At 42.3% G+C, this 72,089-nt stretch overlaps 1 protein-coding gene and 1 pseudogene across 8 annotated transcripts; both read right to left on the minus strand.

Moving 5' to 3' along the window:
* Positions 1-5,753: 5,753 nt before the first annotated feature.
* On the minus strand, positions 5,754-39,940 carry LOC147619423 (uncharacterized). 7 transcript variants are annotated; one of them, XM_086773073.1, is made up of 15 exons: positions 39,402-39,940; positions 37,781-38,834; positions 37,533-37,649; positions 37,208-37,306; positions 37,010-37,065; positions 36,510-36,597; positions 36,232-36,402; positions 36,009-36,077; positions 17,795-17,986; positions 7,901-7,977; positions 7,682-7,757; positions 7,499-7,600; positions 6,643-6,742; positions 6,322-6,406; positions 5,754-6,213 (listed from the first exon to the last, which is right to left on the minus strand). In XM_086773073.1, exons 1-15 carry the CDS (start codon positions 39,773-39,775, stop codon positions 6,024-6,026), a joined length of 2,850 nt encoding a protein of 949 aa, XP_086629199.1. In that variant the 5' UTR covers positions 39,776-39,940; the 3' UTR covers positions 5,754-6,023. The 7 variants fall into 7 exon arrangements, with proteins under 7 accessions (XP_086629199.1, XP_086629202.1, XP_086629196.1 ...); XM_086773076.1 differs by having other exon boundaries at positions 36,009-36,068; positions 39,402-39,915; XM_086773070.1 differs by having other exon boundaries at positions 36,220-36,402; positions 39,402-39,915.
* Positions 39,941-67,511: 27,571 nt separating this feature from the next.
* LOC147619424 (wall-associated receptor kinase-like 20 pseudogene) lies at positions 67,512-70,849 on the minus strand (annotated as a pseudogene). Its single transcript, XR_015261894.1, has 3 exons — positions 69,973-70,849; positions 69,520-69,588; positions 67,512-68,593 (listed from the first exon to the last, which is right to left on the minus strand). The product of XR_015261894.1 is annotated as a wall-associated receptor kinase-like 20 pseudogene (transcript).
* Positions 70,850-72,089: the final 1,240 nt, after the last annotated feature.

Genomic DNA, 72,089 nt, shown 5'->3' on the forward strand with positions numbered 1-72,089 from the left:
GAAATGCTCTGGTGTGATATATATGAGGAAACTAATGTTTTGAAATGGTGGCAAGTACTGTCCTGTTTTTCAGTATTTCTGTAGCATTGGATGTGTGTATGATCTCTCATTGTTGGTAAGCGTTTTCACATAAACTAGGACTGTGCAGTAAACTAAGACTGTGCAGTAAACTAGGACTGTGCAAAAACTAGGACAAGCGGAAGTACAAATGGAAGTCACGTAATATTTATAGCGTAAGCGACAATGGACTTTGCCTTTGAATTTGCCAATGGATGATATTGAAGACTCATAAAGCCAATGAGGTTTGCAAGTAGCCTCACATCGATAAAAAGCACAGTTTTGCATAAAGTAATAACCAAGGAGTAAACCAAAAGTAACTATTGCATTGACACATGTATTGAACTCATCCAATACAAAATCTTTACAACCAAAAGATTTAGCATTCCATGGAAGTGTAGCCTTTCAGAAGTGTACAACTTATCTCGAAATGTAATTTTGTACCAACTATAAAATCCCAAAATAAGACTTATCTTCACTATTGTGGAGACATACAATGTCATATATCATAAAATGGCATAAGCCTTCCACTGACTAAGTTCGCAAATCTAGTGCCCAAAAAACTAACATAGCAGACTAAGAAGGTCACGATGCTAAGGGCAGATGCTCGTCCAATACAATGGCTGAGCCAAGAACTGAACTCATCCTTCAACTTCATGACATATCCATGGTCGAACCACTTCTTTGATAGCTACACAAGAAAAAAAGCAATGTTAGAGTTTAGAACACCAAAATCACATTAAGCACATACATAGCAAGAGATTTCATATGGAAGCTTTTTAATAAGCATGTGCATACCCAATGCTTTGGAGGAGTATCTATAAGGCTCCCATCAATTAGTTTCTTGATAAATGCCATTACATAAAATCCGCAATCAATTGCGTTTGGTTGTTTTGGCACCTACAATGTTTATCGACATATGTCTCAATTGATCCAATCCAAAAAATGCCATATATCATGCTATATAAAGGACACAATATTGAAAGCCAAAATTAATTTTCACATACCTCTATACACTTCAACTCAAACCCAGTGGATGGGCATGCAAGAGACTCTTGTAATGGTCCATGTGTGCAACTTGAAGAAATTGACTCAAGAACTCTAATAATATATAGATGTAAAATGTTAGTTAGCATTTCCAAGCATTATGGATTCATGAACTTTAAAGTAAACCTCTTGTCTTACATTTGAAGGCTTACTCTCACTCGGAGAGCTAATATCAACATGAGATGCATTTACATTGCAAGCCATCCCCTTCAAGTTCAAACAAACAAGACTTGACATAAGGAGCCAAGGTATGTAAAATAAAGCCTACTCTTAAATTGTGTACAAAGAGACATCTTCCACCCCTTACCTTCTTCTGTTTCTTACCTTTTTTAGAGAGCACTACATGAGCCACTTTGTTGACAATTTTCTCCTAAAGTGAGGAAACAAGAAACCATGCATATTTATGTATATTAGTGTAAGGAAAACAAGAAATAAAGTAGTACAAAGGTTGAAGAGTAGTATTTTCATACCATTGTAAGGGAGGCTTTTTTCTCGAATTCCACATTTCTCATCAACAATTCCTCATCGATATTTTTGTTTCCATGTGAGGAGCCTTCACTATCATGGATTTGAACATTTTTCTTTGATCGAGTCTTTTCAATTGGAAGATTACAAAGTTTCATGGTAAATACAATTTAAGGTTAGTACCATGTTTACAAAGAAGCCCTCTCACCAACTAGTACATCAGAAGCCCTCTGACCAACTAGTGCATCCATCTCTTACCTTCAAAGGAGAAAAAACAACACACTTTTGCCTCTTCTTCACTTGAGATGGGGCCACATGCTCATGGTTTGCCTCATTAATGATTTCCTTCAAGAGGGAGGAAAATGGGTTGAGTGGCATGTTATGAAAGTAAAGAAAACAAACAACAAACAAGCTAAAAATATCAAAAATTCATTTCTTACATACCAAAGGAAGAGACTCTTTTCGATTTTCATCCTTGTCGCTTGTCAATATGTCCTCATCGAGGTTTTCCATCCGTTGAGAAGCCACTTCACCATCATCATTGTCACAATCATCACTTTCTTTTTTGCGTCGCTACAAGATGCAAAATGAGAGCTTCAAAATATTTATCATATATATATATTTCACAATTAAGGTTAATAGGACAAGAGAAAATCTCACATGTTTGGAATATCCCTCTTTAATGCGCCATTCAATCCCTTGAATGCGTTTCTCCTTGTTCGCCATGTATTGTTCCATGCCCTTGGCAACAAACCCCTCGATAAATGCTTCCTTTTGTATGTTATAGGCTCTCTTGGACAAGTTGGATGGAGCTTTCTTTTCCCAAGCATCTTCGGCCAAAAGTCTTTGTTTCCTTTCACTGTTTTACATGTTGATTTGAAATTTACGTTGTACATCTAGAAACCTTGTCTTTGATTGCTTTGCAACACTCTTTGAAGCTCCTTGCATTCCACCACCCAATGGGGCGTCCTATCTTTTGAAGTGGGATATCCACCTCTAAGCCATGGTCGGCTTTCAAGTGGCGAATCATGTGAATTCTCTTACAATAGTTTGTGTTCCATCTAGGTCACGTATCTGAGACTCGACATTGCCGAGCAAGTTTCCCAGAAGGAAGAATAATCTCCTCATGAGGAGGGTTTGCAAGTGCCATCTAATAGCAATGAGTACCAAAGAACCATCAATATAAAGAAGTGACATACACAAATTGGTACCATATACTTTTAGCAAAAAGAAAGACTATAAGAAATACTATATCATGACTTGCTTTCATTGAAGTTAAATGAACCAAAGATACGTTAGTAAACAATGTATAAGCTAGGGTTTGGATAAACTATGCATATCTAGTGCACAAGGGTTAAACTAGGTTGAAGCTTTAAGTGTGTCATGTATGCATGATTACATATTACTAAAATACATGCATGGCAACAAGACATTAATCATGGCAATAAATGAACCCAAGCATGGCTATAAAGCATGCATGCAATAAGCACCATCGATAAACTAAGGCTGATTTTCAAACTGGGTCTGTGTAGTAAACTAGGGATAAACTAGGTCTGTGTAATAAACTAGGCAAAAGCTTTAAGTGTGTCATGCATGCATAAACACATATTACTGCATGCATTAAGCATAGCAACAAGAACCCTAGCAAGCATGACAATTATTTGTATTCCCTGGCACTGTTTGTTTCCGACAACAAATGATTTTACTCTCAATTATGTCTCCAAACAAAAAAAAATAAAGGTCAAGGAAGACCGTAAGAAGAAGACACCGTGGGATTTTGGCGTTTGAAGGATTGTCGTTCACGGACCTCTGCGCGACGGAGGACGTGCAGGTCACGAAAATCACCGCCGGATGTGCAAATCACCGCCGGTGGGCAAGAACGGGTGGTCCAACGTCGTCTAAATCCGATGGGCAGGAACGGGTGGAGGCGAGCCAACTAAATCTGTCGTTCCGCCAAATCCCTCACCAGCTAGGTTTGAGCGGTGTTATCCGATGGCCGAGATCTGCGCGCTCATCTTAGCCCATCGATCCCCAGTTTAGTTTTGATTCCTAGTTTACTTTTTTTGCGCTTGTGGTCCGACGACCGAGATCCGCACGCTCATCTCAACCGTCGATCCCACTTGAGGTGCCTCTTAAAGGCACCGTGGGATTTAGAGATGAGGTTAAACCACCTTCCTTAACATTACCTTCTCTTTTATGTAAGGCCATTGTTAACATTATCAACTCTTTGGAGTAAGGACACACTTTATAAGTGTGGTAGCATATTATTTATGTGATTCTCCATACTAAGTACTTCATGATAATAGAGGTCTTGGCTCTAATGTAGGACACATTTTATAAGTGCGGTAGCACATTACTTATGAGATTCTCCACACTAAGTACTTTATGTCTAAAGACATAATAAAGATCTTGGCTGTAATGTAGAATCTATAAGCCAAAAAAGCTTTGTACATTGTAGGCAAACTAGACACATGGTCTTGACAACCATATGTAAAAGGTTCATGTATATAAGATAATTTTCGCTAATGTGGAACACAGTCTTGGACAACCACATATAAAAAGGTGGTCATGTATATAGGATACTTTTTGCTAAAGAGAAAGACAAAATTCCATTATCCAAACTAGAGTGTACTCTCTAGCTCTCTTGTGTTTTGTGAATATCTTGTCAGTGCTAATGAGAAAAACACATACTCTTGAACCACATGTAAAAAGGTGATCTTGTATATATACTTTTTGCTCACGATAAAGACAATCCCATTTATCCAAATTAGAGTACTCTCTTGCTCTCCTGTGTTTTTGTGAATTTCTTGCGAGTGCTAAGTGTGTGAATGAGAGAGATTACGATAGGTTCCTTCTCCATCCCTTCCCTGTTGCATGTAATCACACAGCCCTTCATCCAAGTATTGATCCATACCAATGGATTTAAGACCACTACAACACGACAATGCAAGTCAGCATAGCTTTTGTTATCATGAAGTTGAACGATCAACACGACACGATAAGTCTCTTAACAACCCTTGCATCAACAAGGCTAAAGAATCTATCTTTTCTAGAAATGTTTTACCAAATTTTACATTTTTTAACCAAACTTTTTATCTTTTCCTTTCCTAATTTTGTACAATGCTGATATAGTTTTTAGATATATTTCTTATTTTATTTCGGATTTATTTTTCTAACAAATATAGACTAAATACAAAGAGATTTTTAAAGGCACAGACCTCATTATAGTTGAAAAACTTAAAATACAAACACACGCTCTCTCAAAATCGAAGAAAATCCAGGGATATGTTAAATTATGTCTGATTCTTCTTTGTGAAGCTTTTTGGCTATGGCGGCAAAACCCAGAGAGCCTTGCACAGTTCATAATTGTACAGAGTGCTTCCGGACAAGAACGGTTCCCGGAACTCTCTCTCTACTATGCGCATCAAAAGCATGAGAGCGTGGAGACCATTCCAGCCACAAATCTATCAGTCTACTATGCGCAGCAAAAGCATGTGCAACAACGACATGACAGCCTCTATCTGCGATGATGAACGCGGAGGCATGCTGTCATGGAGCATCCTCACTCTCCACCATGCGCTGTCATGGAGGATGGTGCTATTACCAGATGAGGCATGCTTTCCGTTCACCCCACTATACATTCTGGCATCTTGTAATTAACATGACTACCTATTTTTTGCACACACATGTTCTTAGAGGTAGTTCCTTTAACATGACAACTAGTTCCTTAACATGACTACCTATATTACCTACTTTTTATCAACAAATGTTCAAGCTAGTTTTAGTTTTTCTTAGGGAGATGTCGTACTATGGGTTAGTCTCATCGAGACAACCATCACCAAAGAGAGTCCTAATCAAGGACATGAGCATGGATAAGTTGTTAGACAATCTATTCAACCAATTAGGCCGCATTGGCAAGGGTAACCTCAACCATCACCAAAGAGAGTCCTAATCAAGGACATGAGCATGAATAAGTTGTTAGACAATCTATTCAACCGATTAGGCCAGCATTGGCAAGGGTAACCTCAAGGCCATCCCCAACTAGTTTCGTAAGCCGAACACCCTCATTTATTCCCACAGAGAGAGGGGCTTACACGGCATGATGAAGTCAAGCCATACAAGGTAAGCATGACATCATAATGTGGCCTTCTTTTGATCTCAGCAACCTCCCTATCTTAACAATCTTTGGGGATCATGGTATGTTCTTTTGCATTATGGTACAATTCTAATACATAGACCAGGCTCTTACTCCTATCAAGCCCATGCTGGACACAAAAGTAGTACACTTTTACTCCCTTAAGTAGGCATACTTTCACTTCTATCAAGCCCAAGCTACACACAAAAGTAGGATGGGTAATAAGCAAACATATATCATGTGACATTCTCTCAGGCGGAGACCATCCTTGCCACCACAATAAACTTCTCATTCTACAAACTTTTATTGTTTCCTTCATTCAGACACTTTCCTTCACTGCTTTCATAAGCTTCTCAACGCAGCTACAAATCCTGTGCAGCCTTCCAAACCCCGGCTCTATCTTTGCTATGCTTGCATTCACGTCTCTCTGTGTGATTGAGCTGTTTGATGGGCGCCCATAATTCCGAATCTGAACTTCAGCTGGCCTCAGGTCAGAAGGATACCTTCCCCTGCCAATAAACCATGAGATCATTTGTGCAGTGACCTTGGTAGCTTAATGTCTAGAAAACATGACCTTTCTCAAGAATTAAGGACAGTTCTGAAGTGGAGAAACTTACCGTCTTATGCAGACCATATCAAAAATAAGGGTTACTTTCAGTCCAGGTGTGCATTGTAGTAATGCTACAGATAGTGAGAGCTTATCTACACAGTACAACACCCACAAAAAAAACATCAGCATCAAACTATCCCCCCCCACCCCCCACCGCCATAACAACTGCCATGGCTCATTCAAGTGTCTCTTAAGATTTATTGGCCAATGTACAACACCCCCAAAAAAACAAACATCAGCATCAAATTATCCAGTCCCCCCGCTCCCACCACCACAAAAAGACTGTCATACGTCATTCAAGTGTCTCTGAAGATTTATTAGCTAGTACCATTTTTTATCTGAAACTTGGAAGACATCCCAAAGTTGCGCCGACAGTACTTGATCTCCTTGAGCAAATCCATCAAAGAGCCAAAGAGCCAATTTGTGCGCTGTATAAAAGCAAGAACAAGCTTTGAGTAAAAGCTCTCTCTCTCTCTCTCCCCCCCAAACAAACAAACACTCCGTACTTATTTCTTTCTAAGGATTGGAGACAACGTACATTGAAGGAACCAGATGACTCCAGCCCAGGAAACCGCTCAGCCCCAGAACGAGCTCACATTGAGGCCCGTCCAAAGGGTAATTGTCTCAACACATCTCTCAGACTAAGGTATCTTGTACATCACGATGCATCAAACCACGTCTATAACCACACAAGATCACAATAAGTCCAGAGGAGACAACAGCCAAGGCAGATGAGGATTGCCAATATGTTCCATGGACAGGGTTTATCTCTAGGCCCGCAAAAGATGAGATCCTTTGCTGGCTTTGTACCCCTATTCCTTTGATACAAAGTGAGCTCGCAGCCTATGTCAAGAGCCCACTAGTAGATCAGAAGGCTTTGTTGGCACTACCTAGGCTAGAAGTCATTTACTAAATCATTTGAGGCAATAGCATTTCAGGGATGCTTTTGGCATCATCTATTACAGACTGTATACATACACTACATTTGCGGTCTCCTAGGGCATTTTGGCCTTCCACAGACATTTATAAAATTTTCTTTCTTTCTCTCACACGCACATACAGGACCAAACTCATTGATGCTACGGGGTCCACCAAGAGAGGCGCCCACACCCAGACTTTACAATTAAAAGAATTTAGGCCCGACAACCAGATATGGGAAGTCCACTATATAAAGAGCAGCTTACCTGTATTAGTTGGTGAATATACTGGATCTGCACTGTGGTGATACTTTGTAGGTCATTAACAAGATGCTGAAAAGATAAAGAAGCGTTCATGCAAGGAAATGCCTGTGCAGAAAGATACGAGAGCGTCAGTAACAAGACCAACATTTTTGACACAATCAGAAAGCCAAAATATATTGAGAGTACCATCTCAACTGCTTCCGGGTCCAAAGACCTAGAAATCTTGACTTGAGCCAGGGGGCCATCTCCTTCATACTGAAAGCTATTGCAATTGAACCCAAAAAACAGAATTGGGTTAAAATGTGGAGAAACAAGTTACTGCAGGATAAGAACGCTATTCTCTCACACGTGCACACACACTCAAGACACTCACGCTCATGAAACCAGTAACAATCCAAATCCTACCTTTGATCATACATCCCCTCAAGAGAGAACTGGGTTTGTGATTTCCCTTCATTAACCTTCAAATTAATACGCATAACCTGCCATTAAAAAACAATATTGACTGCTGTAAAAAGCTTCCACTTAGTCGATAATCCCTTATAAAACTCAAATCTAGTTTGTGCCTGATGAAATTAAAAGAACGTTCTTTTTCACTCCCACACCACACCTTGAGATCTACACAATTATCTGCCCCAGGGGCATTCAGTGCAGCAGACAAACCCAGCAGCCTGATGTGGATGGCATACATAAATGTAGATATAACACTTAGTGCAATGAAAGTATAAATAGGGCTAGAAAAAGCAGTTGGCTAGAAAAAAGCAGTTGACCAGAAAAACAGTTACTGAAGAAAGAAATCAAAATGCAGCAAGATGACCATAGTCACAAGAAACGTTTTGAAGTCTTTTTCATTTAGAGGTTTTTGGGGTTTTGATTCGAAAGTTTTGTTTCGAAAGGTTTCGTCCCTTGGCTAAGAAACCACGAGGTCTTGAAAAATCAATAATTTCATAAAGTATAAATACTTAAAGAACTTATAGTAGCCATGTAAAAACATAGTCAAATGATGAAAAAATGGTCTCTTCTCACTCATCTGGGGGAACCATTCTTATTTTAGTGAGGCATTATGGCAATTTTGCTTGATTAGATGCCACAAGTGGTTCAATCAAGGACTCTTACGAAATGGAAGAAGAGAAGGTAGAAATTGGGAAAGTGTTAAGACACTGAAGGAAGAAAAAGGGGAAAGGAGAGAGGAGAGAGGAGGAGAAGAGAAAAAGAGCAAGGGAGAAGAAGAGAAAGAAAGAAGAAGAGGAGAGAAGAAGAGAATGGAGGAGTAGACGTGAAAGAAGTAGCAAAAGATAGAAAAGGGGAGGGAGGCAAGAGAAGAAGAGGGAAGGAAGCTGATGAGGAGGATATGGAAGAAAAACAAAAAAAAATCCCATAAAAATAAAGGGGGGGAAAAAACAAAACGTGAAATTTGGGTGAAACTGCCGTACCGGAGAGGTGTCGAGGTTTTTAAAAACTATTTCGAAGTTTCGAGGTTTCGAAAGCTAGAAACAAGTTTTTTTGTTACTATGAAGATGACTTTGATGAATGTGACGTAGTGCAACCATTTGAAGTGACACAGAGAGTAGTGAGTCAAAGTCTTTTCTTTGACCCTTATTCAGATATTTGAAGATAATGAAGGAAGCCTGATATATGTTGTTGGTATGCCAGAATGTACTTATATTGTAGGGTATGAAAAGATGATGAGATGGGTGCTTCTTATGATTGGCCCAAAACTATCTCCGATGGTTGGCTATAGAAGAAAGTACATGTATATGCATAGCATGTTGGATATTTTAGAGCTTTATGTATTTGTGTGAAACCCCTTAAAAGGTGTGTGTGTGTTTGTATGTATAAACCCACTATTATGAGTGGATAGGATAAGTGTGCCACATGGCATCCAGTGTGTGTGTGTGTGTGTGTGTGTTTGTGTGTGTGTGCTTGCTTTGGGTCAGAAGATAAGGCTTCCAACCTACAAAAAGGCATTGTACTTGGTGATTATCATCCATCAATCTAATGAATCAATGAGCATTGAGTCGTGCAAACACTCTCTTAATCCTCTGTTCTCTCAAGTCTCTCCCATGGCTTCTTGTTTGCTACAATTGGTATCTAAGCCCCTGTGAGCTGCTGCCCATCTTCTTGTTTCTGCCCTCTCTGGCACACGGCCATCTCAGCCACCTCCACTGATTTGCGCCACTCAACCTGGCGGACCCCACAATAGGGTGCCGGCTGGGCGGACCGCGGGCGGTAGAAGGGGGCCCGCGGGGGGGGGGGGGGGGGGGGTGTGAGGGGAGGAGGAGGAGGTGCAAGGACCCCAGCTAAGCTGCCCACCTGTCAGGTGGCGCTGGCCTCCCCAAGCCCTGCCCGAGCGACTTGCCCATTTTTGTGCCGTTCGCCCTCTTGCATGTTAGCACATTCATCCCCAGTTTCTACCCATTTCTAGTGTCCTTTTGGTCCCTTTTGTATGGCCCTTGATTGTGGGCTGGCCACCTCCTTTTTCGATATTTTTCAAGGATTTTTCCCGACCCATTTGGTATTTTACCAGTCGGCCAGCTTAATCAGCCCCAGTCGGCCAGCACTAACCACCTATAAATAGGTGGGGCTGGCCTCACTTTTCATTTAGTCTTGTACATATTTTGCTCCCTCACTTATGAGATCACTTATGTCTCTTACTTGGGACTGTTTATATTCAGCATAGTTGCTCCATATCTCTCTCTCTCTCTTGCACTCTCTATTCAGCACACTCTAGCGCCCTTTTGCTTCCGCTCTGTGCACTCTTTCATGGTATCATCGCTCCCGGTTCAACGACTCCTCTACTGCCCCAGATTCAGCCCTATTTTCAGCACCCTCTCCTCTGCGTTTTCTCTCAGATTTGCAACCTCTTTGTTGCTGCGTTTTCTGGACAGCATCTGCTGATCACTTCCTCTTCAAATTGGCTTCATCGCTTGCAGCCATCAAGTAATTTTCTGATCAGCGCTTCATTCCACGTGGAGTTTGGACATAGGCGGCCTGTTTTTTCAAGACAGCAACGCTTTTTTGACTACATTTTCCTCTCCGGTGGTCATTCCCTTTTGCAGAGGGGGTTTGTGGTGTTTTGGGCTTTGGTGGCACCGTTGGTACTTGTGGAGGACACTTCTTCTTCTGAGATTGTGCATATTTCTAAGATTGAGCCCAAGCTTTTGTGATGGCTGCACCGACTTCTCTTCATATGTTCTTTGAGTCTGCAAAGTTGGATGGTTCCAACTACACCTTGTGCAGTGTTGCCAGGCGTTTTTGAAACGGCAGGTATGAAACGGGTTTCATACGTTTTGAAACGTTTCATAAAAGGTAAGAAACGGGTACAAAAAGGTTTCATACAAAATAGAAAAAGCATGTATATTTTTAACTTGAAATATACAAAAGAAAAAACTGTTGACATAACTTATAAGAGACCACATTGAATTCATTTCAATAAAAACAAAATACATGTAAGATATGATGATATCACAAATCACGTGGGTGATCACTGATGACTAAACAGAAATCAATGCGAGAGATAGCTCTCATTGCCTTCTTCCATCGAGGAGTCCTGACAATGTGGAAGGATAATCCACATTGAATAAACAACTTCATCAACTCCATCGTTGCCTCTTTCATGGCAGCCTTTTGCATCCGTGCCTGCACATGTCCTTTCTTGAACACTAGAAGACTAGTTCTTTTGGCTCGAGGTGCCGAGCTAGAACCACTTGCAACACCACCTGCAACCTCACCACTGGTATCGTCCTCTCTGATACTGCGAGTCCTCTTGGAGACACTTTGACGTGCTTCAGGCTCTCCCAGACTGGGGATAGCCTCAAGGGGGATACCTAGCTGCATGGCCTTCCAAGCCTTGAGGCTATCATAGATTTCTTGTGGCACATGCTTACATGGCCCGATGCCAAAACCCTTTGTTTGTGACAAATGTGCCTTCAGCCTGGTGACACTACCATGGTGCTTATCAGCACAAAAGTTGCATTTCCACTTTCCGGAGCCCGAGCCACCATATCTAGACTCGAAGGTGACATTGCTCCAAAGAGAATCACCTATTCGAGGCATCCTACAAGGCGGGGATAAATGCAGATTGTTGGCCCTGCAAGTGCGACACAGAACATAAACTAATCTCATTATATGATTCATGATTTTAACTGTCATCTTGGCCAACAATAGAGCAAGGGGAAGAGAAGGTAGATAGCCCTAGAAGTTAGGCCTCAATAGAGCAAGGGTGGACCGTGGAAGATATGCCATAAATATTGATGGAAGAGAAAAAAGTGTGCTGCTTTGTGAGTTGTGCAGAGAAAACCAACATAAAGCTAAACATGACATTACCCCTTTGGAAGATCTCCACAAGGCCCAAGGACACCAAGGAGCAAGCGGGTTGACATGACTCACGAGCGATGGCAAGCTGGCACACAAATCAGCGAAAAGTCACAGGCGGCCGCCACTGGGAAACGCGAACGAAAGTGCGCCATACGTACGAAACGATTCGTTTTTTAAGTTTTTAAAATATGCATGATGAAAAAAACGCGTTTCGTACAGGACGAAACGTTTCGTACGTTTCGAACTGTACGAAACGTGTTTCTATGCAACTGTGACCTTGTGGAAGGTGAAGGTGAAATCAGCCTTGCGTGGCGTGGATCTTTGGGATTGGCTTGTTACACCGGCCAATGGCACCCCTCCCACCCTTGCTTCCAATGGTGTGACTCAAGCACAGATTGATATTTGGCAGGCGAATGATCGTCGCGTTTTCTCTTTTCTGATGTTGAACTGCCAGGATTATGTTCTCTCTCATGTGCGTACAGTAGATGCTGCACATGAAGTTTAGAAGGCTTTTGCAGATCTCTACGAGATTAAGTCTCCGGGTCGAATTTTGGCGTTGGAAAAGCAACTTACGAACTTAGCAGTTTCCGCCTTTCCATCCTTATCTGCTTTCATCTCGAAGATAAAAGATCTCCGGGACGAGCTTGCTGTTTGTGGCAAGGACATCTCTACAGATGACATGGCTATTCGGCTTCTCTCCAAGCTTCCAGAGAGGTTTGATGCATATTTTCAGTCTCTTGTTTCTTCTCCTTGTCCTGTTCCAGTTACTTGGGAGGAAGTTATCCCCTCCGTTATGCAGATTGAGTCTCGCTTTGAGGAGCGGATTGGCACCTCTGGTGGGCTTGATGGAGCTTTGGCAATGCGAGATAAAGGGAAGAATCAACAAAAGAAAGGAAAAGGAGGTTCTGACAAGAACTCCAAAGATTCCGACAAGGATAAAAGACAACAGCAAATCTTCTAAGAACAAGGACATCGAATGTCATTACTGTGGCAAAAAGGGTCATAAATCACCCAGTGTCACAAGAAGAAGCGTGATGAAGCAACAAAGAACTCTTTCTCTACAGCGGTGTCCGAGCCCCCCAAGAAGGATGATTGCATACTTCTATTAGCAGGTACTTGTCGTATACTTGCTCTTGTGACTTCTCAGTCACGGTCGTGGATTGTGGATAGCGGTGCTACTGCTCACATGACACCCCATCGAGATTGGTTCGAGGACTTCATTGCCAAGTCATGCGAGATCACTTTGGGTGATTCTTCTTCTGTGCCAGTACATGGTCATGGCACCATTCCCATCTTCCGCTCTTCCGAGGACAAGAGGTACTTCTCTGGCGTTCTGTATATTCCAAATTTGGGTTTTAACCTTTTGTCAATGAGTGCTCTTACAACTCAGGGTGCAGAGGTGATCTTCTCTCGTTATGAGATTAACATTCGTGATAAGGCAACTGGTAGCATCTTGGCTCAAGGAGTTTAAGATAGTGGTCTGTACAAGTTGACCGCTCTGCCTTCTTCTGGGGCTTCTTCTACTCTTTGGCATGCTCGGTTTGGCCATTTGAGCTATCAGCTTCTGCAGCGAGCTTCGAAGGATGGGTTGGTTGAGGGTTTACCGACCATCAAGGCTCCATCTTCTGCTTGTTTCTCTTGTTTACAGGGGAAGCAACACTGAGCCGCCTTTCCGAAGGAGGCGACACACAAATCTACGACATCACTTGCTCTCATTCATGCAGACTTATGTGGTCCTATGAGTACCGCGTCTTTGAGTAAGACGTTGTACATGCTAGTGATGGTGATGATTTTTCCAGATATACTTGGGTTTTCTTTCTGAAGACCAATGATGAGGCTTTTCAGCACTTCTGTGATTGGAGAGTTGAGGTGAAAAAAGAGACCAGTCGTTCGGTCAAGGCTCTCAGGACCGACGGTGGGGGTGAGTTTACATCCCAGGAGTTTCAGCAATATTGCAAGACCCATGGCATTCGAAGACAACTTACTACAGCATATACTCCATCACAAAATGGAGTTGCAAAGAGGAAGAATAGGACCATTATGGAGATGATCCGTGCTATGCTTGAGCATTCTTCATTACCTCGACGTTTCTGGGCTGAGGCAACTTCCACTGTTGTCTACATTCAAAAGAGGTCTCCTACTGCTGCTCTTCCCGATAAAACTCCATATGAGACTTTCCATGGTGAGAAGCCCTCCGTTGTTCATTTCCGGATATTTGGTTGTTCGGCGTATGGTCATGTGCCTAAGGAGCATCGCTCCAAGTTGGACTCGAAGTCTCAACGCATGACTTTTCTCAAATAAAGCACTGTGTCCAAGGCATATCGTCTTTATGCTCCTCAGGCCGGCAAAGTTGTTGTGAGCCGTGATGTGGTGTTCGACGAGACTCCTACATCTTCAAAGGGGAGTGGTGAGCTTCTTCTTCCTCCACCTCCGTCTCCGCCTTCTCCTCCTCCTCCTCCTCCTCCCACTGCTTCTGTTACGCCTCCAAATGTGGATTCTCAGTCAGATGATGATGACTCTGCTCCTCCTCCACCGAGTTCGAGCAGATCTGTGGACGAGGCTCTTTCACATGAGCCTTGGCGTCGTGCTATGCAGGCAAAGTTGGATGCTATTGAACGGAATGGCACTTGGATTTTAGTGCCTAGGCCACTGCAGCGTAAGGTGATTGGTGTGCGTTGGATCTTCAAATCAAAGTTCCAAGCTGATGGCAACTTGGACAAGCACAAGGCAAGGTTGGTTGCCAAGGGTTATCGTCAGCGCCCTGGAGTCGACTTTGATGAGACCTTTGCTCGAACGGGCAGAATGACTACCATTCGCACCGTTCTTGCTCTTGCAGGTCATCATAGATGGCCCATTTTCCAGATGGACGTCAAGTCATCGCCATTGCCAAGAACCCTGTGTTTCATGCTCGTACGAAACACAGTGAGATGCAGTATCCCTATGTTCGTGAACGGGTTCTTGCTGAAGATTTGCGTTTGGAGCATTGTCCTTCGGCGGAGAATGCTGCAGATTTGTTCACCAAGCCGGTTTCTCAGGCTTCCTTGGCACCTCATCTTCGGCTTCTCGGAGTTTGTTCGACATCTGCTGAGAGGGGGTGTTAGCACATTCATCCCCAGTTTCTACCCATTTCTGGTGTCCTTTTGGTCCCTTTTGTATGGCCCTTGATTGTCGGTTGGCCACCCCTTTTTTCCATATTTTTCTGCGATTTTTCCCAGCCCATTTGGTATTTTACCAGTCGGCCAACTCCTGTGCTCCAGTCAGCCAGCTTATTCAACCCCAGTCGGCCAACACTACCCACCTATAAATAGGTGGGGCTGGCCTCTCACTTTTCATTCAGTCTTATACATATTTTGCTCCCTCACTTACGAGACTAGTGTCTCTTGCTTGGGACTGTTTTGCTTCAGTATATTCAGCATAGTTGCTCCATATCTCTCTCTTTTGCACTCTCTATTCAGCACACTCTAGTGCCCTTTTGCTTCCGCTCTATGCACTCTTTCACTGCAGGCTTCCAACCGTGCGCCCTCCTCCTGTTCGCAGCTCTTTGCTCACCATGGCGGAGCTCTCCCCCATGTCCCTACCTGTGCCGTCCTCTCCAACGACTCAGACGCCCGACCACCGGCTCCTCTCTGCCATCTGCGATGCCTGGCTACTGCACCTTCACCTTCTCCATCTCCTCGTCTGGGCTCTCGTTGATGGTTCGGCAAGCCTATGCTAGGATGACATAGGTCAACTGCCTAGGGTTAGCAGCAGAAAGCTATGGCGGGTGGAACTCCATGCATCTGTGTATGGAGAGAGAGAGAGAGAGAGAGAGAGAGAGAGAGAGAGAGAGAACAAAGCTCAAAATTGCACGACTCAATAAAGCTTAGATTAATCTGTAATGAAGTACACCACAAGTACATGCTTTCATAGGTTACAAACCTTATCTTTTGACTAACATAAATCACATACACATATAAGTATGACACATGTCATACAATTATTTTATCCAATTATTATGATGTGTTCACACCTAAGCAAGTGTTCACACATACATATACATGAATAAGGCTACACACATACATACGAACACATAACCCTTTGGGAGCAATACACACACATGAGACTCCGAAATACCCGACACTCACCTCCCCTTTGCTTCTCCTTTTGCCTCTCCAATGCAACACTATCAAGACTCAGACTGCCCGTGCATGGCTTTCTCTATAGCCCTACTTGCGTGACATATTGGCCCTCCAGTAGGCCTCTAAAAGCTTCATGTATTGGGGCTCTAGAAGCAGCCCTCTATTCGTCATTTCTTCTAGCAGAGCTCTACCTGTGCTTAGCCTTACTCATCTGAGGACTGCATTCAACATTATGGCACTATCAGCACTAGCAATTGACAAATTCTCCGACACCAGGTTCCCTACCTAGCAAACCAAAATGCAACTCCTTCTCTCCGCCTTATGAGAGAGAGAGTATGGGAGATAATCTCCGGCAACGACGAAGATCTAGGAAACATAGAGCCAAAAAGCACAAGATATAGCGATAACGCAAAATGAGCGAGCCATTGCCTTGATCGGTCTGAGCCTTACAGATTCTTTGGTACATCATATTGATTTCAAATCAACAGCCAAACAAATCTGGGCATAGCTGAAGAGCATCTTCGATAACAAGATAACTAACTCTAAAACGAAAATTTTATGATCCGAAAATGAATGACAATGAAAAGTTGAGTGACCATTTGGCCAAATTCGGATCAATAGCCCAACAACCCGCCAACCTCAAGTGTGAAACTAAGGACGAAGACAAAGTGGTTGTGCTCATCAAGAGCATACGAGGAATAACACAATTTGAGCATACCTTGGAGACCTTGCATGTAACAGCTACAAGGTTTGAAGATCTAGTGGCCTTACTCCTTGAAAAAACAAAGAAGATCACCAAGCCAACAACAATATTGACTACGACAAAGTCTTTCTGGGAGCACAAAATTGAAAGAATAACAACGCAAATATTGAACATAGTATATTTCTTTTGCATTCGGGTCTCACTACCGAAGGGAAGCTTTATGTATGTGTGTGTGATTGCTTTCGGGTTAGAAGATAAGGCTTCCAGCCTACAAAAAGGCATTGTACTTGGTGATTATCATCCATCAATCTAATCAATCAATGAGTATTGAGTCGTGCAAAACCTCTCTTAATCCTGTGTTCTCACTCTTCTCTCCCATGGCTCCCCATTTGGCGTGATGGGTGTATGATGGACATGGTGTTGACAATCATGTGTTAACAAGAAAATTAAAATTAAGTCCTTGTTAGGGGTGTTCGGCTGCACCGGTCTGTCGCCCCGTAGCCCCTCTGTGCACGACAAAGACCATGTTTGTTGCGTCCAGCAGCAAAGACAAAGAGAACCTTTCTGTCCTGCTCCCAAGAGAATGAGATGCAGAGGTCCCAACATGAAAAGGGACAAAAGGTTTGTGTTGGAGAGGACGAATTGTCATCCTCCTTCCCTATTCTGCTGAGACAGTAGTTTCAACGTCATAGCCAAGCCAACAGACAATATATGATCCGGAAGTGCGGGGATGGGACTTGAACCCACGATCTATCGATTGGGAGAGATAGGGGTGGGGGGTGCGGGTCGATAGATGCATGCAAAATCCCCTGAATCCAGGGTTTCTCTTTTTAGTTTTGAAAAGACAGAGGCCTTTTCTAAGTTTCAGAAAATGATGGTGTCTAATTAATCAAAGCAAGCTCCGCCGCATCACGTGGGAACATATAGATGGGTGGGATTAATATTAATGGAAACTCAAATTTCAACGTTTCGGTGGGAAGAGTGTACTTCGGTTGATTTTCGAGGTAAGAGAAAAAAAAGGGTTTGCTCGGTATGACGTTTGGTTTTCTCTCTCCTTCACGCCTACTTAATCCCGTTAATCAAAGTGCTCCTGCACTAACCCTGATTTAAATTCTATTGAACATGTGTGTAACTTTGAAAGAAAGATATATATCAACTTGCCTGTTGCTGCTGCAATAAGCTGTTTGTGAAGAACAACCTCCGAACTGAACCTTCAAGCTTTTCAATGAAAGAAGCTTCACTTCTATCAGGTGCAAGTTGCAGCTTCGCACTATGCAGAGAAACTATGTCCTCGATTTTGCTTTGAATCGCATCCCAGTTCGCCTTTGACACCCTTAGCCGCTCAGATGCATCCTAATACAAATACAAATGAAAATCAACATTCATATATAAGCAACAAAATATGCAGCCCTCTGTTACTCGTGTATGCAGACGATGTGGTTCTCTTTGCTATCAGTCAGCAATCTAAAACTGATGCTTTAATATCAATCAATCTCTCTCTCTCTCTCTCTGTCTCTCTCTCTCTCTCCACACACAAACTGTTATGTGCCCTAGTAGTCATTTTGGACAGCATGATGTCTATCAAATCGTGTCATGGCGGATTCACAATCTGTAAATGCCTCAGCTCCAAATCAGCCCTGAAATGCAACCCAAAATCCAGATTTGCTTTCACATATCTAAGGATTCTTCTGACAACATAAAAGTGTGACTTTATGGGATTCTCCATAACATAACTATTCTGGCACAGGTTTGAGAAAGCCTAAGAAAGAGTGGATTGGGATTTCCTGGACGGCAGCATGCTTTGGATGGGATTCCCAACTGGATAGGAGTCTCTGCGGTTTATTATACACCCACGGACAGGTCCTCACTCATGGGGCCAAAGGGGACAGATTTCCGATTACCAAATCAGTCCGTAGGGGGGTGCCCACTCGCCCCCTTCCTCTTCCTCTTTGTTGCTGAGGCAATGAGCAGTTTCTTTGCTGCCCCAAGGGAGTAGGTTGCAGGGTCTTCATCCCCCACCGGAGCTTCTAGACTCTGAGTATACAGGTGATACTGCCACCTACCTCTTAGGAGAGGAGGGGAATCTTCAGAGATTTCTCGCAGCTATGGCTCTGGGAAAGCTGACCTCTGACTCGTGTCCAGTGGGATCCAGGCGAGTGGGAGTGGCAAGACCCCTTCAGCCTAGAGAGCGCGTTTGCCTTTTTTCATTACACAGTAAGGATGGGGCATAGGACCAAATTAATGAGATAGATGGCACCCTGGCAGTGACAGACCACCAGGCCTCTCAAGGCATCTCCTCCCTCAAATTCTTGGAAGCGTCTGTGGGACAGCTATCAGCCTAGGAAGGTCACACTCTTGTCATGCAACCACCCCAAAAGTCGCAGGCGGCACTGCCTTTGGTGAATGGGAGAGAGAAGAATTAGGGTTAGAGATTCATGTGGGAGACATACACAGAGAAGCAACAAGGGAGAGAGAGAGAGAGAGAGAGAGAGTTGTGGGGATAAGTCAACTCAAGATATGAGTGTGTGACTCCCCTATCACACATGTATATTGCACTAGTACACATAGTGCACTTAGTACATTAAAAGTACTAAGTGTACTATGTACTATAACTTATGGGCTTGTACACAATATAAGGGTGGGCATAGTGCCTTTACCCCAACAACCTCCCACTTAAAGGCAAAGTGCCCTTAAGTAAAGGAAAAGAAAAAAAATCAGCATGTACATGATAATATACAAGGCCATATCAAGGCTGAAACTGGCCTCATCCAATGCCCATCAAGTGTCTGCAATGAGCAAACCGCTCCGGAGGCAAACTCTTTGTCAACAGATCGGCCGGGTTGTCATCCGTATGAATCTTAACAAGCTGAATTTGCTTGTTCTCTATCACCTCTCTAATGAAGTGATACTTCACATCCACATGCTTCGTCTTTGCATGAAAGACAGGGTTCTTTGCCAACTGGATGGCACTCTGACTGTCACAATGCAACAATGGAATATCCCCTGTATAGCCCAAATCAACCACTAACCGAGATAGCCATAATGCCTCCTTGCAAGCCTCTGTGGCTGCAATATACTCGGCCTCTGTAGTAGATAAGGCGGTGCACTTCTGCATCCTGGATATCCATGACACAGCACCTCCTGTGAATGTAAACACATAACCGGCAGTAGACTTCCGGTTATCTGGATGACCGGCATAATCTGAGTCCGTGTAACCATGCACTAATGCATCCTGTTTGCCAAAACAAATGCACATATCCTGTGTGCCCTTCAGGTATCTCATGACACCTTTCACTGCTTCCCAATGCTTCTTGCCAGGGTTGGCCATGTATCTAGAAACCACTCCCACTGCAAATGCAATGTCCGGCCTAGTAGCAACCATAGCATACATGAGACTGCCACAAGCTGAAGCATACGGAATCTTGGCCATATCAGCCCTGCCACTATCTGACTGTGGGCTGTCCATAGCACTAAGTTTCACATATGGAGGCAAAGGAGTACTAGTCTTCTTCCCCCCGTCCATATTGAACCTCTGCAAGACTTTGCCAATGTATTCCTTCTGAGACAAGTACAACACATGCTGATTTCTGTCCCGAAGTATCCGCATACCCAAGATGTGATTTGCATCACCCAAATCCTTCATATCAAAGGTTTGATGCAGCCTCTGCTTCAAGGTATCCATCTCCTTACGAGATTTCCCGGCAATCAACATATCATCAACATACAAGATGAGGATCAATAGACTGCCATCCAAAGCTTTCTTGGTGTATAAGCAGTGATCTATGTCACTTCTTCTGAATTTCTGGGATTTCATGAATGTATCAAATTTATGATACCATTCCCTTGGTGCCTGTTTGAGCCCATAAAGACTCTTTTTCAACTTGCATACAAGCTTCTCCTTTCCACTCACTGCATAACCCTCTAGTTGTTGCATATATATCTCCTCATGGAGATCACCGTGAAGAAAAGCAGTCTTCACATCCATCTGAATCAAATCCAGATCATCATGAGCAACCAAAGCTAACACGGCTCTAAGTGTGGTCATTTTGACCACTGGAGAGAAGATCTCCTCAAAGTCCACACCATATTCCTGCTTGAAGCCCTTAGCCACTAACCTGGCTTTGTATCTTGGCTTTGCATCAGGTGCAACTTTGAGCCTGTAAACCCACTTGCATGGCAAAACCTTCTTGCCTGCAGGCAAATGCACCAACTTCCATGTTCCATTTTTGTGCAGAGAATCCATCTCTGACTTCATGGCACGCTCCCAAAGAGCCTTGTCTGCCCTCTGTAAAGCCTCCTTATAACATGAGGGCTCCCACAGTCAGTAAGCATCAAGTAATCAACCCCTGGAACAAACCTGTCAGGGGCTCTGGAGGGTCTTGTGGACCTCCGTACCCAATGACCATCATTTGCAGGTTGCTGTCCAGCCTGCATATCACCCATTGGTGGCTCTTGTTCCATGCCATAAGGCTGAAAACTCATGCCCGGTATCTCCTCTAACTGTGGCATATCCATAGGGATATCTTCTGCCATCTCTGGCTATCCATTTGGACCATTTTCAACACCATTTAAGGGCTGGTTTTGCTGCTGTAATGGCTGATATACAGCCCTTGGTTGTTGTCCATGATGTCCATCATCATCAAAGATGACTCTGCCAGGCTCCTGTTGCCTTGCAGGCTCCTTATACATGCATGTTTCATCAAAAATGACATCATTGCTGCGTATAATCTTTCTATTCACGGGATCCCAAAGTCTATACCCCATTTCACCTCTGTCACCATATCCTAGGAATATGCATTTGTGAGACTTAGGATCAAGTTTGGTGCGCATTTCCCTGCGTATGTGCACGTACGCAACGCAACCAAACACTCTCAAGTGCTTGTATGACGGAGGCTTCCCTGTCCATACTTCTTCTGGCACTTTCCCACCAAGCCTCGTGTTAGGTGACTTGTTTATAAGGTGAACGGCTGTCATAACAGCTTCAGCCCAAAAACCATGAGGTAATGCAGCATGTGACAACATAGAACGGACCTTCTCCTGTATGGTCCTGTTCATCCTCTCTGCTGTCCTGTTTTGTGGAGGATCATAAGGAGTAGAGAGCTCCCTCTTGATGCCTTTAGCATCACAAAAGTCCTGAAACTGTTTAGACATATACTCTCCACATATACTCTCCACCATTGTCGGAACGCAAAGCCTTCAGTGTTTTGCCTGTTTGATTTTCAACATGAGCAACAAACTTCTGAAACACTGAGAATGTATCACTCTTCAAACGAAGAGGATAAACCCACACCTTGCGTGTGGCATCATCAATAAAAGACACAAAGTATTTTGCCCCTCCCAAAGAAAGCTGAGGCATCTCACATACATCTGTATGCACAAGCTCTAACTGAGCATCTTTCTGTCCAAGAGCTTTCTTGTGGGGGCACTGGAGTTGCCTGCCATATATACAATGCTCACAAAACTGAAAACTTGAAAACTTTAGAGAAGGCAAGTAACCCAAACGAGACAATTGCTCCATTCCTTTGACACTCATATGTCCCAACCGGCTATGCCACATAGAGATTTCCGGCAGCTCAGTTGCATTTACATTAGCATGGTGACAAACACCTGCATGCATGAAGTAAAGAGTGTCCACCTTAGAGCCTCTGGCCACAACCAGTGAGCCCTTACTAATTTTCCACTTTCCACGACCAAATGTGGTAACATAATCAGCATCATCAAACTGTCCAGTAGAAAGCAGATTCTTCTTGATCTCAGGCACATGCCTGACATCATGGAGCATAAGCTGTGAGCCATCTGAAAACACAAGCCTCACATCACCTCTGCCAAGAATCTTGCATGCATGGTTATCACCCAAATAAACCACTCCTTCATTGCCAACAGTATACCTGACAAACAAGTCTCTGCAACCTGTGACATGAAAGGAGGCACCTGAATCAATGATCCATGAGTGCATACCATGACCATCTCCTGTAAGAAGTGAATGGGCATCAAGTGAAGACGTAAATAGGACCTCATCCCCACTGTCACCTGCATGTGACACATTGATTTCTTCATTCTTGACTCCACTTTTGCCCTTTGGCTTTACATCTTTGGCTTCATCTTTGTCTTTGTCTTTGTCTTTGCCTTTTCCCTTTTCCTTTTGATCATTTTTCCATTTGTAGCATTGCTTTTTGATGTGTCCCTTCTTGCCACAATAATGGCATTCCAAATCCTTTTTAGAGCGGGACTTGCTCCTTCCCCGTTCTTGGCTTTTTCCCCTTTGCTGGGATCTCCCACGTGCATTCATTGCATTGGACTTTCCAACAGAGTTGTTTTTCCTGTTCATCTCTTCTTGAAGAAGAGCACCCTCAACATCTGCATATGACAGCATAGCATTCGAATTGCTAGTGGCTGTCCTGAATGTGTCCCAACTCTCTGGCAAAGTGCATAAAAGAAAGGTGGCTTTGAACTCATCGTCCATTGCCAACTTTTGATTTATAACTTGGCTGACAATACCATTAAACTCATTTAGATGGGCTGTCATAGACGCCCCTTCCTTCATCTGAAGACCTATGAGTTTCTTCAACCAACACACTTTGCTTGAGGCACTTTGCTGGGCATACAAGTCCTGCAATCTCTGCCACATTCCCCGAGCTGTCTTCTCTTCACAAATGCTGAAAAGTAAAGTGTCTGACACAGACAACATGATGGTGGATCTTGCTAGCTCATCCATATCTTCCCACTCTTCAGCAGTAAGAGAAGCGGGCTTTACACCCCTTTCTTTGATAGGCTTGTGCTGCTTCTTCTGGAGCAACACATTGTAGCATTGGGTTTGCCAAATATCATAGTTATGTGAGCCTTCAAGCTTCTTGATGTGAAGCAATGAAGAGCTCTCACCTGTGGTTGCCATAGCAATATGCAACCTATCAATGCCTGACTCCCTGCAAAATGTGCAAACACTGCACCAAAAGCACACAAAGTGCTCACAGTTGTTCTCCCAAGCTTTATCTCCCACTGCGGAAGCAAGAATGCAACTTTTCTCCCACTGTATGTGATGAAATCACCAAAATCTGGTTGCTGCAGATTTAGGACAGCACCTTAAATGTGCTCTGTTGCCCTTCCAAAGTACTGTACAGCAGTACCAAGTGCTTACTTGTGATGTACCAAACCTGTACCGGCAAGTACAGCAGCTGAAATTGAACCTTTTCCTCACTCAAAACAGTGTACAGCCATGCCAAAACTTACACAAAGCTGTGCCAAATCTGTACCAGCAGGTACAGTAGCAATAAATGCTCTCTTGGCTGTCCAAATGAGTGAAAATCAGACTTTTACAGTCCCGTACACTGCATACAACAGTTCCGAACAGAAATTGGGCAAAAGCCCCTTGACTGCAAGCTGATTTCTGAGGATTTAAGGCATAAAAGTCTTGCCTGCTGCTTTGCCAAGCTTAACAAGCATAAAATCTTGAAAAGCCCCTTGATTTAAGATCAATTGCTGATCATACATGGTACATTGACGCACATGAAGGCATCCAGAGTCTTCGCAGTGCTTCCCCCTGGCCACATAAAGGGGTTAGTAGGCGCCGTAGGCCTGGGTGCAGCAAGCGACGACATCTCTTGCAAGGCCGCGTCAGCTTGAAACGTCGCAAGTAATAGCGTCGGGTTCACCACTTCGCGTCGGGTTCGCGCAGGCCTCCTCGCTACCTTTTGCCACGTGCTCGCCCAGCCTGCCTGCGAATGATTCAACGCCCGCCACCTTCGCCTTCGCGCTACGGGTGTTTTGTTGACACCGCCTCCGACCGGCAGCCAGCGCTACACGTCGCCACTTCGCCTTCTTCTCCACCTGCGCCTGCCCTTCTACGTGCCCGAGCTGCCACCTCTCACGACTGCTGCCTTGTGGTTTGCTACGGGTAGCTCTGCCACGTCAACCCTTGACCTGCTTCAGCTGCAGCCTGCGTAAGTTGCAGAGAGAGAGAGCCACGCTTTCCTCTTTGATGGCAGGGCGTTTCTGAAGAAAATCAGCTACAGAGGAGAAAACGGTGGCCCTTGCAGTTGGCGTCAAAATGCCTGTGGACACGCACCCCTGCTCTGATACCAGTTGAATGGGAGAGAGAGAAGAATTAGGGTTAGAGATTCATGTGGGAGACATACACAGAGAAGCAACAAGGGAGAGAGAGAGAGAGAGAGTTGTGGGGATAAGTCAACTCAAGATATGAGTGTGTGACTCCCCTATCACACATGTATATTGCACTAGTACACATAGTGCACTTAGTACATTAAAAGTACTAAGTGTACTATGTACTATAACTTATGGGCTTGTACACACTATAAGGGTGGGCATAGTGCCTTTACCCCAACATTTGGGACTGTTCCCAAGCAAAACAAGTTTGGCAAAGGATCCTTCACCTATACACAAGAGTGGATGTATCACCTGGGGGGAGTGACTGAGGCCGGTCCCGTTCTTTTCTATGAGGCAACAGGTGGGCAGGCCCTCCGACTCTTACAAGCTTGATACAATTCCCAGTCCCGATAGGCCAACTCGTCTCTGAGCACCAGTCTGAGATGGAAAATCATCAACATAGCTGCATGGCATATATGGTGGGCCCGTTGCAATGAGACCCCCACCGAGGGCACTCTCACCCCTCCACCTAAGTCCATCCGCTCCATTTGACTAACATCGTTCATACCCTCCACGGGCCGTGGGGGAAGGTTTGGATCGCATGCGTAGATGGCGAGAGGCCTTCTTGCACACATGGCACACAACTTCTAATTGTTTTTTGGATGGTGGCAAGTAAGAGGTCAACCTTGCTTGGATACTCAGTATCAACACCTTACATCAATGTACTTCAACATAGCTTGGATACTCGACATCAACACCTTACATCAGTGTACTTTTTTAGTAATGATATATTACTAGTGGGAAACCTCAGTACGAGGTGAAAACCCACGAAGAAATATGCATTGTACAATGATGAGTCCTAAAAGGACCCATACTAGAGTTCCTCAAAAACAGTCAAAGAAAAGAAAAAGTTTGCAAATCAATATCCTGGCTCGCATAACAACAACGCAATGTCTGTCGCAAGGAGAGCCTAAAGAAGGAAAAGGTGTCTGACATATGCTATCCGACCATGAATCGGTTCGGACTGGTCCATATTGTCCACAGAGCCTAGAACTGTACCCAAGAGAAAAACGCACCATAAGGCCGGAGCACAACTATCAACACTCCAAATATCCAAAATTGTTTTCCAAAAAAGTGTGCGGGAAATCTAAGGCGCAAGCAAGCTGAAACCCTGTTCAAGAGCAGTCTGGAATGTGGACAGGACCAAAGAAGGTGTAACACCGTCTCAATCTGTGCACCACAACGGCGGCATGACGAGGCACAGATACGCCATGAGTGCAGAAGCACACCCACTGGGAGAACTCCAAGCATGCATCTCCAAAGAAACAAGCATTCTTTCAATGGCAAACCGCTCCTCCAAATCCCTCTTAAACATTTCCTCCACCATAGTAATGGTTTTTGTAAGTGCCACAGATCATTACATACATGCATAATCCATGGCGATGGCTGCAGCCTCACATATAAATTCTTAGCCGATATAATATCCAAAGGCACCCCCAAAACTTTCCAGTCAACCAGACAGTCATGCATACAAAGCGATGATATTGGTGTAAAGGGGGACAACAACTATAGATCTCACGCCATAAAGGTCTATAATGCATACCCAATCCAAAACTACGTCAAGCCATAGGGAAGGACTTAATGTTTCCAACCTAGTCCACCACATCATGGATCTCAATTATGCCCTTTTTGGCCAAAAAGAAACCTTTTCTTGGCTGTGTGAAAGCCAATGGGCAAGCAAGAGCTGCAGTCCAATGTATGCCTTCAACCCTCAGCGAATTCCCTTGCACCATGTCACAGCCATTCCATGTTAAATGTAAAACTTTCTTCCAATCTTGAATAAGGTGCGTCTTGTATGGACAGCCACGTATCTTTCCAACAAAACGACCAAACACAACCTCCCAGTGTGTAGTGGTCCAATCACCAAAGGCCAAGGATCTCATTCTAACACACATAGCCGCTAACATCCGTGACCAAGGCTGCTACTGCGCTGCAAAATCTGACAACAAAGTAGCTTTCCGTGCAAGGACATGTATATGTATGTTGAGGATGTTCAATCCATCATGCATACAGGGAGTACATATCTTTGCCATTGACAACAGCCTGAGTGCTTTCTCATGGTGTTTTGATTTCCAAAAGAACTCTAATATTTCCGACATAGAGACATCAATCCGATCCCTTGGCCAAAATAGAAGAGGTAAAAAGAATTAAATATATGAAATGAGTATGGATTGCACTATTCTCATGCGCACATGCAAAGGCCAAGTGGAAAGCTTCCAATAGTACAATTTCCCTTTTATGCAATGTAATATCCAATCTACCTATGCATTAGTAGTAGTGTTCCATGCCAACGGATATCCCAAATGACGCGCAATCTGTGAAGGCTCAATTATTTGCCCTGGCCATATATGAGCATGCCAAGCTTCAATTTTCAGTGACAAGAGTTTGGATTTCCTAAAATTGACTTTGAGACCTATTGCACATGCGAAGAGGTCAAGTGCTTCCATTACAGACTTGAGATCATCCGGATGATTTCTAGGCAGAAAAAAGGAATCATCTGCATATGCATGTCCCTCAAGTTGATCACTTGATGGCAAAACTAGTCCATGCAAAGTATGCATGGAGAGAAGGTGATCCATATGTAAAAGCAATGGATGCGTGGCAATGGCATATAGTAACGCACTCAAGAAGCAGCCTTGGCATACCGATTTGCCTAAGCTCCATGCCTCTATGAGTTCTCCATCCACAATACCCGATGCCCGGCTATCTTGATAAAGCCAATAAACAATATTTGTCATTTTGCGACCGAAGCCCATACGGTGCATGGTTTCTGCCACAAAGTCCCAATGGATTGTGTCAAAAGCCTTTTCAATATCTATTTGTATCATAAGCACATCTTGTTCTATGTATCTAGCATACTCAATGCCAATATACGCATTCGCAATTTTGTCTGTAATGTGTCTGCGCGGCACAAACCCATATTGGGCCATATGCAAACCGGTATAGAGAGAGTCCTTGAGGCAGTTAACCACCATTTTTGCAACCAATTTGTAAACCACTGGCATGAGTGTGACAAGTCTCCAATCTACAAAACACTCACATAAGCTCTTTTTTGAAAAGCGTTTTAACATTCAGCCTTTCCAAGAAGAAGGCAATTCCCAATTTTCCCATGCAAGATTTACATATATAGCAACGGCACTTTCAATTGGTCCTAGAATTGCAGAAAGAATTCCACCATTGGTCCATCCCAACCGAGGGCTTTCCATCTCCCCATGTCATGCAAAGCCTGCTGTAATTTTGCTTCTGTAAAGGGCATTTCCATATATAGCTTCATAAGGTCAGAAAAATCTGAACTTACGAATTGAGAGATTTGAGAAAGAAATAATAGTGAAGAAGGACAAAGACAAAAACAAAGCATTTGAAAAATCAAAAATAAATAAACTAACCAACCTAGTAGCGACTAAGGAGAGGAAATCAAAAGATAATATCAAACGAAGACTTTTAATTAAGACATTAACCAAAAAAAAACCCCAAAAAAAAAACAAAAAACAAAAGACAAAAAAATACAAAAATACAAAACAAAAAAACAAAACAAAACCAAAAAAAATCAAAAAATCAAAATAAAAAACAAAACAAAAAACCAAAAACCAAAAACCAAAAAAAAAACAAGAAACAAGAAACAAGAAAATAAGAAAACAAGAAAACAAAACAAAACAATTACATGAATGAAAGAAACTTTAAAAAATAAAAATAAAAAAACATACACACACAAAAGCATACACACACTTCTTCTTAATAAGAACTTAAACCTTTTGAGCTGAGATACTAAACAACACAAAATAGCAAAACAGAGAACTGTAAACTCTAGACCTAAAGCACTTAAGAGCTAGAACCAAACATTAAGCTCAACTTAAAAAAAGACTTCGACTCAAAAGTGCAACCATCAACTCCGATGTCTATCCGAACATGAAGTGTAGGTTCATCAACACTATCATCCAAGGACAGTATTGGATGTACATGAGCCAATAAGGCTTCCCTAGCGGCTTGCAGTGAAGGGGATTGTGGGGCAACAAAGAATACTAAAAAGTGAGTTGCATATGCGTCGGCAAGTTCTTGTTTTATGGACGTCCATCTTTCTGTGTCCATTTTAATCCTCTTAATATTATCTTTTTGTCGGGCATGATGAAGCTATCGGAAGAATTGTTTAGAGCAACCCTTATCCCGCAAGCATTTCTCCCTGGCTCTCACTTTCCATTTTTCTAGTTTTCTCTTGTCATTTGCAACCAATTGTCCTTTAGCAATACAAAGAACTTCTTCCTCATTAGGTTGTAATGGGCATACATCAACCAATTCTTGCAAGACCTGACATTTGACTTTGGCTTCTGTTACCATTTGCCTTTGTTCATACAAAAGCTTCTGCCATAATCTTGAATAACAGCTTGCATACGGATCACAAATCTATACCATGCAACATCTGGATTTTGAAACATCTGAGCGGCTAGTGGAGGTATGATATCCTTCACCATTTGTTGGAAGCTGTCATGTAAGAGATGGCTATTGTTTATTTGTAACAGGTGTTTGTTATACAAGGGCATATCATCTATTGGCAGTCCAAAATAGAGACCCATCCATAGCGGAGCATGATCTGAGAGTTGCAATGCATGATCAATCCACATTTTGCAAACAAAATCATCATACTGATTTGCATTTAACAAGTACCATCTGTCCAACCTAGCACATAAGAAAACATGGCCAAATGCGAGAAAGTGTAACCAAGCATCCTTCGTCTGGCATGTGGCCATAAATCTAGTGCATGTATTTCACCAACCATGTTTGCCCAAGCAACCTTTTCCAAAGCTAGCATGTGTGTCCCGAGGAATTATCTCCCAACGAGGGTGCATTATTGAAATCACCACAAATAAAGGCATTGTGCAACCATGGATAAGCTCTAATTTCAGCCCATAAAGCAACCTGCTTGGCTAACGCTGTGTGTGCATAGACTGTAGCAAACTCAAAAAATTTCTCGCGTAACAAACATTGTATAACCAAACAGCGTCCAACTAGATCATTGAATGCAAGAGTTGGATGTAATTCATTTCGGACCATAATAAGCACACCGGAGTAATCCCCCATGCCTGCATAAAATATACTATATTCGGCAAAGTAACCCAATTGACCAGTAAATTCATGTTGATTGTGCTCTTGCAAAGATATCACATCTAGCTTCATGCTAGCAATATAAGACCATAAAAGTCACCATTTTTTAGGTTTGCACAACCCACGGACAGTATATGTCATGCATTTGATTGGTGCAGTCGTGTATATACAATGCAGTGTATATACAAGGCCATGAAACTGTAATTATAGGACATCAGGCGTGGTGTTCATGGGAACATCACCCAGATCCAAAACATCATTACCAAGATCATCTTGAAAGTAAGCACTAGAGTGCTCCCCAAGATAGGATTGTTGTCTTGAAACTGTGAATACATCCTTATCTATGCCTTTTGCAATTTTTGCCCAAGCATCGACAATGGTTATACCATCATCTCCCTTATTCACCTAGGCATTTGGCTACTTGCCATCAAACATAGGAACAAGGTTGTTAGAGGCGTCAGAAGCGTTTGGTACGAGGCGGGTATGGTACACGCCTTGAAAGACTCGTATTTTTTAGAGACGTTAGAGGCGTGTTAGAGGCGTCTGATATATATAAGTGTCACGAGACCGGCAGAAACGGTCCCGCGACGCCTTGCCGCACGCGGTCTTCCATAATCCATGCTTCATGAAACGGCTCCATCGGCCCGTCGAGCGCGTCTCGTGCGTTTTCCTTGCGGGTCTCATCGATCACTTGTGTTCGTGCCCGGCTCGGCTCCCTCGGCCTCCTCTCGGGTCTTGCCTTCCATCCATGATCCGCCGGCCCGTCGGCACGACACGGCTCACCGGTCCGCCGGTCCGCCGTTTTTCCACCGTTTTCGGTCCTAACCCCACGTTCGGTCCGATCGTCATCCAGGCGGGGAGGGCAACCCTCGGGGCACTCGATACCCACGGAACCTCTCCCGCACCCTGGAAGACCTAACGTGCCTACCCGGTGCATGAGTGCGTTCCTAAGGTGCCTACCATGGGTCCGTGCTTTGCCTACCCGATGCGTGAGTGTTCCTAAGGTGCCTACCATGGGTCCGGCAAAGGCATCGCGAGACCGTTTCCGCCGGTCTCGTGACACTTATATATATATATATATATGTATACATATATATATGTATACATACATATATATATGTATACTATATATGTATATATATACATATATGTATATATGTATATATATACACATGTATGTGTATATATATACACATGTATGTGTATATATATACACATGTATGTGTATATATATACACATGTATGTGTATATATATACACATGTATGTGTATATATATATATATATATATATATATATATATATATATATATATATATATATATATATATATATATGTATACATATATGTATATATACATATATGTATGTATACATATATGTATGTATACATATATGTATATATACATATATGTATGTATACATATATGTATATATACATATATGTATGTATACATATGTATACATATATGTATATATACATATATGTATATATACATATATATATGTATACATGTATACATATATATATATATACATATAGTGATAGATAGATATAATATATATAGTGAAAGTTGAGAGAGAGAGAGAGAGAGAGAGAGAGAGACTAGAGTGTGTATGTATGAGCCTTGAGGGAGGGAGGGAGGGTGTGTATGAGAGAGGGAGATGTTAGAAGTCATCTCCTGTCTATTTTTATACACCAGGGCCTCTGTTGTGGGTGTGTCCGCCCTGTATAGGTGTTTTATCATTTTTCCTCACTCCCTGTATTTTTTTTCTATTTTTCCCCATTTTTCGGTGGTGTGGATGGATGCCAGATGTTGGCAGGAGCCTCTGGTGGTTGGCCGACTGTCCATTCAGCAGTCGTGTGGCTGGCCGACTGTCTAATCAGCAAGTGTGGAGTTTTCTACTGGCCGACTTGCTTTAAGCAATCATGGAGGTATTTACTGCTGGCCGACTGCTTCATGCAGTCGTGGAGAGCCACTAGCGCTAGCCGACTACATGCATGGGGCATATAAATAGGCCCCATGCTCCTCACCATTGTATCATTTAGTTTTCTACGGGATCTTGTGTATAGAGAAGAGTTTACACGCCTATTTCTCTGTGTCTCTTGTGCTGTCTATTTTCTGCACTCTACTTGCTCTTGTCAACCCAAGTTTGGTTATCATTTCCATTGCATATTCTAACATGGTATCAAAGCCCTAAGCTCGTGATAGATCTTGGGATTGGAGATCTGGCAAACCCAGAGGGGGGTTTTCGTCTCTCAACAACGGTATGTTCATGAGTTGCTTGAGGCCTTTGGGATGGGGAACTGCAAGCCTATTACTTCGCCGATGGACCCGAACACAAAGTTAACCGTTACTGATCCTTGTGAGCCAGTTGATGCCTCGCAATACCGGAAGTTGGTTGGTTCATTGATCTGGTTGGCTGAACACCGGATTGGACTTGAGCTTCTCCGTGGGGCTGTTGAGCTCTTTTATGCACACGCCATTGAAGTCTCATTGGGATGCAGGATTGCGGATCTTGCGGTATCTGCAAAGTACGAAGGATCTAGGACTCTCTTACACAGGAGGGAATGGAGTCAGACTCCAAGGTTGGAGTGACTCAGATTGGGGAGGAGATCCAGACACGAGGAGATCTACTTCAGGATACAGTTTTACCCTCGCCTCAGGAGCAGTTTCTTGGAGCAACAAGAGGCAGCCAACTATTGCCCTCTCTTCGACAGAGGCAGAGTACCGGGCTGCTTGTGGTGCTGCTTGTGAGGTTGTGTGGCTGCGGAGGCTGCTAGGCGAGATTGGGTTTCCACAAAAGGACCCCACAGTCATCCAGTGCGATAACCAGAGTTGTATAGCTATTGCTCGGAACCCGGTCTTCCATGCCCGGACCAAGCACATAGAGATACAGTATCACTTTGTACGTGAGAAGATCTTGGCTGGTGACAACTTGCTACTTTATTGTTCGACGGAGGACAATGCGGCGGACCTCTTCACGAAGTCTCTACCTCAGGCTACGCTCAGGCGGCACTCCAGCTCCCTTGGGTTGATTTCACAACCAGGAGCTGAGAGGGGGTGTTAGAAGTCATCTCCTGTCTATTTTTATACACCAAGGCCTCTGTTGTGGGTGTGCCCTGTATAGGTGTTTTATCATTTTTCCTCACTCCCCGTATTTTTTCCCTATTTTTCCCCATTTTTTGGTGGTGTGGATGGATGCCAGATGTTGGCAGGAGCCTCTGGTGGCTGGCCGACTGTCCATTCAGCAATCGTGTGGCTGGCCGACTGCCTAATCAGCAAGCGTGGAGTTTTCTACTGGCCGACTTGCTTTATGCAGTCGTGGAGGTATTTACTGCTGGCCGACTGCTTCATGCAGTCATGGAGAGCCACTAGCGCTGGCCGACTGCATGCATGAGGCCCCATGCTCCTCACCATTGTATCATTCAGTTTTCTGCGGGATCTTGTGTATAGAGAAGAGTTTACACGCCTATTTCTCTGTGTCTCGTGCTATCTATTTTCTGCACTCTACTTGCTCTTGTCAACCCAAGTTTGGTTATCATTTCCACTACATATTCTGACAGGAGAGAGTGTGTGTGTATGTGTGTGAAAGAAAGAAAGCTGTATTAAACGTCTGCAAAAGGCCAAAATGACCTATGAGACCAAAATAGTCCATCCTCATCATCTTGATACATCATCAAGATTCAAGGGTACAAAGTAAAATGAAATGAACTGAAATGAACCGGTAGAGTATAGAGAGAGCTCCAAAAGTGGGTTAAAAAAACATCATCAACCTAGTGTGTTTGAACTTTGAACTTTGGGTCTTGAGAAAGGCTTAAGGGAGGGAGAGAGAGTGTGTGTGTGAGAGGGGCTGCCTTGGGCCCTTAAAGCCCCTGTCTAAAGACTCAAACCAACCAAAAAAAAAAATGGACGCCTCGATCAAGCAATCGTATGCCTCAAACTGTTAGAGGCGCGCCTTGTAACTTCTATGCATAGGAACCATATAGTTTCTTTCAATTATTGGTCGCTTTGCTTTAAGAGGCTTTTTTGGCAAGGTCCAACCCTCCGAAGACTCTGAGACCTGCATTTTGCCCTTTTGTTTCGAGGTAGACGCCAGAGTTATTGGCTGAGATACTTAGACTTGCTTTCTTTTGCCTTTTTCGTTTACATTGTTCTAAGTTGTGTAACTTTTGGCGATTTAGCATTTTGTTGGATATTGTGCCTTGTTGTAACAAGATCTGGCTCTCTAGGGATAGCCGAGGGAGGCGGCTGCAATTGCGGTTCGAGACATTCTGACTACATATGTCCAAATTTCCCACATTGGAAACATGCGCCTGCAAATTTTCCCCATTTTAATTTGAAAGGCCTTTCTCCTATCACAAGGTCCCCCCAGTCTATGACAATACCTGGAAGGGTGGGTTTGTCGGTATCCCACAAGATGCAAAATCAATTCATGTTTTCATTCATTCTGGGGGGGGGCCAAACTATTTTCCCTAATCCTGTCGCTATTCTAGGAAGCTAGTGTCTCCACATGCGGGGAAAGTCAACAACCTCAACCCATACCTGGCATTTATGTCTTATCAAACTTTGGAAATCCCTAGTGAGCGACCAAGGCAACACATGCACCATCTGTGTGTTCAACATAAGAGGAGACATTTCCAATAGGTGATTTTTTGCATCATTGTCCGAAAGCAAGACCTCATAAAACCCGCGAGCACCAAATAAAACTCCTGGCACAGCATGTTTTTTCAAGACAAAGACTATCCACTGAGCCACATCTTGGGCTGAAGGCATCTTGCCAGGGAAAAATATGCATCTTGCCCATACTGCTTCATTGGGTCCATGAGATCCTGCACTGGAATCTAAAATTTCAGGTTGGGCAAGGGACCCTCCCATGACTTCCTTGCTTGAGAACATTCTTCTAACAAACTCTCATGCAAGCATCGGCCATCTTCATCTACCCGATTCCCATGTCTTTCTTGCGTTTGTAGGAGAAAATTTTCTCCGAAGAAGTAGACATAAAAGGGGAACTTGTAGCGGACGTCGAACTACTGCACAAGTGATGCTGCAAGCTGCTAACGATCACTGCCGTATCTCCGCTGAGCGGCCTACTGATGGCGACTATCTGCTGAGAGTGACGACTGCCTGTTGAGGGCGACTGTCTACTGATGGCGACTAACTGCTGAGGGTGACCACACACACACACAGTCGCACCCAGAAGAAAAAAACGGAAGGAAATACGAGCAGCAGGAGAACAGGCGGTAGACACGCAAGGCTACAGAAAGGATAGGTGGCGGCGGCAGGAGGCAGGACAGTAGACGCTGAAGGGGCAGCAGTCGACAGAAAACGACCAGCGCTGCAGACACTGTGCGCACACACACACACACACACACTACATCAATGTACTTCAGCATAGCTTGGATACTCAGCATCAACACCTTACATCAATGACAAGTGTACTTCATTTGTATCTCATGGCAACTTGTATAGGTCTATTGAAGCTAGGCATTCGGTGGTTTTTCCTATGGTTAGTATACAGCACTAACGATATCCTTGTGATTCATTTGTGCTTGACATTTTTTCAGATACTTGGCATTACCTTATTTGCTATGATTTGTTGACTTGATCACAAGGCTGGTCCACGTGCCATTCACTTGGTTTAGTGATAGTGACGAATGTTGGGATAGAACACACACATACACCCCCCCACACACACACACTTTTTTTAAAAGAAAAAAACCAGTCTTCTATTACCAAGGAGCAATGTACATGGGGAGGATGTACTTCAAAGAGAAGTCATCCAATGAAGAAAGCTAATAACAATGGAAAAGACCTCAAACTGTGGGGTATCAATAGCCTCCAGCTGTCGACAGTCGTGTAGGGACTGGCGAAGATTGGCACAAAAAAAATTATAAGCATCTAGAGAAGCATGTCGAAACATTATATGGTTCCTAGCCTTCCAAATCTCGCTCTCTCTCTCTCTCTCACACACACACACACATACACAAACCCTATGTCAGCCATCCATTTTCCAAGCCTTCCTATAGTACAATAATGAGCCTTTGGATTTTGGGTTTGATGAACACATAAGAAAGTTTTAATGGTTTAAACAAGAAGCAGAAGCCAAAAAAGCACCTGATGATGATGTTGATGCCTTGCCAGCATTACACTTTGAGAGAAGCTTTTTTTCTCCAGCTGCTTCTCCTAAGCACAGGCCAACCATTGATATCATGAACATCATATTCTTGCCAGGGCAAGACAAGCCTAGGTGCTCAAAAGAGCTTTGCAAAAGCGTGAGTAAGCTTGGAAAAAGTCATGTACATACAATCATCAGTGCATATCTTACCGAGGTACTGACCTGATGGCTTGCCAAAAGTTGAGCTTCTTTACCAGTAGTCGAGGGAATAGCAACAGCCTGAACCAAGTCAGGCCTAGGGTCACTAGACCCCCCCTTTGAAATGTTCCGGGAATATAACTCCTTTAATTGCAGAACTTGTTGACCCTTCCCATGAGCTTCCTCTACCTCTTTCTGTGCCCAACAAAAAAAGGCCCTTCATCTCAATGGCTTCTCCTATGATTTCTAACATGTGACTGAGCAAAGATGACCAAAATCTCCAATAAAATGGAAGAGATTACAATCAAATTATCTTTATTTTCTTGAAGCTGTGCCAAGTTCTGCCTCTTAGCATTTATCTTCCACAAAAGCCATTCTTTCCTTGCTAAACTGCAATCCACAAATCAAAACTCTTAGAAATGGTCCTTTGAATTCTATAAGGTAAAGTAAGACATGGATCATGTATGTGCCTCTATTATTTCCCAAACTGAACAGAAACCAAAGTGCAGTATTGACTTCATTACAGTCTGCTCACAAAGCTTCAGATCATCAACTCCATCATGCATAGCCTAGACCACATGCTATGGCATACCCACTCGTATCATCAGCACCCAAGAGTACTTGCAGGTTCATGCATATAAATAAAACACCATCCTGTCTATCACCTCTTTGGAGATGATAGATAAACCCCCATACATGGAGAACACACGCACACAAAGTGTAGTTTGTCAGACAATTGCACCATTCTGGACAGAAGGATTGGATAAACCAGCTGACCGCAACTTGGACACAGAACATATACCTATGCTTCTTCTCAAACTTGGATTTGGAGATGTATGTGGGCTCCTCTGTAAGCTTCTGCATCAGAAACAAAAAGCTCTTTGCTTCTTAAAACGCCTCAGACATCCATTTCTATGCAAGCAAGATCTAACTGTTTTACAAATGAGCTTGGTAAAACCCCTCCAAAAAAAAAAAGTCAAACTCGATGGCAGCCTGCTACCTGAACCAACAGTTTTGAGGATCTTAATGCTGCATTCCTTTTCTTTGCATCTTTGAGCTTTGCTCCCAGCTCTTGTACATGCTCTCTTAGCCAGTCGGTCTATTCTTCCAAAACAGAGAAAAAAAGAATAAGAGTGTCTCAAACAATGATGCCTTCCATAGAGCACAACTCCTTTGATGGTCTAGGCAAAGCCATACTTTCATACTTTACATGTTAAGAAAAGGCAAGAACAAAGCACTTCCAGTACATACTTGATTGCCCTCTTCTGAGACAGAGTGGAAGTAACAACTAAGCACTCTGGAGGACAATCTCATGGATGTATCACCTGTGGCAGCGCACTACATGAAAAATGCAGGTAGTCGCTCAACGTTTGAAGCTTTGATGGAAACAATGGCACCAACCCCTCCTCTCTATCTTGGAATTCCTCAATGAGACGTTCACCCTTTCAAGGAAGTCATGTCGGAAAAGCCAGTTAGACACAAAAATTGGATTTTTTATGTAATTAAGATTTGGTTTTCTAGATACAATAATCGATTTAGAGGTTAAACATCAACCTCAGGTGTGAAATCTGACCTCTAAATGCTGAAGAAGCTCATCTAAAGAGACTGAGCCTTTGGTGTTAGGGCGGCTTACACGAATTGAAAGGCTTCCTATTTTCCCAGCACTTTCAGTCACTTTGTTACTGGCAAGCTTCCTCATTTCTCCTGATTGAGCTGCTCTATCGTCTACTTTTACATGATTATACTTTGCATCTTGTTGAAGACTGCTGTCTTTGGGCAGCTGCTTGCCCTTAGTTAGACCCCTGAACTTGGCCGATGTAGGCTCCTTATCAGAGATGTTTGCATGTTCTTTTAGGTTACAAACAGGCACAGTGCTATTGAAGTCGCTTGCTGAAAAGGTTGTGTCTTGCATCAGATTACCTGACCTTCGCTTTGACATGGGTGGCGTTTGACCGTTCCCATCAATATCCACCAGCACATCGGATCGTTTCCGGAGAGCCTGATGAAGTGACACATCCATGGTGTTGCTTAAAGACATGGAAATGTCAGAATCACAATAGAGGTCCGGAGTCCATGTTTGAGCTTTTAGACTAAGTCCATCCTGACGGTTCTGAGGGGGCAAGTTTTCTTTCTGTTTGCCCAAAGTCTGGATGGATCTTCCTTCAGATGCTTCACCTGGTGACGAGCCTTCTGCTGCAGTTGACAACAAGGAGCTGAATTTTTCTGGCAATGGGTTTCCTTTCTCCTTCCATCTGACTTTGTCTGTCGATGTTGTTGCCAAACTCATGTCGCTTTGATCATAATCTGCATGCACTGACACAGCATTAGGGTTAAGGAGAGCCCAATGCGGGCCACCTAGTTTTGTGAGGGCCATGGAGTCGTCCTCAGTTCGTGAATCACTGTCATTTAAAACTTTCTGTGATGATGCTTCTCCGAAAAGCCCAGTTCCTTGTGAATCAAAGGTTGTACCATGGTTCAAATACTGTGATAGATTCTTTGTGAAAGTCGTGGCATCCATTGTTATGTCATCATTTAACACATCATTGATGATAGAATCATCGTCTTCTATGCTTGACATGTGCCCAAGGTGTACAAAGCAACCACTGTCATCTTCCATTCCATCTAAGCTGCTACAGCAGAAGACACCTCCCTTCAACTAAAAATCTTATAAAATAAAGCTGTTTAAAAAATGCACTCATGCAAAGAATTATGTAACATCTACTAAAACTGTATAGAATGAAAAGAAGACCCTGTTTAAAAAATGCACTCATGCAAAGAATTATGTAGCATCTACTAAATATCGTACAAAAGGAAAAGGAGACCCTGCTTGATATCTTTCAATCGGGGCTTATACTCTAATAAGGGTTTGCAGGGTTCAAAGGTGATTATGTTACTCAAATAGAGGTAACTGAGACCTTGAGACCCTGATGATGGCCGAAATTTTGATAAGAAAGAACATGGAAATCTCTGAAATCTTGAATGGTCTGCACAGTTTGAGAACAGAAACCTAGTAGCAGTCGTCATTGCTTAACAGAAAACATGGAAACTCTATAAGGGTATGGCACCATATGAGAGCGGAAATAAAAACCCTCTAGTTCGAGAACAGAAAGAAAACGTAACGAGGGTCTGCACATTATTTTAGTACGCTAGTACAGGCCTGCGCACTTGGAGAACAGAAACCTAATAAGGCTAACCTGTGCCGCCGCGTTGTAGTGTCTTCATCCACCCAGCTTCCATGGCCGGTGTCCATGTCGCAGGAGAACTGGCTGAAATCTGCAGTGTTTTCATGGAGATCTGCAGGAAGATCGCGCTCTGCAGCAGAAACCCTAGTCATGGCTGATCTTGCGGTGGGAGGAGGAGGGGTGGGATTTTTGGACACAGCGTCTGTGTCGAGGGGAGGGGTTTGGATGTCCTCGTTGCGGGGGAAGATGTGGACGGTCTGCGTCTTCGCGAAGCTCACCCTCCGCCTCTTCTTCTTCACCACGATAGCACTTCCATCGTCGTCTGCTGCAATGAAGGCTGTGCTGGCCTCCATCTCCTTGGTCTCCTCTAACAGAACCACCTCCATACAGTAGAAATGAGCTTACACGAGGGAGAGGTGTCTAGAGAGAGAGACACACACAGAGAGAGAGAGAGAGAGGATTGAGCGGGCTCCAATTTGGATTTCAAAAATAGCCCTTTGTGTCTTCCTTGGCTGTTTACACACTGAAGGTGTCTTTTTTTCCAACCAATGAAAAAGGTGAGATTACCCTTAACATCAAGGTAGGCTTTCCAAAGTTACCTTTTACCATGCTAGTGCTAAGATGGAGATTGAGGCTTGATACACACTATCATGGCTTTGTTCTCGCGGCTTTCTAATGCAAAGGCGTTTTCTGAAATTATTCTGACCTCGAGTGCTTTCCTTCTCCGTGGCAAGCAGTTGGACGGGTACTATTGTTTGAAATTTTTCAAAAAAAAAATCCTTCGCAAGGGCACTTTGTATCCAACCTCACTCATGCCCATCATTAATCACCACAATCCAAGTGTTGCTCTCCACCCAAAGCTTGGGCATCAACAAACCCACCAACCATAAATGTGCTATCACTCTCTTTTCTGTTATTATCGATAATAAATTCTTGTAAGTATTGTGATAAAGTCAAGCATAACTACAAAAAAATAGATAGGTCCCACACTATCGGTTGTGGCATATGGGTTTCCTATAGGTGTAACCAATGGGTGACATGGCACCCATCGTCCACAAAATTAATGTGCCTTCCAACGTTTCGGCACTGCATGGTGGGCATGGTATGTAATAGGGCCCTTAGCTACTTCAATTAATTTGAGGCACAAACAACATCAAGAAGACCAATCATCTTAATCTTTCCATTAAATCTCTTCATTTTACAAATGTGTGTTGGAGGGTCTTTGATTTTTTGTTTCATTATATATGGTACCAACCATTTATGTGACAAATGTTAAGTGGAGAGATCAATGTAGCAACACACACATAGATGCAACAAAGCAAGGAGAGATTTATGTGACAAATGTTGGAGTGAAGATCAATGTAGCAACACACACAGAGATGCAGCAAGCAATGTAGTAATAGTGATGATGTTAATATGTACAAGGATCATGTAGCTGTCATACGGCCGTACCATCTGGAAGTGTACACCCATACCATCTGTGTTCGGGATGGTCACCGAGTGAGCTTTTCTTGGCTGCCCTCTCTCTCTAACTATTACCACCACCATCTCCGCCCACCACCGCCAACCCACACCACCCTCTCTCCTCCCACCATCTTCCCTCCCTTTCACTCTCCCTCTCTCACTCTCTCTATCCTTGTCTCTCTTTACTAACACACTCTCTCTCTCTCTCTCTCTCTCTCTCTCTCTCTCTCTCTCTCTCTCTTCTATTACCACCGTCCCTTTCTCTCCCTCCCTTTCACTCTCCCACCCTCCCTCTCTCTCCGTCTCCCACCCTCTTCCCTCCCCCTCTCTCACTCTCCTTCATCTCCCTCTCTTTCTCTTTCTCTCTCCCCCTCTCACTCTCTCTATCCTTCTCTTTGCTCACTCTCTCCATCCCACCCCTCTCTCACTCTCTCTATCCTTCTCTTTACTCTATCTATCCTCCCCCTCTCGCTCTCTCCTTCATTTGCCTCTCCCTCCCTCCCTTTCACTCTCCCACGCTCCTCTCTCTCTCTCTCTCTCTCTCTCTCTCTGGTACTCTCTATCCTCCTATCCTCCTTCCCTCTCGCACTCTCTATATCCTTCTCTTACCTCTTATGCCCCTTCCCTCTCTCGCTCTCTCTATCCATCTCTTTGCTCACTCTCTCCATCCTTCTCTTTACTCTCTCTCTATCCTCCCCCCTCTCTCTTTATCCTTCTCTTGGCTTTGCTAACTCTCTCTATTCGTCTCTCTTTTGTAACTCCCTCTCTATTCGTCTCTCTTTTTTGTAACTCCCTCTCTCCCTCTCCATCCTTCTCTTACCTCCTATTCTCCTTCCCTCTCTCGCTCTCTATATTCTCCTCTCCCTCTCTATCCTTCTCTTACCTCTTATCCTCCTTTCTCTCTCTCTCTCTCTCTCTCTCTCTCTCTCTCTCTCTCTCTATCCTTCTCTTTGCTAACTATTATGTCCTTCTCTTTGCTCTCTCTCTCTCTCTCTCTCTCTCTCTCTCTCTCTCTCTCTCTCTCTCTCTCTCTCTCTCTCTCTCTCTTTGCTCTCTCTCTCTTTTAGTCCTTTTCTTTGCTCACTCTTTCTATCCTCCCTCTCTCTCTCTCTCTCCCTCTCTACCCTTCTCTTTGCTTTTGCTCCCTCTCTCTCTCTCTCTCTCTCTCTCTCTCTCTCTCTCTCTCAGGGTCCCTTTCTTTGCTCACTCTCTCTATCATCCCTCTCTCTCTTCCCTTCTTTTGCTCTGGTTCCCTCTCTCTCTTTCTCTCTCACTCACTCTTTTTGTCCTTCTCTTTTCTCACTCTCTCTCTATTTTCCTTCTCATTTCTCAACACAACATACTTAACTCATGTTTTGCGTACAGATCCTCGATTTATAAACACTTCACTACCTTATTCATCCACACAATATTGAAAAATGTCAATTCTTTATTGGTTTGTACGACATGTTGTACATAAACATCGTTGCAAACGGGAATGATGTCTTATTGCAAAACCCCAACATGCATTGCTCTCACTCTCTTTATCTCTTTTTAATATGAAAAATAAGATTAGGATACATTCATAAACAATTGCTAAACCCAGTCACTTGAATATTCACAAATAAATATGTTTACTACACTATAATGAAATCTTCATCAAGTCACCCTCCACTAAATCCTCTTCGAGATCAGTACAAATAATGTTCATGCCTAATTTTTGTGCTACCATAGCACAATCTCCACATCCACCAGCATAATGCTCTACTATCACTTGCCCTTGCTTTACATGACGCTTCAACAAGCTATCCCAAAAGTCATATCCACGCTGAGATCCACCTGCAAAGAAAACATCTATTAATTCCACCAAAAATGTAAGGCCCTTATTTTGGAACACAAAAATGTTAACTCCATACCTCGCCATGTTGTCCCATCTGGGCGTCTGCCCCATGCATCATGTTGCAAGGATCAATGAAATAATTAAGTAAGAAAGGTTGTGTATGGTTTTGTCCAACTATGCTCATGAAGGTAGCAGTGACGAGGTTATCTGCACAAGAGTATGAGATGATTTTTGTAGTAAAAAGTGATGCTCAATGGCAACCTCTATGGTTAGTGCTGCTTACCTCTTGTCCAAAGGGCCTTCCAATCTGTGTTGTATATCAGACATTCACCAAGGTGTCTAAGGAGAAGCCAGAGTGCTCAGCGTGAGATATAATGGTTGCCACCACTTGATACAGATGACAATAATAAAGCCATTGTCGTCTAAGATGGTCTCACAAATATGAAGCAATGCATGCTCCTCTCCATCTACGTGGCATCAAAATGACATACACAAAAAACGTAAGCATGACATATACACAACATATGCACAGCGACACATAAGGTCTTAATGAAGAAAAAATCATCTCATCACTCACATGTGCAGAGATTCCATGGTGGGACAATGTCATCAGGGTAGCTATAAACAGAACCTCCCGTGGGCAACCTCACTACAATACAATCACACGTTGTGCTTGTATTGACACCTTTAACAATAAAGGTCATGTCTCCCATGTTGGCCTTCTGCAACATACCAAAGACATGTTCTAGCTTCGGTGGACACTCGTGGTTCAGAAGTGCACGGCCTATCTTCAAAGGATCCCCGACAAATGCCATCATCTTTGTAGAATGATATCCTGCCACACCATGTTGAGTAGAGTTATACATCAATTGTCATTACATGATATAAAAGACACACCTTTACAATCTTTTCACACGTGGTCACAATTGATTATTACTCTTATTAACACCAAGGCTTCTATAACGGTAGAGGAACTAGCACTTTGATATTCGCTCAGAGCGTCGAGGACTACTGTCATGGTATTACAAAACACTCCCACAAAGCATACATTTTGTAAGTGTATGCACCACACAAATACTTTACATTATCATTACCAATGAAAAAAATCATACCTAGCAAATTCATTTGGATTGGAGTCTAGTCACCCAAGCTAGGTGGATTAATAGGTCGTAATGGTACATTTGGCACTTCACCTCTTGCCAAGCTTATCTGAATCCATAACTTAATCTATGTTAGTATCCAAACAATGCAACAATAATACCACAAATAAAATCATACCTGGCAAATTCATTTGGATTGGAGTCAGGTCACCCAGGCTAGGTGGATTAATAGGTCGTAATGGTGCATTTGGCACTTCACCTCTTGCCAAGCTTATCTGAATCCATAACTTAATCTATGTTAGTATCCAAACAATGCAACAATAATACCAATGAGCCACAAATAAAAGTGCCCTGCCTGTGTTGCTGCATGACCACCTTCTTTAACTTTTGGGGTTGCCTCGATCTTGTGAGTGCTGCTATCGTATCAGAATTGCTTTCGTTATATTATGATGGAGAGGTATTAGAGTCATCCTCTTCCTATAGTGCCTTTCCTTTTCCCTTTCCCTTTGTTACATCTTTTTTTAGCACTTTTTATGATGGAGAGGTATTAGAGTCATCCTCTTCCTATAGTGCCTTTCCTTTTCCCTTTCCCTTTGTTACATCTTTTTTTAGCACTTTTTCCCCTTCATCATCATCATCTTTTTTTAGCACTTTTTCCCCTTCATCATCATCATCCCCTTCATCTTTCATAAGACCTTTGCCCTTGCCTTGAACATGTGATTTGTCACATAGACTTCTAGGCTTTACAATAGAATTCACGATTCGAAAAGATATAGTAAAAAATATTTAACATAAATTGAAATATCTAATTGTATAGTTCATATCATGGTTGATTGCTTCGCTTTACAAGCTCAAGTATACATCTCTTTCTCGTGCTTTGGAAATTTGCCACTGGGAAAATCAAGGGACAATGGGCATCTCTTGTATATCTCCGCATCCCAAAGGTCTCGAAGTTGCTGCTAGTGCTCTCATGTTTTGGATTACGCTAATCTTCTAAGATTGTAGGCACATCTACAATATATCTCTCTGTATGGCACTTACAAATCCATTTAGACATTATTATTTTCGTTCAGTTTACAAATATAAGAGTACAATTAAGTAGTAAGTAAGCTTTGTAGAATGTTACGCATCTGAACACACCACACTTGGTAGCCTTGACGACAGCAGGGTTTAAAGCTACCACACTTTGTTTCTTTAGGGATCCCACCATTTCCTCGAACAGCTTCCCAAAATACAGTCTCTTAAGATCGGCAAGGTTCTCGAGGAATGTATTTGGAAAAATTACCTTGTACTTTTTTGATATTTCTATAAGGATGACTATACCTTGTGCTCTAATCTCATGCCATACGACTTCTCTTCTCGAAGCCAATCCTTGAATAAACTTGCATTTGTTGCGTTGCCCCATTGAAATTGTTATTCAAACAAAATAGAGTACTTTGCAAATATCAAGAAGATAAGGAAAGTAATTATTACATACTTTTAGGGATTTGTGAATCCTTCAGCCTTTGCAAATTACCATCAATCAAAATATCCAAAATCCGTGCTCTATGGCATTTGGTAACAAGCTAGTTGCTAAACTATATAGCCTATCCTCTGTCAAACAATCTGTTTCTCGTCCCAATTAACTTGCACCAGTCATCTGCAACACAACACCAAAATTAAACCACAACATTAAAACCATAAAATGTTATTGCCTACGTAATAGAGAGAGGAAAGAGTGTAGGATTCTTACTCAAAGGAACCTTCCCCTTGTGCAGGGTTTGCAATCACCGCCAATCGCCTTGTAGCATGCCTCCACTTTCTTTCATCTTTATAAAATGTCATTCTCCATTTCTCTTCAAACTCATATGCAGGTAAACTATCTACCAGAGGGGGTCAATATCTCGAGTGGTTGCGGGGTACTCATCCTATTATTCATGAGTTACAACATTAGTGGATAATATGCAAATGTTAATCATATATTGTAAGTGGCTAAAGATTGAAGGTTTACTCGGAATACTATTTGGGAAAGTTCTAAAAGCTTGCAATTATACCAAGATGGGCAACCCCTTTTTTTTCTTTGTTAAGGCATGCTTGTCCATCCATGCCTTGTTCATCTCTCTAATGTGCTTCATAATTGTTTCTTTGTTTGCTAGCCTAAGTGCCCTAATGAGGCACACTTTGTCCAAAAGGGAAGAAGAAACATAGTCCACTTCATTCATCCTATGGCAACAAAATTTAAGGTTATGATGAAAGATTGAAACATAGTACGTCAAATATTCCTAATTCAAAGAGACTTAAGACATATATTCTCTTACCTGTTTAAGTGAGCTATCATTGTGAGACCCTTCCCCTTGCTATATCCTCATTGAATTCAATAAGGATAGCGTTAACACGAGGATGTCTTGATGCGACATTCTTGAATGCTATAGTTAGATAGTGCAAATCTAATTAGTCCCAAAACTATTTTATAAAAACAAAAGACCGCATTCCAAAAAGTAGGCAATTTAAGTAGACTCACATTTATTAATCTCCTCCATCCATGCCACAAATTGATGATTATCGTCCCACACATACAACATCTTGTTGCTCATGAATTCCCACTCTGTGCCTTTGATCGTATTCTCGAACTCCTCGTTTTTCAATCGCCAGATGTCATCCCATGCAATAACATCATCTTGAGTCACTTCTCTAACAGGATTATGGGATGAGAGGAGATAGAGCAAATGAACCTGCATTTATCGCAACATAGCCATTCGAATAAAATTCCCTTGCCAGCTTCTTGTACCTAAACTGCACTCTTCGTATAAAGGGGTTAGGCACAAGTCTGCACAAGAGAATAGGTGACAAAGGATTTGATTTCATAACCTACAGTGCACACACACATGTTATGCTTGGTAATCCAAAAGATATCGTATATAAGATTTGATAAAAAGTGGTTAACAATTACCTTCACTCTGTTAAGACTATCTTGTAGGAGTTCTAATCGCAAGTGAGTTGCATGAGTCACCATGAAACCCTCTTCTTTTTCAATTCCCTCGTCCACCTCTTCTACTTCCTTAGTTTCTTTATTGGATTTTGAAGAAGCATCTTTCTTCAAAGACTTAGCAACTTGACTTGGATTCCTTCGAGGAGGACTCCAATCATCATCATCTTCCTCTTGCACTTTCTTCCTCTTCTTGGTACTTGTCACTTCTTGGCTTGCTTATCTGGCAAGTGTGCTCGTTACGCATTTTGCACGCTTCAGATATGGGGTTTTCTTTGATGTGTTTGCAATAATCTAAACACATCGACATATACAAGACAGATTGCTCTTAAAAAAACAACTAAAAAAGAGCATAATCAGAAAGGTGGAGAGAGATAAAATAAGACTTACACAATCTCTGGCTGGTCACACAATGATGTATCGTTTGGTTTGATTTAACTTGTCCATATCACCATCTTGGAGGGAAAAAGGAAGAGGAACTTCTCCCACTTCAACATCGTCTATCGACATGCCAACATAACCAAGCGGCAAACCAATTTCATGGACAGTATCCACACTGGGGTCTACATGCAAAATGGTCCTAGTAGCTACCTTGGTATCATTGAATATCAAGGACACTTGTGTCCCTCTTTGGAATTAGGGAGACGCCATGAGGACGAACTAGTAGCACGAGAAGAAGGAAATTGAACAAGGAAGAAAGATTCCTAAAAGATATAAGAAAGCAAAAGATAAAAATATAGCCAAAAAACAATCGATATAAATAGAGGGATATATATAAATAGAGAGAAAAAAGTTTAAATTAAGAAAATTAGGGTTTTGAAAGAAGAGAAAGAAGAAGAGAGGAGAGGGAAGAAACAATGAAGAAAAGAGAAAGAAGAGGAGAGGAAAAGGACTAGAGGGGGGAGAGAGAGAGAGAGAGAGAGAGAGAGAGAGAGAGAGAGGAGAGTAGAGTAGTTTATTATCGTCCACCCCACGGAAGGCCAAATTATGACCCATGGGACCTTTCCAGATATACAATGAGTCTCCTCCCCCCCATGGTAGGAAAGGGTAGCTACGGTGAAAGAACGATCTATGCAGCGTGGTTCTCCCGAAAGCGTAACATGCGGGTGATGAGAGCCCCTAACTTCGATATAGGAGTAGTGGTCAGAAACTGGTGAAGTGGCCCCTATGAGAGAGAGGGAGAGGGGGCTGTCGTTTTATGGGGGAGGGGAGCGTTTTGCTTTTTCTTTTAGGAGGGGAGGGTTGCAGCGTGCGTTTTACTTTAGGGGGAGGGTTGCAGCGTGCGTTTTGCTTTAGGGGGGGGGGCTACTGTGTTCGCATGTAGGGAGGGGGAGGGGAGCCACATTCACGTGTAGGGGGGGAGTGGCTGTCGCATTCACAGGGGGGAGGGTCAAGCATTTAATGGAGGGGGGGAAGGCGCGTGCACTCCTCATCAACAATCGCCCTTAGTGGGGGGTAGGACACCCCCACCAACTAAGGGTGATGGTCGCCCTTAGTTGGTGGGGGGGGGAGGTCACCAACTAAGGGCGACGGTCGCCCATAGTTGGTGGGGGTCACCAACTAAGGGCGACTGTCGCCCTTAGTTGGCGACCCCTCCCCCTCCTTACTAAGGGCGACCGTCCTCCCCTCCCCCCACCAATTAAGGGCAACCATCCCCCCTCCCCCCCACCAACTAAGGGCAACCATCGCCCTTAGTGAGAGCCCTTAGTAAGAGTAAGGGCGATCGTCGCCCTTAGTGAGGGTGGGGGTCATCGTACACTTTAATACCTCTCTCTCTCTCTCTCTCTCTCTCTCTCTCTCTCTCTCTCTCTCTCTCTCTCTCTCTCTCTCTCTCTCTCTCACACACACACACACACACACACACACGATCAATTAATTTATCAATCACACGTATGACGCTATTGTCCAGAATTGACTCCACGTGGTGATGGAAGGGCATTATTCCCATGACACATTGCATATGCATTCTCTTGTGCTAAGAAGTTGTGCCTTTCACAACAAGTTATTAAACAAGTTATTGAACTTTTTGCAGGATGGACAGATATGGAACAACCCACTCTTTTCAAGCACATGCCTAAACTACCCACTCTTTCCAAGTAATGCCTAAACTACCCACTCTTTCCAAGCACATCTTTACTTGGGGATAAAATCATTGGCTTAAGAACTATACAAGGATGTACTCTTTACTTGAAATAAAAATGGATGGAATCATAAAAAAGAATGGTAGTAAGGTTATATCCTAATTTGGGATCACATAAGACATACAAAGGTCATGCAATCATCATATGGGAGTTAGTTATGGAATAATCATTATATGGGAGTTAGTTATGGAATAATCATTAAATGAGAGTTAGTTATGCAAGCATTTATTATATAGTATAATTATTAAAAACCAATTTTAGATTTTATGTATTAATGACACTATTTATAATGATTGAAGAATGTTTTTATATTTATGAGAATAATGATTATTTTTAAAAAATGAGTATTTTATTTTCTAATTTGTATAGAATTAGTGTTTAGATTTTGAATTCATTGTCACTAGTTTGTTGTGTGTTTGTGAGCTGGTTTTCTCAAGCTTGTGTGTTTGTGAGGTGGTTTTCTGAGAGCTTGGGTGTTTGTGAGCTGGTTTTCTTATAGCTTTTCTTGCCATGGATAACACTTCTTTTCACATTTTTGTAGGAGGTTTAGAGAGTGATCCTATTGTTAGAACTGTATAGGGTCATTTTTATATTACTAAAGCTGATGATTTTGATGGAATATTATGTTCTCTCTGGATTGAAAGTTTTTGCAATCAAACCACAAGAAGATATACCTATCTAGTCAACTAGACTCGCTGGAGAGGAACCATGTTATATCTTTGATAAAGATATAACAACAGAATACCTTGTTATTCCAATAATAGGAGAGTCAAGCAACACTACAGAGCAAGCATCCCAAAAGAAGTCATTATTGATCTTACAATAAAAGATTCTCCCAAAGGTACACCACTTCAAAAGAGTGTGGTCAAATACTTATTGTTTGAGGAATCTCGTGCTGTTGTTCTTCGTAGAATGTTATTAGCAAGCACACATATTGAGATAGTAGAAGAGATTCCTCAAATCTATAATGGCAATGTAGCTTTTGAGTTGCCAAATATACGTTATCCTTCAACCTCTCCAATGCAAGGAATGGAGCAAGCACGTGATGGCCATTGTTGGGTGAAACCTGCAGAGAGTCGTGTGTAAAGGAGTTGTACGAAAGAGTTCTTGTGGAGGCTTATTTGAGTGCACTTATGCCTTGTGTGAAATCAGAACTATGAACCACACACCGAATACAACATCATGGATTGGTAAGCTTATTGTCTTAGCTTAATTTTAGTAAACTTTGATTTATAAGAGTATTTATTGAAACTTTGTAACTTTTCACATATTAGGCAAGCTCACATAGAAACTTCCCTCTCTGGGTTTAACAAACAACAGATGGATATAGATCACTAGCTTGTTTCTACTCAAGAACAAACCTGTATTCACTAGCTTGTTTCTACTGCAAGAACAAACATGTATGTAGAAGAATGTGTGGTGCTACGGTGTACTATTATATGCGTGTTGACCCACGTATGTCGAGATTGATGATACATCAAGGGAAACATTTGCACGAGGTGCAAAGGGGCACATTGAGACAGGCATTGCAAAAGATAATAGAACTTGTGCAAGAGGTAGTTTCAAAGGTGACTACAAATGGTCCAAGGAAGGTACAAATGGATATCACCAAACAACTCGTATTGGATGCAATTGTTTTAGGAAGCATACGAAGAATGAATCAAATATTAGCAACATGGAGTTGTCAGTATTATTGGAACACATGCATCCCTTAATTCAATGTCAAAGGTAATGTTAATTTCATATTGATTTTAATTGTTTGGTAATTCTTGTGAACTTAAAGTTTACAGAGTTTGTTAAGTTGTCCAATTCTCTTGTAGATTCAGGAGAATGGTGTGTGCTTCTAGGATCAACGGTGGTTCAGTGCAAGGAGTAGAGTCAAGTATCTTATAATTGAAGAGACAATGCACTTTTGAGTTCTTTCATGGTAGTCGTTTTCCTAGGCAAGCTTTGGATGAGTCAGAGCAGTGTTATGTGTTTAAAATGTCAACCATAGGGCTTACATTGAGTTTAGATCTGGTGAACTGTATGCGCCAAACAAGAGACTGGGATTTGAGGAAGGCTTGTGTTTTTTTTATCACGCCAAGCATGTGCAAGGATGGACAACAATGGCTACACATGTATATAATCCAAGGTACAATTTGGTCTTATAATGTTCTTAAAAAATTGATCTTGTTTTTAGTACTTTTCCAATTGTTGTATGATGGCATGCAGCCTGCAAAGAGCTCATAACAATTGCAACTTGTGCGAAATGAAAGAGGAGGACACAGTGGCACAAGTGCTTTTTTGGGAAATGATTAACAATATTGTGGTCCAAAAAGGCTTTTCCAAGCCATATTTTTTTTTGGCTTCATGGTGGGCTGATGAGGCTGGAGCCAACTAGAGGGTAGTTAGGACAGTCTATAATAATGGACCAAAGAATATATTGGAAGGCCATGAGCATTCGTGTCTTTTTCATTGGGAACAAATCTTAAACATCCATACAATACAAAATGTAGTTATATGAATTTTCAGGAAGAGCACAAGTGACTATGTCGTCTCAGTGGCGTGCATTGATGAGTGAAGAAGAGGCACTTTTAAAATACAGACACATTAGATTGTGGTGGATGAACGGTAAAGTCATTAATGCAAACTTGCCATGAATTGTTGTCTTAGTTGGTGGCATACTAGATATCCCCATTAGAGGAAACATCTTGCAGGGATAAGTAGTACTTTCTTGGTTTTTTTAAAAGAATAGCTTGTATTTGGAATCTGAATTGTCAACTTAACTATTTGGTTATAGAATGTGGTTGGAGCTTGCAATCAACTTAATCTCTTGTTATAGGATGCTGACGACACCAGCGTACCGCACATGCCAAACATGCAAATTGATCAGCAGCAGGAGAGGGCTTAAGGGGAACCATCTCTTTATATGATGCAATTGTTTCAGACCTCGCTAATGTCCTCTTGCAATCCACAAAGAAGCATGCATTCATGCAAGGTAAATATCATGGAGTAGACCCTACAATAACAAAGTTGATGGTGGAGAATGCCATAACATCAAAATCTCCAAGTCCATTAAGCATGCAGATTGGTGGGGGAAGTAGTGAGTGGCACACCAATTCACGTATAGCCAAAAAAATTTAGTGATAACATTACCGTTAGCTAGCGTCGAAAACCCACAGTTATAAATCTCGAGGAAGATAACTCATCGCATCATCGAGAGTATGTCACAAAAAACAAGCCATGCAAGAAACAAGGTAGGAGATTAAACTTTCCACCCATTATTCCTTTAGCTCTATAGAAGGTGGTCAACACAATGCAGAGGGAGAGATAACTGAAGTAGAGGTGCAAGAAATTGTGGAGAGTGACATACATGATTTAATGTGGGCTATACGTTGAACATCTCTACACAACAAGGTAACTTGCCAAGGATGGTTAGGTGGCCAAGATGGTAAGTGCGAAAAGAGCATCAAGAACTGTGGGCAAGGTATTCCAACTTCTTCTTTTTAAGGTATGAGAGAATGGTCTAGGAGGCAAAGGTGTCAGTTCATGTGGTTTTGTAATAGTAGTGTGGATAATACTTGGAGAGTATGTAACACCATTTGTTAATCACCTGCTAGACCCCTAGTTGTTTGGCCAGTGGGATGAGGTACAATCTTGATTGTGGAAGAGATCCGAGCATTGGAGGCTGGTGGGTTTGTGTTGCAAAAGGGATAATGTCAGGAAGCAAATGATGTAGGTCAACGTTTCAACAAGGTACAAACGTGGCATATCGGATATGGTAGCCAAGAGAATAGATTCAACAATTTCAAGGACAACTACGGTCTTTGAGCATTTGGTCATTACGGTCAAGAAGATGGAAGTGTTTGTAATTGAGACTGAGGAAACCCTAGTATGCAATGAAAAATACCGGGTGACTATGGGAAAGAATCCATCATGCACATGTCCTGATTTTCAAATCAAGGTAGGTGCTGGACGACCATATTGTGCATGCAAGCACCTTTATTTTTTATATTTGTGTATCTTTGGGTTAGATGCAAACCATAATATGTTTATACATCAACCCACTCTAAAAAAGGAGGACCTAATGAGAATGTTCAACAGCAACAGGAGAACAATGTGAAAAGGACCTAGTACTGTTGATGACATTGTACTGTAGTTTTGAAAAGATCCTTCATGTTGCAATATAATAAAATGTCCTTTGTCTCAATTCTCTAGCAAAGACTATTTACTTTTCATTTTTTTAATGTTTTAGTAAGATAATTAATATGTCAATGGCTTGAATATGTTCATTCCATTCATCTACTTTTCTAAATAAAGGGGATAGCCATGCATCTACTTTTCTAAATTTAGGAAAAAGCCATGCATGTACTTTTCTAAATTTAGGAAAAATCCATGCATCTACTTTTCTAAATTTAGTAGCCATGCAAAGTACCTTTTTACTTTTTCCTTTGTGTATCTATAATTTTGACCTCTTTGTTGATCTCTAATGGCTTCTTCCAATGGCCCCAACTATACCCATAAGGAAACCCTAGATAGGGTTTGCAAAGATTTATGCACGAAAACGGGCGGAGATGTGACATAACATCTCAAAATCATGATAGAGGCCTACAATCTTTGGATGAAAATGCTAGTGGATGAGCTTATTGATTCTAGAGATTTGTATGCGTTTCAACAAGGTACAAATGTGGCATATCGGATATGGCAGCCAAGAGAATAGATTCGACAATTTCAAGGACAACTACGGTCTTTGAGCATTTGGTCATTACGGTCAAGAAGATGGAAGTGTTTGTAATTGAGACTGAGGAAACACTAGTATGCAATGAAAAATACCGGGTGACTATGGGAAAGAATCCATCATGCACATGTCCTGATTTTCAAATCAAGGTAGGTGCTGGACGACTATACTATCCATGCAAGCACCTTTATTTTTTATTTTTGTGTATCTTTGGGTTAGATGCGAACCATAATATGTTTATACATCAACCCACTCTAAAAAAGGAGGACCTAATGAGAATGTTCAACAGCCAACAGGAGAACAATGTGAAAAGGACCTAGTACTATTGATGACATTGTACTGTAGTTTTGAAAAGATCCTTCATGTTGCAATATAATAAAATGTCCTTTGTCTCAATTCTCTAGCAAAGACTATTTACTTTTTGTTTTTTTAATGTTTTAGTAAGATAATTAATATGGTTATATGTCAATGACTTGAATATGTTCATTCAGCTCATCTACTTTTCTAAATAAAGGGGATAGCCATGCATCTACTTTTCTAAATTTAGGGAAAAGCCATGCATGTACTTTTCTAAATTTAGGAAAAATCCATGCATCTACTTTTCTAAATTTACTAGATAGCCATGCAAAGTACCTTTTTGCTTTTTGCTTTGTGTATCTATAATTTTGACCTCTTTGTTGATCTCTAACGGCTTCTTCCAATGGCCCCAACTATACCATAAGGAAACCTTGGATAGGGTTTGCAAAGATTTATGCACGAAAACGAGCAGAGATGTGACATAACATCTCAAAATCATGATGGAGGCCCACAATCTTTGGACGAAGATGCTAGTGGATGAGCTTATTGATTCTAGAGATTTGTATGCGTTTCAACAAGGTACAAATGTGGCATATCAGATATGGCAACCAAGAGAATAGATTTGACAATTTCAAGGACAACTACGGTCTTTGTGCATTTGGTCATTGCGGTCAAGAAGATAGAAGTGTTTGTAATTGAGACTGAGGAAACACTAGCATGCAATGAAAAATACCGGGTGACTATGGGAAAGAATCCATCATGCACATGTCCTGATTTTCAAATCAAGGTAGGTGCTAGATGACCATATTGTGTATGCAAGCACCTTTATTTTTTATATTTGTGTATCTTTGGGTTAGATGTGAACCATAATATGTTTATACATCAACCCACTCTAAAAAAGGAGGACCTAATGAGAATGTTCAACAGCAACATGAGAACAATGTGAAAAGGACCTAGTACTGTTGATGACATTGTACTGTAGTTTTGAAAAGATCCTTCATGTTGCAATATAATAAAATGTCCTTTGTCTCAATTCTCTAGCAAAGACTATTTACTTTTCATTTTTTTAATGTTTTAGTAAGATAATTAATATGGTTATATGTCAATGGCTTAAATATGTTCATTCCATTCATCTACTTTTCTAAATAAAGGAGATAGCCATGCATCTACTTTTCTAAATTTAGGGAAAAGCCATGCATGTACTTTTCTAAATTTAGGAAGGATCCATGCATCTACTTTTCTTAATTTAGTAGATAGCCATGCAAAGTACCTTTTTGCTTTTTGCTTTGTGTATCTATAATTTTGACCTCTTTGTTGATCTCTAATGGCTTCTTCCAATGGCCCCAACTATACCCATAAGGAAACCCTGGATAGGGTTTACAAAGATTTATGCACGAAAACGGGCGGAGATGTGACATAACATCTCAAAATCATGATAGAGGCCCACAATCTTTGGATGAAGATGCTAGTGGATAAGCTTATTGATTCTAGAGATTTGTATGTGTGGAATATGAAGGTTAGAAGTGCTATCAACACTTGGTGAAGTTATGGGTATATTGCCAAAGAGATGGAGGAGCCCTACAAGAGGAGTTAAAGAATAGAGTAGCCCAAAAAAGCGTATAGGTGTAGGAATCATAGGTAGTTATATTATGTTATCAATTTTAAATAATGTTTGATTGCAGTAGCCCTTATAAGTACGTAGTTGTAGATGTAATAACCTTTTTTAGATAAAGCGGTCTCAACTATAGATCACCTTGTCTTTTATATTAATTGCCTTGGCAAATTTTTGGTTTGTTGTTGTTTTGATTAATTATGTCAAATTCTCGGTTTGTTGTATGTTTTGAATAACAATTATGATAGAAGAGTTGTATTTGGAAGGTGTATGTAAAAGAACTTGGGTTTATTTGTAATTGAAAGCGGCATTTTTTATCCTAAGGATGTAATCTCGTCATGTTCTTACTCTGACTTCCTCTCACTCTCACTCTCTCTCTACCTCTTCCTCTCAAATAATTAGGCCATGATATTAATCACAATTGAAAAATTATTGACCTTTATAAATTTACATTCTTCACTACTTCTTAATATCTAGTACACAATGCATAATAGATATCTTGCCTATAATGAAATTATCTTGTATGTATAATTCTTTAGATTATTCACCTTGTTAATTGTACTCACATCATGTAATGATATGCTGTCACATGCAAAGGCTTCAAATGACATACAAACATATGTAAAGGCATGCAATGACATGCAACACTATGCAAAGGGCATGGAGTACCATGCAATGACATGCACATGCAATAACATCTAGATGCAATGCCATGCCATGCAATGAAATGTATTGCAATGGCACATACATGTATTGACATGAAATTGGATTTTAAAGACATGCAATGACATGCAACACTATGCAAATGACGTGCAACACTATGCGAAGGGCATGGAGTACCATGCAATGACATGCACATGTAGTAACATCCAAATGCAATGACATGCCATGCAATGCAATGTATTGTAATGGCACATACATGCATTGACATGCAATTGGATAATAAAGAGCAGGCAATGTCATGCAAACACAAAAATACAAATGTAGAAAATAAACTCACATGTAATGCTATGCAAATGCATGTAAAGACGAGGGCGAGAGAGAGAAAACGAGGTGAAAGAGAGACAGGGGCCAAAGGGAGGGAAGAAGAGATTATGCATAGGGAGGGTTGGACAAGGAGAGAGAGAGAGGGAGGGTTGGAGAGTGAAAGGAAAGGAGGCAGAGGAGAGATAGGGAGGGTGGGAGAAGGAGAGAGAGGGAGGGTGGGAGAGTGAAAGGGAAGGAAGGAGGGGGAAATGAAGGAGAGAGAGAGAGAGAGAGAGAGGGGGGGGAGGATAGAGAGAGCTATCAAAGAGAGCGAAGGATAGAGAGAGTGAGATAGGGAGGATACATAGAGTGAGAAAAGAGAAGGATAGAGAGAGTGACAGGGGGGAGGATAGAGAGAGTTAGCAAAGAGAGACAAGGATAGAGAGAGTGAGAGAGGGAGGTTGGGAGAGTAAAAGAGAGGGAAGAGAGAGAGGGGGAGGGAAGAGAGGTTGGGAGAGTAAAAGGGAGGGAAAAGAGTGGGAGAAGGAGAGAGAGGGTGGTGTGGGTGGGCTGGGCAGTGGTGGTGGGCAGAGATGGTGGTGGCAATAGTTAGAGAGATTGTTCAAGTAGAGAGAGAGGACACTCATGAAAATCTCCCTCCACCAAGCTCCCTCAAAAATCACACTTCGTCTGTTTCTTCCCGTAGCCATGCCTGTTCCTTTTGCCTTGCCACCAACCATCATCATCATGTCTTCCTTTTCTACAAGTGCACGGCCATTTCTTTCCCTCAAGACATGTTCGTGTCCTCATCCTTAGAGCATATGCCCCTTCCTTCATTTTCCTTGTAGCCATGACCGTGTCTTCTTTGCCATGCCTGTTCCATTCCCTTGTCGGGAAGCGTACACCCGTGTCCTCATCTGAGTGTATGCCCGTACCTTCTTGAAAGCGTACAGTCGTACCTTTCAAAAAATAAAAAAAAGCAGACAGAGACATTGTCCACAAGGGGGTCTAGCACTACCATTCCACACATTGAAACGCTTACTGTGGGAGGGGGTTCTCGTAGCGAAGAGTTCACGTAGCGCGGTATGGCTCTTAACCATTCCAATGGTAATTTTAATGCACTGACAGTGCACTTCCAAGGTCAAAATGTCAATCCTTTCTTTTTTCTTTGTAGGGTATTCCTCCAAGATGTTACAGGTGCTGATAAGTCTGGGGATTGTAATGAGCTCTTGCGCTCAATCACAATAGGAAACATGTGCTTAAAATGATCAAGGATCCCTTCGGCAAGAAGATACGTTTGGCGATGGCCGATGATATCATGTCTGAGGTAGCCTAAACTATTAGTAGTGCTAAAGTTGTTAATGCTTGTGATGAGGTAGGCATTAGCACTATGGGCTCTATAAGGCACTTCATCAGTTGCTAGGAGATACCCTTCACAAAGGTATCACACACAACCTTTTTCCTCCGCCTCTAAGAGTGTATCATTAGCTGAAGGAGTGAGCAATGAAGATGTTAAATGGCAGGATTGGTGAGTATTATCATATCCCCACGACACCCTCTCCATTGCAGCATGGGGGAAAAAGAAGGCCGCACATGATATGGTTTTGTTCCCTTACAATGAATTCAACAACATATTTGTGGACCTTTAAATGCTACAAAAGGCTATGATATTATTCTATGGATTGCCTGCAGGATGTGAGTGGGGTTCATAACATTGTAATGTTTTTGTTCATGTGTAGGTTTTTGCAAAGAGCGTTAAATAGAAGCCTCCCCCTTTGTAAAATCTTAATGGTGTTTATGCACTGTTATTCTACTCCTGCCCTAAGCCATTTACATTGAATTTCTTGATAATTCAATTATTTTTGGCCTAATCCTCTCCAAAGTGAATTGGTGGCCACTCTTGCTTCAAACAAGAGTAGAACCCTCAATCCCTCAAGCCAAAGGAAAGCTTACAATGCTCCATGTAAGCTAATTTTTCTAACTTGTTTAATTTTTAAATCTATGGTTTTCTTGATTTTCATGTTTTACTGTTGACTGAATTAATTCAAATGGTATGCCTTTGAGGAAAAGTCCACCTCCTTCTCTTCTTTACATTCCAGACTTTCTTAATCCTAGAAAGATTAACTAGTGAAGGGAAGGAGGCTAGAGAGAGTGAGTATTACAATCATGAAATGCACTATGGTAGAATCCTTTAAAGCTAGTGACGATCGTGAGGAGCTAGTGATGATGGATTGATGGAGCTAGTGATGAAACTATGGTAGAATCCTTTAAAGCTAGTGACGGTCGTGAGGAGCTAGAGAGTGATGGATTGATGGAGCTAGTGATGAAACTACTAATGAGGCTAATGAGAGTAGAACAAACACTAACTTTTCGTTCAGTGTTCAATCAGAGAAAGAAATATGGTGGTTGGGAGCCTTTGAGGTTCCCAAGGAGATGCATGAGGTGCTAGCATGGGTCTTTGAGAGATTGCCTTGGGTTAGTAATGTGATTAAGGCACAAATAGAGGGGGAGCACTTGGATGTTGACGGTCTAGGAAGTTTTGCCATTGATTGGCATCTGGGTGGGGACCTGAAGACAATCAAGTGTATGCTTGGTTGCACTTAAGGAGTAAATACTACTCATCCATGCCCTTGGTGCATGCAGTGAAACAAAAAGGCAAGAAGAAATGCAAGGGGAGGGATGTTGGTGAAGAGGAATGTGTCAAGATGGGCAATTGCGAGGGTGAATGGGATGGTGGTGTACTTTCATCACCTATGTTGGCACCTCCAATGAGGGATTTGCGAGATAATAGTTGGAACCCCACTCTTCCTTTTTCTTTCAAGAATGTTCACTTTGTACTTTGCATGCTTTCATGCATATCTTTGATCGCCTCTCTTAAAGTGTCACTACACTATGCTTTCACTATGCATGGTAAAGCTCGACAAGATGAGGCAATTACAAAAGTGGAGAACATTCTCAATGAGATTGGTTGTCATGGTGGTAACGTGGAGATTTGAGTGAACCAAAAGAACTCAAGAGGTTCTCATATGGTTGCACAGAAGGTTTGAATGAGTGGTGCAAAGGCCAAAAGGTTTCTCCAGCAGCCTGCAAACATGGGAAAGAAGGTTCTAGCAAATGCACATAGGGAAGGTGTGGAAATCATAGCTCCAAAGAGATGGGAGCTGTGTGGGGAAAGACCTTTGTGCTTGCACTATCTCGGACTGCTTGGATGCAAATATTGTTGTCTTGCGTGAGTAGGTGTGGGAAGATTTCAACAAGGTTATGCAGTTGATGAATCTAAGTAGTACAAGTGAGGAACAATGCAAACAATTTCAAGCGGAGTTGCAAAGCTTCATTAAAGCGGTGGTCAACACATGGGGTGAATTGAATATTGTGCGTTACATGGTATTCCATAGATTTTTAAGCTTTGTACTAAAGATATATCTTCTATTAATTCATTTTAGAGAAATGTGGTTTTGTTCTCTGACTACAACACATATTGTACGCTCATGGCACATGGTTCATGAACACATATGACCCCCTTGATGTGTGGAGTACCCAAGGAATGGAGAAGAGTCATTTCTATGCAAGTGGTGTGTACTTCAAGAACACACGACATGGAGGCGGTAAAACTCGCACAAACTATCTCAAGGAAATGTTTGATTGGTTCTTTCGACACATCTTTGGCAGAAAAATTTCAAGGGTGAGGGCTCAAAGGTCCAAATTGGCCCAACTTGCCAAGTGGACATTGCCAAGTGGACAGGGAAGGGGAAGAAATCACCACGGTGGAGAGCGGGGAGGACAGGACCTGTACACCATGCTGCATGGAGGATAACACCACGGAGGAGAGTCAAAAAAGTTTGGGCCCTTATTGACATCTAGGGTTTTGGTTATATGGTCTAGGGTAATTAGGTTACAGGGTTGGCTATTCCAATGCTTATAAATAGCCTCCCTAGGACCCCCCTCTCATTTTCCATTCCATTACTTCTCTGAGCGCCCCTTGTCATGGCAACCATGAGCATTGAGGAGCTTGCATAATATTTGTTTGACCTAGGGCTACCCATTCTAACTGAAGAGGAGGCCACCTCCCTATCCTAGGAAGCATGCTTGGAGAGAGGGAGATTGCGTTCCCACATCGAAGATTTGCACAACCTTGGCGGCTGTATTGGCCATACTACTTGGGTAAGTAATGTGTAAGAGCCTTAGAGTATCATTTGTTTCATGGTGTAAAATTTTGATGATTGAAAAACCTATTTTGTAGGTTTGCAGTGTAAACCAAAGTGCATTCTACCACGTCATAGGTGGTAGAGCCCCCAATGACCCCATAGTGCTACAAGAAGACCAAGCCTTGGCTTTGCGCTATGCTACAAATATTGCACAACAGTACCCATTCTAACTGAAGAGGAGGCCACCTATCTATCCCAGGAAGGATGCTTGGAGAGAGGGAGATTACGTTCCCACATCCAAGATTTGCACAACCTTGGCGGTCGCATTGGCCATACTACTTGGGTAAGTAATGTGTAAGAGCCTTAGAGCATCATTTGTTTCATGGTGTAAATTTTTGATGAGTGATTGAAAAACTTGTTTTGCGAGTTTGCAGTGTAAACCAAAGTGCATTCTGCCACATCACAGGTGGTAGAGCCCTAATGACCTCGCAGTGCCGCAAGAAGACCAAGCCTTGGCCTTGCGCTATGCCGTAAATATTGCACAACACCGGGAAGCTATGGTGCATAACATTATCCAAGTACTAGAGTCCCCTGCTGTTTCAAGCACAATCAAATCCAGTGTAGCTCTAAGATGGCTTCGAATGATCTATTTCCCTAAGGGCTAGATTTTTGATGGCAAATTTTGGCTTGTAAAACTTCTACCCTCTTTGTAACACAATACCAATGAATGATAATTTTGTTTTTTTACCAATTATGGAGTCAAGTGTCATTTTTCCACAATTTTTGTTTTTAGTTTTTCCAACTATCATTTAATGTCAAAATTGTGGATTATCAAGCGAGGGAGATTGTCAACTATTTTAGAATTGAGTTTTTTCAACAAAAAAATGTGGGCCTAAAGGGTGCAAAAATGAGGTGCCCAGACTAGACATTTTCGCAGCCTAGTGACCTGTGTGAAACGCCTCCTAAAATTAGGGTTTCTTGCAATGATGATGTATTTTTGAGCTCTATATAAGGAGATTTCCCTCTTTTGGCCATTTCATACACGAGAGCACACATCCTATTTAAGCCTTTCATACATTCGAGGCCATGGCGTGCACTAAGTAGACTGTGAAGAAATTCACAGAAGAGGAAATAAGGAGGAGGGAAGCAGCTACCAAGGATATCGCGGAGGAATTGAACGCCTCCAATAGTAAAAAGAAAAGGAGGGTACTTGTCGATTATGACAACACCGACAGTAGCAGTTACAACACATAGAGGAGTGATTCCGATTTAGAGAGCGATTCGAGTACCGATTAGGAGAAGACTCAGTCGGAGGACAACAGGCCGTTGGGGGAGCCCTCATGCGATGGCATGGAGATTCCAGCACACTTGGCACTAACCGTGAAGACTCTACCTAGAGGTCATGCCCCTCCTAGACAGCCACCACAGGCCACCGATACTCCCCAAGAGCCCGAATGACCAGACGCTGCTCTGCAACACTGCCATTTTGTAAGAGCACGTTTTTTAGGCCCCCCACATGCATGGCCCGATCGCCCCAATCTCTTCCGCCGTGGTCCACGATGCAAAATGCACTCCGGCTTCAGAGTATTCCAAGAGATATGCCACTACCAGAAGTCGACAGAGCTGCTAATCCGGAGGGCTCCATTTGCATGGACAAGGAAGGAAATTCTATGGGATTACAAGATGGAATGTCGCATGCAGTCCGTTGCCCTCGAAGTGTTGCAGGAGGCAATGGAGGCCTACTTGGTCACTCTTTTTAAAGACACTAACCTCTACATAATTCATGCTAAGTGAGTGACCATCATGACGAAGGACATGCAATTGGCACGACGAATTCGTGGAGAAAAAGGGCCGCAAAGATAGACCATCTCATTTTTAATGTAATTGGCCTATCAAGTACAAATGTAACATTTTTGCAATTGTCAATGCAAGATAACTTCTTTGTCTTTGTTTCATATTCTTCGATTGTTTTTGATGCGATTGATTGGTTTTTTTAAAATTGTACCAAACAAGTGGGCTAGAAGGGGGTGAAAAAGGCATGTGTGGGAGGCCCCCATAGGGCATTTTTGCACCCCTCTGGCCCCTTTGGATTTTGATGTTTTCTGCAATGTTTGAGTTTTTTTTGAGCAATGTCACATCAGCCACATGATTAAGGTTTTTCTAGCAAGGCTTATCCAATTGATGGGCCAGAAGGGTGAGGCCACAAGCGTGTGAAAAAGGGATGTGCGGGAGGCCCGCACAGGTCATTTTTGCATCCCTCTGGCCCTTTGGATTTTAACCTAAGATAGACTGTTAATGTTTATAAATATTTTAACTGAAGACATAAACTCTTAATTTATGAGTTAAACTAAAGTTAACAATTTAAACCAAATAAATCAATCTGTATGGTGTTTTGATCAACCAACAATCAAATAAATGAAAAAACAAGTGGGTCAGAAGGGTGCGAAAAAGGCTTGTGTGGGAGGCCCGCACATGGCATTTTCGCACCCCTCTAGCCCTTTGTATTTTACCCTAAGACTAATGTTAATTTTTAGAAATATTTAAACGTAAGACACAAAATGTTAATTTTTATAGAATGACTAATTTAATCGATTCACCCAAAAATTTATGAGTTAAACTAAAGTTAACAAATTAAACCAATTAAATCAATTTGTAGGTTGTTTTGAGTAAAAGAATATCAAATAAATGAAAAAAAAAGTGGGCCAGAAGGGTGCAAAAAGGCCTGTGCGGGAGGCCCACACAAGCCATTTTCGCACCCCTCTGACCCCTTTGGATTTTGATGTTTTGTGCAATTCAAACGCATGGAGAAGAGAACATAAAAAGACGAACAAAAAAAAAAACTCCACATAAGACAATTCATAGAGATTGCAATACAGTTGCACAATGATTCATAGAGATTGCAACATAACATTATGAAGGAGATCGTTTACATAAAAGTTTACATATGAGATGGTGGGATTCGGGATACAAGGGCTGTCCGACGCTTTTTAGCAATGGGTAGCTCCCCTATGAAGACTGCTTCTGCTATTTCCTTAGGCAAGTTTTGGCCTACGGATTGTGCAATTCCTATTTGGGCCAACACCTTGCCTCTATAATTCATACCAAAAGTAGTCACTACAAGAGACTTCTTAACTAATATGACATAAGCTAACTAACTAGCCTAAAGTGGCCACGCACAGCTACTTTGACAATGCTTTCAATGCAAAAAGTGAGAAAGTGGCAGACGGGTTGAAGTCCTTATGGATTATAACAAAATCATCCACAAGGCGATGGGGAATATAATGGTTCAGGGTTGGGTATGGGCTAGCAGAACTACATGACCCCCCACCTCGCCTCGTGGCCCAGTTGTTGTCGATCTCCACCACAATTCCTGCTTTTCATCTTCATCTTTGTCTACTTTGTGTTCCAAATCAATCTTGGACCTCATCTCATCCAAATCTGCCCTCTTTGGACTTCCACCACCCATCTCTCGGCACGGCACATCCACAAGTTGGATATTTTTTTGGACAGTCTGAAACTCCTCCTCAGTTACATGAGATTGTTCCATGCTTTTTCGCTGCCTCTAGCATGATCGCCACTATGTCCTCCATGGAATTTATCAATGGTAGGAGGATATCCTCAAGGTAGCATGTACTCGAATCATCTATAGGGAATTCACATTTCACTTTGAGCATGCTAAGGCACTCATCCATGCGAATCCCACAAGATTTTTTGATGTCGTGCAAAAAGAGAAAGAGCTCCCCCCTAACCACCAGTGGACATAAACTTTCAATTTCTATTTTTGGAATGGGGACAGAGTCATCTTCCTCTTCAATTGCCATGCTGCTAGCACTAGCCTTGAAGCGACGAGGGTTCTCGACCAACCCTAGTGCACCCTCCAGGGAGTCTTTTTGGACGAGCACTGATTCACTAGGACCAGCAATGGCTACCTTGTCTTGCTCACCCTTCTCTGTGTGACAAAACCCCCCAAGGCATAGATGGGTGAGCTCAGCCTCACCTTCCTCGGTTCCTTTAGAAATGTGGAAGACAAAACATGCCAACCATGAGAGGAAGCGCTGGCCAATATCCCCTTTGCCAAGCTTGCGAACTTTTTTGTTTTCAAGCTCTATGAAGTGATCTGAGAGTGCCGCCATGCCTTCAAATCTTTTAAGCTATTTTTTGAAGGGTTTTTCGTTTGTGGGCTATGTGCTTGAGTCGTTTACATGGCACCCACAAGCCATTATCATCTTGTAATGCCAGTGACTGTGGCCTCAGGTGGGTCTCCATGTAGGTGAGCGTGTCAGCAAATAGATCTAAGTGCAGTCGGATGGTGGAGGTCTAGTCAACCACGTGAGTGAACATAGCGTGTAGGTGCATGGCCTCAGGGAAGTTAGTCTCACATAGGAAGTCCATGAATTGCTCTAGGGGCGTCATGATGAGGAGGGCTGTTGAGGTGCTTTGGTGCTTTGGAGAGTGTGAAGAAAAAAATGACACATAAAAGGGGCCTTGGATATTTGTAGAAGGTTTGTGTCCTATCACACTGTACCAAAAAAAAACCTCAGAGGGGCCTTGGGTATTTATAGAAGGTTTTCAATAAACCAAAATGCCTATTCATTAAACCAAAGTACCGTAGAAAATAAATATATGTTATAAATCTCTGTAACGAAGTGAGATTATAGACCAACTCCAAAATGGAGTGAGATTACAAAACATCTGCCCAAAAAGGAGTGAGATTACAAAATGGACACTTGCAGCTTAGGAGTGTGCCATTGGGGCCGCAATGAAATATCCATTATTGAGTACACATGTTGTACAAGGGCCACCAACCCATGACGCATTGAGTCCTTGAAACCTAGTAGACGCCCCTTCCAATGGTGCTCAACCACATCTCGACGTCGAACTTGATGGGGTCCCAGTGGCATTGGGTTGCAAATAGACCCAATCTCCCTTTTGAAAATGCATCCCAGGCCAAGCATTGTGCTCATCCGTCACATTGTGCAAGAGCACAGACTCTATTGTGTCTCTTGGCCTTCTCCTCGACGAAGATGCACTACCCTCCATGGTTGCTTATGCTGCAATAATTGGAGAGAGAGAGAGAGAGAGAGAGAGAGAGAGAGAGAGAGAGAGAGAGAGAGAGAGAGAGAGAGAGAGAGAGGCGTGAATAAGCAGCAGGTCTAAGCATAGTAGAGAGAGAGAGAGAGAGAGGCATGAATAAGATGCAAGTCTAAGCACAGTAGAGAGAGAGAGAGAGAGAGAGAGAGAGAGAGAGAGAGAGAGAGAGAGAGCTATGGAGATTTGAGTTGTTGGTTTTGGGGGGCGAATGGAGTGTAGGGTGATGTTTGGAGGGGAGAATGGAGTGTAGAGAGAGAAGATGGAGGTGAAAAAAGCTCTTTTTTGATACAATATGGTTTGGTTTGGGTTTTTAGGGGGAAAAACACTTTTTTGAAAAAACCAAAATTTTAGGGTTTTTTGACCCACGAGATCGATGGGGGCTGAAAATGATGAAGCCCCCCTACTTCTAGTTACGTATCCCCCCCCCTCCCCCCAATTTATGAAGGCTAGTCCGTACTTTTTGAACCCCACATTTGTATTAATGAGAAAGACAAGCCTAGTTGCCCCCTACTTTTGGAGGAGACCAAATGTGCACACTGCTCTCTTCCCATTGGTCCATTGCTAATGAGGGTCATTAGCAAAGGGCCCAAAAGATGTCCAAAGGCTTTCTAATGACTTATTATCATACGGCTACTTGAGCATATGCATACCTAGTGTCATAAATACACACTGAGCTTATACATATAAGAGCTTACAGATGCCATTTAGGCTCCATTTAGGGTGAAGCTTCTTGCGTGACTCCTCTACGACCACTTCTTTGCCTTTGCAACTTGGTGGAGTTGGATCATCCACTCTTTCTAACTCTCAAATGGACAAGGGAGCTTCCCTTATGATTAGCTTCTCCCACATCATATCAATTCTTGTATTTGTTCGATGTTAGCCCATGCGTTGCAGCCAATGCATCTCTTAAAGTAAAGAGGAAGCCCTTGAAAAAACACAGAGCAAAGAGAACCTCACTCACCACAGCGCATGGCACCACAAAATACATTTGGAAAAAGCTCAGCATAGCCCGTGGTGCCCGACATAGGCAATTCAGTGTGTTAATGTCATACTTTAACATCATTCAAAGGTATATGCAACATTTTATAACATTAAAAACGTTAGTCTTCATTACGACGTTAAACATCACTCATATGTATATGCAACATTATAACGTTTATTTGAACATTATGATGTTGTTAAACGTCACTCAGGAAAAAAAGCCACTTTTTAAAAAACGTGCCAAAATTGACTTTGCACCGATGTTATGCTCGATGTTAATACAGTGATACTAAATGTCAGTAACGTCACATTTTTCTTGACGTTAAAAGTATCCCATAATTTGATAGGCTAAATACAATAGATTTAGTTGTTTTTTAGGTAAGTGATATTAACAATGTGACGTTAAGCCTATAGTTTTTTTATATAGTTTAAGCAAACATCCTATTGAGTGGGCATTTGAATTTATAAGAAAAAGTGTCAGCTATTGAGCGGGCATTTGACTTTATAAGAAAAAGTGTTTGATTATCTTGATGTAAGGGGGAAAAAAAGGTCGCCCTTGACCATAATAATAAAGACGTTAAGAGGAAAAAAAAAAAGAGGTGAACCCAATGCCCTGCTTTTGCAAGAGGCAGCGCAAAAATGATTAAGTCAAAGTAAATTTTATGAGCTCCATTAAACAATATACAATGGACCTGCGAGGTTCTCATTTTTTACAAGGTAAAAATCATTTTCTCAACTTCAAAAGAATTGCAAAATTAAATGTGTTTTAGTGATAATTTAGGACCTTTATATAAGTTTGTAGTCATAAGTTTTATAATGAATTAATATGGAAGCGGAGGCGGAGGCGGAGGCGGAGGCGGAGGTTGTTGGGAGGAAATTGCTCGGAGTTCCTCCACGACCTCTCGCATGGTAGGCCGGTGGGAGCGGCTCTCGTGTGTGCAGCGGAGACCCAGGCGAAGAACTGCCTCCACGCTGGCCTCGACGTGTCGGTCGCCACCACTCAGAAGGCGGCGGTCGGCCAACTCCATGCCTTCCTCGGCCCTCTCCGCCACCAGCACGGCCAGGTTGACGTCGTCGTGGCCCCTGGACAAATCAATGGCCTTCTTAGAGGTGGCCAGCTCAAACAGCACCACCCCGAAGCTGTACACGTCGCTCTTGTCGGTGAGCTGGTACTTGCGAAAGTACTCGGGGTCGAGGTAGCCAAGCGTGCCCTGCGCGCAGGTGGAGATGTGGGTGGCGTCCACCTCGGCGAGGCGGGAGAGGCCGAAGTCGGAGACGCGTGCCTGCATGTGGTGGTCGAGGAGGATGTTGCTCGATTTGACGTCACGGTGGTAGATGGGCGGGAAGGCGGCGGAGTGGAGGTAGGCGAGGCCGTCAGCAGCTTGAGAGGCGATGGCGAGGCGGGAGGACCAAGGGAGGAAGGCAAGGGAGGAGGCAGGGCGGGCGCCGCGAAGATGCTCAGCCAAGGTGCCATTGGAGACGTACTCGTAGACGAGCAAAGGCTGGGGAGTTTCCATGCAGCAACCTAATAATCGAACCAAGCTTCGATGGTGAACTTGGGAGAGGATTCTGATTTCGTTTAGGACTTGCTCTGTGCTTCTGATATTGCCAACCTTGGCGACCTTCACAGCCACCGCAGTGCCATCGTCGAGCACACCTTTGTACACCTCGCCGAACCCTCCAAACCCTAATACTCTCTCTTTCGAGAAGCCTTGCGTCGCCCTCCTCATCTCTTTGCTGTTGAACAGCCTCGCTGCCTTCCCTCCCGAGCTGCTTGACAGCATCTCTTGCCTCTCCCTTGCTAGCTTCTTTTGTAGCCTCCTTGCATTCAAATTCCTCCTGCATACTACCATGGCTGCACTCCCGCTCACTATGATGAACACTGACAAGCCAATCGCAATGCCTGCATGCACGTCCACCCCATATCAATGGCAATTATAAATAAAATCATCACCATCAATTTTGATATATATATATATATATATTTTTCAAGGGCACTCATAAATATGTAAGCTTAGGATGTGAGTTTTGTCACTATTAGTATTATAGCAATAAGGTAAAGGTGTTCCAACTACAAGGGACCATTTAAAAATTTTCCATATTAATGTGAAAAAAATGGTTGAATTCATACACTAATATGAGAATTTTTAAAATTTTCTTATGTACCTTAATTTCACCCCTAGTATACCTTTCCAGAGGGAGTCTTTTTCTAGGTCTACTTGCATACTTTGCATTTACAAGAGGTGCATGTAGTTTATATACTTTATTTACTTCTAATATATGCATACATGTAGTTTATAGACTTTATTTACTTCTAATGTATCCTTAGAGATATTCATCTAATAACTAGTATGTAAGTTTTTACTTCTCATCTATAATTTGACTTAGACATATCAATGGTTAGAAGGAATGATAAATAAATTGAAAGAATTTGTAAAATAGACCCAACTAACTATAACCGTATACACTCAAAATATATGTGATTTGGAGGTTTTCTTGTAAGTAGATCCTCGTAACTATTGTTTTGACCACTATATATAATATCACCTTAGTGCATATTGTGTCTAATATTTACATCCTTTGCATTTGCATAGGTGTTGTTTATTTGCTTCTAACGAATTTGAGTTGTGGGCTCAAGTTTTTCTTCTACACAAGGCCATGAGGATGTGATCACTTTTACCTTGGTAATTTGACCACAATTATCCCTATGCATCCAATTATGTTACCACCAACATTTATTAATCTTCACTTGTTAATCAATTTGTCCAATAGCATTTCTTGAGGAAGAAAAAAAAAGTTCCCACTAGCATTGAAGTTTTGGCCTCTTACTTGCTTCCACCACCATCTTGTTATGGCCAGTATCCCTATTACATGCACCACCAGAATTGCAAACATCATCTGATAAAACACCACCAAATTTCTCATATGTAAAGTGAATTTGATAGTCTTTTCATGTAAGAAATGAATATGGTAGCCTTTCAAGTGGGAAAATTGTTGTTAAACATGACATATCTATGTAACACATATGCATACTCTTCGAGCATGTCCATGTAACACATATGCATACCTTTCAAGCATGTCCACGTAACACAGAGGTAACACATATGCATACTCTTCGAGCATGTCCATGTAACATATGCATACCTTTTTCAAGCATGCCCATGTAACACATATGCGTACACTTCAAGCATGCCCATGTAACACATATGCATACCTTTCAAGCATGTCTATGTAACACATATGCATACTCTTCAAGCATGTCCAAGTAACACACATGCATACCTTTCAAGCATAGACCCTTTATTGCATCCCAGTGATGGCCGGAATTACATAGACATCTCCATTGACTAGTGTTGGTGCTCTGGTCCACTGCTTGTTGGCAAGTAGAATCCTGGCCACAACCACTTTGATTAACACAACCTGGCTCTACAGGAGTTGTCCATTGAATCTCAATCCCATAATTCCATCTGCTTGCATTAAGAATTGGATCCAAAGAGATTACACTCGTGTAGGCACTGCATCCACCTTCACGAACTTGTATATTAAACGTAGAGGTAGAACCCCCGGCTCTAAAAGTGCAGCACAGTTTGCCTCCACACACTTGATCACCCCTCGTTTGCTCTAAAAACTCCGAGCACAAGCTGTTGGAGGAGCAGTTCAATGGAGACTTCAACAGAAGCTGAGAGCAATTGAGAAGCATGATAGTGTTGCTGCTGGTGACATTGAAAGGTAAGCTCTGATTGAGTACAAGCCCTTCACTTATATAATCGGTTGTGATGCAGGCCCCTGTATGTAATGAAGGCGGTCTTATCACCAAGCTTTGAAGCTCTCCATTGATGCTTGTGATGGGATAAGAGCCTGAAATCGCCTCAAATACAAGCTGAGTATCATTAGGGTTGCAAGTGATCTTGTACTTAGGATCGCCACAAGAGCTGCTTGTGCTTAAAGGGTATGGAACACTCATGTTACCACAATTCGGGCAGGAAGCAGCATTGCAGCAGGATTGCATGCCAATTAAGAAGAGGATTAGAATGTGATGCAAGAATGTAAGAAACTTTCCAGACTTAGGAGAAGCTGCATTGGGCATTTTGATAATGGGTTGCTCTAATACAGAGCTAGTTGAGTTGAATAAACTCATGACTATGGAGAGAGTCACCTCACCTTCTGTCCCCCTTCTGGGTTTCTTTAGGGTTGAGCATTATCACTGTAGTATGGTGTATCATCTGAGGGAACCATAATACACAAATGATTATGCTAATCTATATTAAGTCAAGGTTTTGCGCCTAATGGAAGGCAGATTCCGTGGGGAGATTCCATGTAACGTGCTGCCCGCCTCCTCCATTAGTCAACGACATTGCTTTATTAGGCAAGTGAGTTCATCATCATAAGTGTGATTTGCCATTTTTTCATCTATGATGATGCCTCTCACTATGCCTCATGATACACTAGTGTGCACTGTGCATCATGCATGATGAAGTCTCCCATGCATTTTTAAAACACTTGATGTAAACCAGTCAATGACCCATAGATAATCTCATGTAACTCACTAGTATGTGACTAGCCCAATGTACCTATGACACATACATAACCGGTCAATTACCCATAGATAATCACATGTACCTCACTAGTATGTGAATAACCCAATGTACATATGACCCATACATAACCAGCCCAATTATTTGGAAAGCCATCCTCCCCCTTTCAACTCCAAGACATTGACTCAAGTGCTTTGTGCTGGGTTGGTTAAGCGAGGACACCAAAAACATAGAAATCCTGAGTTCAATCCCTGCCCACCACCACAACCGAGAGGCATAAGCCTTAAATGGCATTTCTTTCAATACCCTCTCTTACAATCGCCTGCAATGCAATCCTTGCACGCTAAACATTTTTTTTAACTCTAAGTCAAATGAGTGTGCAATTAGTGATAGAGCTTTCAGTCGAACAAACCTCATGCATTAGAAGATAGAAGCAAGACTGCATACAATTGACTTAATAATATGCTAGTGTTCGCCATCATTTTTTAATGATAAAAAGAGACTTATTATTTTATTAATGTGATTTTTTCTTGAATGAGGTTAGCAACCATGAAACCACTTAACCTAGTGAATAATCATGATTATTTTTTAATGTAAACATCACAAATAATGCACTTGAACATAATGAGGATACCAAATCTACCTACTCGGGGGTGCACTACTAAGAAACCCTATGTATCACGTGCGTTCAAGGGGTATTTAAAAAACCCCTTACCTGTAAATCTTTCATGAATAAAATGACCTCTTTTTCTTTATGGACTTACGGTTTTTTTTCAAAAAATTGATTAAAAAATACCTTTTGTAAATGTAATTATGGAAATTTACCTTAAAATTTTGAATTAAAAAACCCCTTCATTTGAACTC

The sequence above is a fragment of the Cibotium barometz genome, chromosome 33 (genome assembly GCF_041138505.1).
Source record: "Cibotium barometz isolate CiBa-2024 chromosome 33, ASM4113850v1, whole genome shotgun sequence".
In the NCBI taxonomy this organism is placed as follows: Eukaryota; Viridiplantae; Streptophyta; class Polypodiopsida; order Cyatheales; family Cibotiaceae; genus Cibotium; species Cibotium barometz.

Bases quoted from the DNA above. Each gene is read 5' to 3' on its own strand.
- LOC147619423 (XM_086773069.1), bottom strand. From the start codon at position 39,775: ATGGAGGTGGTTCTGTTAGAGGAGACCAAGGAGATGGAGGCCAGCACA. The intron at 37,307-37,532 runs GTGATACATCCA...TTGGAAGAATAG, and splicing joins CATGTAGTGCGCTGCCACAG to ACCGACTGGCTAAGAGAGCA. The intron at 36,403-36,509 runs GTAATCTCTTCC...TGTTGGGCACAG, and splicing joins AAAATAAAGATAATTTGATT to AAAGAGGTAGAGGAAGCTCA.